This window comes from Dendrobium catenatum, unplaced genomic scaffold (assembly GCF_001605985.2).
Source record: "Dendrobium catenatum unplaced genomic scaffold, ASM160598v2 fragScaff_scaffold_247, whole genome shotgun sequence".
Classification (NCBI taxonomy): Eukaryota; Viridiplantae; Streptophyta; class Magnoliopsida; order Asparagales; family Orchidaceae; genus Dendrobium; species Dendrobium catenatum.
Genome location: NW_021318709.1, coordinates 318415 through 382369, shown reverse-complemented (window position 1 = coordinate 382369; position 63955 = coordinate 318415). Strand labels below are relative to the sequence as shown.

At 34.8% G+C, this 63955-nt stretch overlaps 2 protein-coding genes across 5 annotated transcripts in view; one reads left to right on the top strand and one right to left on the bottom strand.

Moving 5' to 3' along the window:
* Positions 1-4865: 4865 nt before the first annotated feature.
* On the top strand, positions 4866-41527 carry LOC110099629 (diacylglycerol O-acyltransferase 1-2-like). Of its 3 annotated transcripts, none has more exons than XM_028693258.1 (10): positions 4866-5021; positions 5101-5237; positions 5423-5504; positions 5661-5681; positions 11546-11608; positions 11922-11969; positions 39046-39108; positions 40065-40118; positions 40294-40429; positions 41241-41527. In XM_028693258.1, exons 1-9 carry the CDS (start codon positions 5001-5003, stop codon positions 40396-40398), a joined length of 594 nt encoding a protein of 197 aa, XP_028549091.1. In that variant the 5' UTR covers positions 4866-5000; the 3' UTR covers positions 40399-40429; positions 41241-41527. The 3 variants fall into 3 exon arrangements, with proteins under 3 accessions (XP_028549091.1, XP_020682492.1, XP_020682491.1); XM_020826833.2 differs by having other exon boundaries at positions 41113-41527; XM_020826832.2 differs by lacking the exon at positions 41241-41527 and having other exon boundaries at positions 40294-40724.
* Positions 41528-62732: 21205 nt separating this feature from the next.
* Positions 62733-63955, bottom strand: part of LOC110099618 (probable cytokinin riboside 5'-monophosphate phosphoribohydrolase LOGL1) — a 2820-nt gene continuing 1597 nt past the window's right edge. For both annotated transcript variants that reach the window (XM_020826817.2, XM_020826818.2), the window contains exons 4-7: positions 63932-63955; positions 63470-63540; positions 63244-63387; positions 62733-63163 (exon numbers count right to left, since the gene is read on the bottom strand). The exon at positions 63932-63955 is cut by the window's right edge. In XM_020826817.2, the coding sequence (XP_020682476.1) occupies positions 63080-63163; positions 63244-63387; positions 63470-63540; positions 63932-63955 (323 nt within the window). In that variant the 3' untranslated portion in view covers positions 62733-63079. The remainder of the gene's footprint in view (positions 63164-63243; positions 63388-63469; positions 63541-63931) is intronic.

Sequence of the window (63955 nt, the reverse complement as noted above, 5' to 3'; positions counted from 1 at the left end):
TAACCCGTGACGTGTTTGAAAGATGTCCTATGTTGCCATATTAAACATGAAATAGATTGAGGAAAATTATTGATGACAGAGAATTGCAGGATGTTCCATTGTTAAAAGTTCAACTTGAATGGTGAAGAGTTGTATTGTGGAAGAAAGACATATCAATGTGCAAAGTTGGTTAAAGAGGTAAGGTTTGGTAATAATTGGGATTCTCCAGCTAGAATAATTGTACGACTTTGATCTGAAAATTGCACAGTAAGATCTTGATAGTTATGGAGAACAGATCCTAAAGATTGCAGCCACTGCATTCCTAGCACAATATTAGCTCCTTGAATGGCCAAAACAAATAAATCTAAGAGAACATGATATCCTTGCATAGAAATGGTGACTTGTGAACATTTCGAATTGTATGTTAGAAGATTCCGTTTATTACTAAAACATTAAATGCTTTGATAGGTTGTGTTTGTAGACCGATATGTTGAAGAGATTGTATTGCATAAAATTATTTGTACTACCACTATTGATTAAGACATGAACATTATGATGTTAATTGAACTACTTAAGCAAAAGTAACGAGGATTAAATTGTCCTGCTAAGGCATTTAGGCTAATTTCAAGAGATAAATCAGATGCAATAAGATTTGATGTATCTATGGGTAGATCCTCCGAAGAGTCGTATTTATCTGTGCCTATTAAAAGAGAATTTATTGGGGAAATGATGTTGTGGGTCAAATTTAGCATCACAATTAAAGCAAATCCCTTTTTCCCTACGAAACTATATTTTGGCTAGAGAAAGTTTTCGAATAGATAAAGAATGTGGTTTAGCGGACATAGTTGTTGGAGAAGGATATGTGGGAAATGGTTCATGGGAGGTGGGTTAGAGATGAGGTTAGGTGTTTTGGTGTAAGGTGAAGTGGAGTTTGATTTTTGCTAATGTGATGAAGGAAAGGAAAATAATTCTTGAATTTTGGATTCATGTCGGAGAGCTAATTCCATGGCATCTAAGAAGTCTAAGGTTTGGCAAGTAAAAGTTTGCTGCCTAATTTTTATTTAAGACCAAAAATAAAATAAGATAGTAGTAGTAAGGATTTAGTTCAAGTGAAGTGTATTAAGGATGAATATCAAAAAGTGCTTTTATTAGAAGAGGATATTCAACAAAGGTGGATGAGATATTTTACTAAAATTTTGAATGAAGATTATGAAAATGTGATTGGATTTAGTGATTTTAGAACCCTAGATGAAAATAAAGATTTTGTTTTAATCAGCGTATTAGTAAAATCAAAGTTAAAGAGGTTTTAAAAAAATGAAGTGTGGAAAAGCTGTTGGACCTGATGATATTCCAGTAAAGGTGTGGAAATGCTTAGGAAATGAAGGAATTTCTAGGCTTACTAAACTTTTTAATATTATTTTAAAGACTAAAAAGATGCTAGATGAGTGAATAAATGAGTGTGTTAATTCCCATTTTTAAGAATAAATATGATGCACAAGATTGTGCAAATTATAGAGGAATTCTAGTTAATGTGCCATACTTTAAACCTATGAGGGAGAGTTATGGAGCATAGGTTGCGGCGAGACACTATTGTTTCTTAAAATCAATTTGGATTTATGCCAGGTAGGTCTACTATGGAAACTATACATTTATTCAGAGGTTTGATGGAGAAGTATAGAGAAAATAAAGAGGATCTCCATATGATTTTTATTGATTTAGAGAAAGCATATGATAAAGTTCCAAGAGAAGTGCTATGGAGAGTTTTACATAAGAAAATGGGTTAATAATGCTTATATTTAAGTCATTAAGGATATGTATGGAGGAGCTATTACTTGTGTTCAAACATGTTGACCCTTTCAAGTAGCAAGCAAAGTAGAAAAAAAAAGGGAGAAAAAAATCATCAAATCTCACCTGCTCTGGCGTCGCACGATTTTGCGCCGCTCGCACGCCGACGTCGCTTCTTCGCACGTTGTCTACACGATCTCCCTCGGCGTTAAAAGAGATTGAAGCCCCTGCTCTTCGGTTCGACGACCACGACCTCTCCTCGCGCTCGATTGCTCTCCCCTGCTTCCTCACTCTCAATCTCCGCTCCCGCTCTCTCTTCCTCTCCCTCTCTCATTGATCGACTTCGTTCACTCGACGACTTCCCATCCTGTTGGAACAGAAGTTACGCATTTTGATCGGAAGAAGGAAGTTGCGCTTATAGAAATTAGAACTCAGATCTTAAAGTCTTCTTTAAGAGAGCGAAATCTTTGATAGTGTCTTATCTCTATCTAATCAGCCTTCCGAATGTTTCTTTTGGAATTTAATCTATTAAAACTCTCCACGAATATAACGAGGAGAAGCTAGGGCATCAAAAGCTAAAATTTTTGGAGCCCACAAATAGTCAAGAGCAGAAGGAGTTTATGTTAACTTAGATAGATTGCCATGCAAATCTTTGTAAGATGAAGTGCCAAAACGTTGTTGTAATAAGATCATGACTTCAGGCTAAGAAGGATTTTGGCCTTTCATTCAAATCTATTGATACCCAATAATGGGGACGCTTTCAAGATGAAAACAAGCAATACAAAGACGATGCCAATCTGGTGTAGTATGAAAATCGAAATATTCCTGAGCTTTAAAGATCTATTTTTCAACATTCGATCCATTAAAACGAGGTAGTTCGATTTTCATATTAAGGAAAGAAAAACCTGATGGAACTAAATGATGTTGTTTTAAAGGAGAATGAATGGTGGAGCCATTGATTCCGGCGGATGGTGGAGGATCCGCAGGATCGGGGGATGTTTGTTCCTTTCAAAGATTGTCGAGGCGCTTGTCCACCGAGTCCATGAAGACATGAAAATGCTTTAGTTGTGAGGGCAGTGAATTGAGCATCGGTCTGCTGAAGTGACTTGTGAATTTCTGGAAAATTGTGATTCTTGATGATTTTGCATTGTGCGCAAAGTGTCCGTAAGATCTGTATTCTTCTTTTCCCCAACTGGCTGACTTCTTTTATCCAAGAAAGAGATATGGATTGTTGAATAAAGTTGTTTCTGTTGATAGAAAGAAAAAAAGAAAAAGAAAAAATATTAGTAGGAGATTTAAAAGAATGAAAACTGTAAGGAGTTAGGGGAGTGAAAGAAACTGATGTAGGTGTTAATGTATAGTTTTGTGATGAAAGACGGTTGGGATGCTGATTTCCAAGGCTGTTGTTGTTACAAGAAAACAGTTCTTGGTGATGTGTTGAATGCTGAAAAGCTGAAAAAAAATCAGGCAAAGAGGCTGCGGCTGATCCTGGTGGAGGAAGGAGTGCTGGGGAAATGTTCCTGCAGCTGGAATTTGCATTGGAGAGCTACTGGCTGAAGATGGCGTAGGAGAGCTGTTTCAGGAATTTGCATAGACTGAAGCTGGCGGCTGGAGGAGACGGAGGAGGACAATGCAACGCAAGAATGATGTGGAGGCGTGGAGTTAGTGCAACGAATGTGCCATTTGATATACTTCTTGAAGTATCAAGAATGGAAGACACCTTTTAATTAGGTGCAAACTGCAAGAGCAAGAGAGAAAGAAGAGAAAACATAAAATTTATTTTTTCCTGCTGAATACAGACTTTACATGATATTTATAGAGTTTTTCTAACACAACCAGCAAGCTCTTTTATTAGACCGGTTAGTTTACACAGTAAATACAAATAATATCTAGAAGTCCTTATTTATTAATACATTTATTGCTTGTAAGCTGAACCGGTTTGTAGGCTGAACCAGATGTCTTTCTCATGAACCGTGGCTGCTGTTTGGATCAGCTGGGCGGAGGGAACTTTGGCAGCTGAACCGTGGGCAGCTGTTTGGATCAGCTGGGCGGAGGGAGCTAGGGAGGCTGAACCGTGGGTTGCTGTGTCTGTGTTCTTTTTAATTTTTCGATGATAAACTTGCATTTGTATATTGCTGTCATTTGCTTGCTCTTCCACTTATCTGACCCAATCATTGCATTGTTCCTGTACTGTTTTCTTATTCAGTTGAATGTGTTGTTTCTTAACGCACTATAAGGCTTCTGTTTTCCACTGTCCTGGATGCTTGCAGGTGATGATAGTCCTTCACAAATGTAGATAGAGTTCCATTTCTTGTTGAGCGTTCTTTTACTGGTTCAACTTAACTTCTGTTGCCTTCATAACTTCAGCTTTGGCCATATTCTTGAGCCATTCCACTTATTACTTCAGAATTTTTTTCGCTTGATCTAGTGACGTATATGCAACGTCATAACATTCTACATACTCAACACCTACTCTATGACCTTGTTATCTCCAACTTGCAAATGTATTGGCTTAAATAACTTGGGATCACTTATGCCATGGAAATGTGGACATGTAGGAGCTTCTTTTAGTCGACAATATTTGCTTCTTGCTTAATAATTCCGGAATATTCTCCCAGGAAATACTTGTAATCATGTTACCTTAAAATTGGAATATATTTATTCTAAATTTTCCATCAAGGGTATTCACATGTATAATTTAATAGTTACATTTCTATATAATGGTTTTGGTAATTGCCTTAACAGTCCATGATTTTATTAACTTTGTTCATTTATACTTGATCTTGTTCAAATATTTCTAGATTGTATTTGTTGTTATTAGTGTTTTATTTATTCCGTTCCATCTTGCTTTCATCTTGAATCTTTGTAGTTCTACTTGAGAATTCCTTGACACTAGAAGGGTATGAAGCAGTATCTCCTTGTAAATTTAAGTGCACAGTTAAAGTTACCCTAGATTTTGTTTCTCTCTAATCTTTGAGGAATTCTCAATTGCAAACTTCATGCTTCTCTTAGAACTTTCGTACTTCATGTTGTTCGCTTTATGAAGAAATAGTTTTATGTTAAACATCCTCAATATCTTCCACTTTTTTTCTCCAAGAACGACGAATCATATTCCGGATGAAGCTCATAATATTTTTTCCACATGCCTTTTCTAGCCAAGCTATCCCCGCACAACATGCATTAGAAGAGGTTGGGTGATTCGTCAATTTATTAAGTTGGTGATTTTCACAGGATTCATGGGATTCATCATTGAGCAGGTAAGTAATCTAAATCATGTTCTTAAGGGATGAACAGTAGACATTATTTTAGTAACGAATACTTCTGTTAAATTTGCAGTACATCAATCCAATTGTGAAGAATTCTAAACACCCACTGAAAGGGAATTTTCTTAATGCTATTGAGAGAGTCTTAAAGCTTTCAGTTCCTACTTTATACGTGTGGCTTTGCATGTTCTACTGCTTTTTCCATCTATGGTATGTTGCTCAATCCTATTTAGTCTTTGTTTCGAGTTTACATGCAGCCCAATTTTATAATCCTATTAGCAACATTTGCATCATTTGCTGTAGAAAGAATATGGTTTAAATTCTTTTTCGAACTTAAAAGTTCTGAAAGCATCATAGCACTAGCTCAAACTTATCTCTTTTTTTATGCAATATAGGTTAAACATTCTTGCAGAGCTCCTTCGGTTTGGTGATCGGGAGTTCTATAAAGATTGGTGGAATGCAAAGACTATTGAAGAGGTTGGTTGATTTGCAAGTATGCACTTCATTTCAGATTAATTTCTTGGTTATTATTGCCAATGAGAAATAATGAATAAAATGAAAAAGAAAGCTTCTGTTCTAATTCTGTTTTTCTTTCACTTTTCCTATGCATTTACTTCGTTGGAACTGCAACAGTACTGGAGAATGTGGAACATGGTAATTCACATATCTCACTTCCAGAATTTTCAATTCTTAGATTTTTTATTGAATCCATTTTGTACTATTATTGGCAAAAGTTTCCATTCTCTACAATTACTATTTCATTATTTTTTTTTTGTGCAGAATATGAAGATCCTTACGTTTTAAAAGTCATAGGAAAATCGTCCTTCACTATAGTCGTCCGTTGTCAAATAACGTAGTTCTAGTTAGATTTTCGACAACCTGTTTAGCTTGAAAGTAATATCTTTAATATCTTCTTCAACTCAATTGAATTATCATTGAAGTTTGCTATAAAGAGAGAAAATTAGAAAGGAAGATCTTTACTCAATTTTCTTCATATTACAAGCATATATATGACTATAAATAATTATAAGAGAATAATAAATGAAGATACAATTGTGAAATACTAGTATGATTTTGGCCAATTGTGACCAACAGTCACTTAGACTTCCACATTGTTTACTTTCTCTTCCATTACCACCTTATTGATCTACAAGATTTTTACTATCTACCCATCAATATGTGTGGACTATTTTAATTATTTTGTAGCTAATTCTATTCTTTGATTTCATATGTTTTCTTATTAGATGTTATTCTAGGATTTTATAAATTTTGTATACTTTGAAATGATAGATATTCATATGTAGATCCTCCTTATTCTCTCTATACTTCTCCATCAAACCTCTCAATAAATGAATGGCTTCCATAGTAGACCTACCCGTCATGAATCAAAATTGATTTTGAGAAACATTAGTATCACGCCGCAACCTACGCTCCTATGTTGCACGAATACGCCTATTTATGAGGCATGCTATATCAGACACGTGTCGGATACGGATACGCCTCCGATACAGCACGGATACGGCTTTGCCGTGTCCAATTAAAATATTATTTAAATTTGATCGGACATGTGTATCGGACACGCATATCACTTAGTACTCGGTACTGCTCAGTACTCAGTTTTGCTCGGTACTGCTCGGTACTCGGTTTTGCTCGGTACTGCTCGTTTTCCTCGGTACTGCTCGGTACTGCTCAGTACCGCTCAGTACCGAGCGATACTAGAACTCAGTACTGCTCGGTACTTCTCGGTACTGAGCGATACTAGAACTCAGTACTCCTTAGTACTCAGTATCGCTCGGTACTACTTGGTACTATTCGGTACCGCTCGGTACTGCTCGGTACAGAGGGGTACCAAATGGTACCAAACAGTGCCAAGAAGGTAGAGAAAACTTTAAAGCAGTGTCGAGAAGATTATCAGGTCGAACCCTGCCAGGGGGTAGCGCCCCCTTGGACCCTCGGCATAGGCGCAACATATATATACTTTTTATTAAAAAATTTCATGTTTCAAATTCATGTGGATTAATTGTGTCGATCCTTCGTACTTTTAATTAAAAACTTCATCTGCTGGATAATTTATGTTTTTGTTGTTATACTAGACATTTAAATATTTGATGCTTACTTTTATTTTGATATTATTAGATACAATGCTACAAATGATGTTGCTTTCATTTTTTTGTCATTTCAAATATTATTCTTTGATTAATTTGTTATTTTTTATGTATAATTTATATATTATAATGCCGTATCCGCGTCGTATTCGTATCCTGTATTTTTAAGAATTGCTGTGTCCCGTATCCGTATCGTGTCATATCCGTGTCGCCATATCCGTATCGGTGCAACATAGCTACGTTGCATAATTCGCTCCCATAGTTTTAAAGTATGACACATTAACTTAATTCCTCTATAATTTGCACTCATGTACATCACCTTTTATTCTTAAAAATAGAAATTAACACACTCAATCTTCACTGATCTGACATCTTTTTAGCCTTTAAAATAGTATTAAAAAGTTTAGTAAGCCAAGAAATTCCTTCATCTCCTAAACATTTCCACATCGCTATTGTAATATCATCAGGCCAACAACTTTTCCACTTTATTTTTTTAAAGTCTCTCTAACTTCGATTTTACTAATACGCTGATAAAAACAAAAATCTTTATTTTCATTTATGGTGCTAAAGTCACTAAAGCCAATTGTATTTTCACAATCTTCATTAAATGTTTAGCAAAACATCTCATTTACCTTTGTTGATTATCTTCTTCTAAGAAAAATACTTTTTGATCTTCATCCTTAATACACTTCACTTGAACTAAATCCTTACTACTCGTATCTCTTTATTTGGCTAACTTATACATATATTTTTCTCCCTCCTTAGTATCTAATAAATTATATAAATCATTAAAAGCTAAGCTCTTTGCTTCATAAATAACTTTCTTAACGCTGATAAAAACAAAAATCTTTATTTTCATTTATGGTGCTAAAGTCACTAAAGTCAATTGTATTTTCACAATCTTCATTAAACGTTTAGCAAAACATCTCATTCACCTTTGTTGATTATCTTCTTCTAAGAAAAGTACTTTTTGATCTTCATCCTTAATACACTTCACTTGAACTAAATCCTTACTACTCATATCTCTTTATTTGGCTAACTTATACATATATTTTTCTCCCTTCTTAGTATCTAATAAATTATATAAATCATTAAAAGCTAAGCTCTTTGCTTCATAAATAACTTTCTTAGATTCCTTACGAGCCTCTTTATATCTTTCCCAATTATCCAAATTTTTACATCTAAATCACTTTTTATGCAAATCTTTTTATTTTTTATCTTTTCTTGCACATTTGGATTCCACCACCAACTATTTTTACTTTTAAGAGTTTTTTCCTTTGAAACTCCAAGCACATCTTTTGCAATAATCTTAATATCACTAGTCATTTTTTCAACAAAACATTAACATCCTCATGCACAGCTAAAATTTTAAAATATAAAATCTTACTCTCAAAAATACTTTTGTTAATATCTTTAAATGCCCCCATCTAATCCTAGAAATTCGTTTTACTTTATTTTTTTATTTTCTGCCTCTTTATCTTGAAGTCTAGAACTAATAATTGATGTTGGGTACATAAATTTTCACTAGAAATAATTTGACAATCTTTGCAATCTAAACGATCTAACTTTCTTATAAGAAAATAATCAATCTGTGTTTTATTATATCTATTTTTATATGTGATAAGATGCTCATCTCTTTTCTTAAATAATACATTAGCTATTAAAAAATCATAATTTAAAAAAAAATCTAATATAGTTTTACCACATTCATTTGTAGTTCCAAACCCATGACCACCATGAATGCTTTTAAAATCATTTACCTCTCTACCAACGTATCCATTTAAATCTCCTCCAAGAAAAACTCTTTCTTCAAGAGGTATATTTTGTATTAATTCTTCTAAGTCTTTTTAAAAAATTTTAATTTTGAACCCATATTCAAACTTACTTGAGGAGCGTAAGCACTTATAATATTAACAATCTTTTCATCAACAACAATCTTTAAAACTATAATTTCATATCCAATTCTATTAATTTTTATAACATTATCCTTCAAACTCTTATCTATAATCACACCTATACAATTTCTAGTACGACTCTTACCTGAATACCATAGTTTATATCTTAAACTATTAATCTCCTTAGCATTCTCTCTAACCCATTTAGTTTTCTGAATACACATAATATTTATCTTCCTATGAATCATAATATCTATTAATTTCATTAATTTTCCTGTAAGGGAGCCTATATATCAAGTTCCTATCCTAATTTTAGTTTCATGGACTAGCTTCTTTTCCCACATTCGTCCTTGATGTGGGAACCCTTGCCTATTTAACATTATATACCTGGGCACCGGTGCAACGGCCATTGTACACTTGTTACTGTATTCAGGCCATACAGCGCGTCGCTTCCAGGGGACGCCCTAGCATTAACACAATTTTTTAAAGGATTCATGTCATGATTATTCTACAAGTTTTACACTAGCTGTCGACTTCCTAACGCAACCCTCCACTTTTTTCATCCAGGACTTAGGACCTGGCAACGATAGTGTTAAATAAAATTATTTTGCAATGATAAATAAATGTAGAATTGAAGAAAGTGCATGCAAAAAAAAAAGTGATTGAGTCAACCTTAGCTCTAGGTTTATATCTAGAGACCTCCCTAAGGGTAATTTGAGGCTTTTACATGATTCAAATAAGCCCAAAGCCTTGAATGCATCCTTAGCAAAAGAGAAATTAATACCAACACACTCTTCTTCTGTGCAATTGTACCTAACATTAATGGGCTTAGGCAACCCCTCCCAAAACTAGAAAAAAACTACTTGACAAAAGTTCGAACATTGGTGGTGAATAATTGAAATTACTCTTGCAATTAAAATACAATATCTCCAAATTACAAGATCAAAATAGAACAATGAAACACACATACAGAAAGTCCTAATGATTGCTCGAGATTGATCACAACTTAAAGATCTTAGAGCACAAACTAAGTTTTCCTCACAAATCATAAATATATATATATATATATATATATATATATATACAACGCTCATCACTGGCATGAGGCTTACGCCTCACGCTATATATTAAAACTTACATAAATCTTGAAGTAAATGTCCGACATTGGACTCTATAGGAGAGGAGGAAGGGGAGAGAGTAGTTCATCATAATGATGATTCAAATGAAGAACCCCTTAGTGATGACAGTGCTGATGACTTATGAGTTCTTATGTGATATGTCATTGCTATTTATTTTTGGAAATTTGAATTATATGTTAATGAAAATAATACTGAGATTTGGGAAAGATAGAATTTTTAGTTGAACTATATTTCATGTTGTTTTATTATTGGGATATTTTGATTTCACTTCATATCTTATGCTTTTTTATATTTTATATTATTCACTCATTAGTATATAAAAAATTTATCATTTTATGTTTACGCAATTTTTTGATTTTGAGGCTTACGCCTCAAAACGCCTTGAGGCTTACGCCTCGCCTCACGAATGAAAAACGCATCAATACCCGAATACGCAATTTTAAACATTGGATCTACTCAAACGAAAACCTTTAGTTTCTAATGTTGACCTCCATAATTCAAGTTTACTTTCAACTCCCTCTCTAGTCTTATCAATAAGAAGAATATCATCAGCAAAAAATATACACCAAGGTACATCCTCTTGCAAATGTCTAGTGAGAACATCCATGACTAAAGCAAAAAGATATGGGCTTAAGGCTGATCCTTGATGTAACCCAACCGAAATAGGGAAATACTTGGTCAAACCACCTTGTGTTTGAACACAAGTAATAGCTCCTGCATATATATCTTTAATGATTTGAATATAAACATTATTTACTCATTTCTTTTTAAGAACTCTCCATAGCACTTCTCTTGGAACTTTGTCATATGCTTTTTATAAATCAAGATTACATCAACGCAACCAACAACCAAACTTTGCTTGACTCAAGATTAGATTGAATGACTTTGAGCTAATCTTGTGTTGAAGTGAGATCAGCTCGGGGCCAAATCATTAATAGCTAGTTCATAAAAAGGTTGGAAATGGTGAAGGTGGTGAATGATGTTGAAAATATTGGTGACTTAATGAAGTATAATTTAGGGAATGGAAAGCATCATGAGATCCAAAAAAGTTTTAGAGAGGTACACAAATATTGGTGGTATAGGCAATGGTGACATTGGAATTAGTGTATACTGATAGAAATATGAACTTGGCTTGAAGATTTTGATCGAAATGTATATTTGTGTATGGAATTATTTTTTGTGTATTTATATGTTGAATTAAAACTTATTTGCTTCTATATATGAGTGCATATCTGTTGGACTAATAATGTTTCTCAGTAAGAATAATTTTTTATATAAATTTCTTTTCTTCTTTGCAAATCCATAAGAGTGTTATCTGATGAGGAAGATTAGTGGCAACATTTTGGCATTGTCTTTAAGTATGTTTTGCTTGTATGCAGCCTGTTCATAAGTGGATGGTTCGTCATATATACTTTCCCTGCATAAGGAATGGATTTTCAAAGGTAACTACTGTTTATTATATTGTGGTATCAAGATCATATATTTTTGTAGAAAACACTTGCCTAAACCTATGCAGCACTTGTGATATTTTATGCGCATTTAATTTTTTTACTTGATTAGTAAGTCTCGTACAGTATTCTCAAACTTAGTGTGCTTATCATTATTCTTTCACACATTAGAAGATTGATAATAGAAAAAATGGATGTATGCTAAACGATATAAATGAATTATGCTTCATCTTTTATGAATTTAGTCTTAGTTAGTATGTCCTTTGAAATTGGAGCTTTCTAAAATTGTAAACTTTTTTCTACACAGGGAGTTGCTATTCTGATTTCATTCTTAATATCTGCTGTGTTTCATGAGGTACATTCAAATAATATTTGTTCTGTTTAAGCACTTTTCTCCTGTTGAATCCATTTATTAAATCCTTATGTTGTCATCATTTTTCCTCTTCAAGCTTTCCTTTGTCAAGGGTTGTATTCAATAGACTGCTGGAAGAAAGAAATATTTTGGTCTTGTGTGAGACCTAACGGAGGACAATATCCTGGTGATCTTGTAGCCACTTACAAGAAGCTATTGTAGGTTGTGCTTGAATGGGCCCTAATGCTTTGAGAAATTTTATCTCAAAATATCCTTCTCGAAATTTAGTTCAGATGTAAGACATATCTTATCATACTACAAGACAATCTTGATATGTTGAAAATCATTTCTTTTTATTTTGCCAGAACAATCAAGACAGCTATAACCAATTATTTTTACAATTGCAACCGAAAAGAAACCTCTTGCAAAATATCAAGCATTGTATAGTAGTTCAAAAAATGTCTTATGTCCTAAACTAAATTTTAAGGAAAATATTTTAACCCTAAAATTTTTCCCTCACGATATATTGTAGGTGGTAACCATAAACAAATTTAACTTTCACAGGGGCCGACTACTAGCAATCCTAGAACATTTAGCAATGTTTGGTTTGTTCTATAAAATAATCGGCTAGTTTGCTTTTTTTCCTTATGTTTTCTTAGTAATGTCAGGACTAATTTATTGGTGACCATATGCCCATTGGATTTTCTAAGGATTGTTTTGTTGTTAGGATTTTGGAATGTCTTTATCCATTGATAAAGATTGAATTTGTTTGAGGAATGTTGTCGAAACAATATTGCGAGAGACTTTAGTTTTTATTGAAGGTTAACAGATAGAAGAATTAAAGATAACCTGAATTCTAGTTATTAAAGTCATATTGCCAATAGTACAAAAGAGCGTGTGTTATAGTTAACAGCATAGTGAAGCACACTGCTTATGCTATATGTGTAGCAAAGCATAGGAAGGAAAAATTATAAGTTATGTGTTATCTTCAATGTACGAAGCACACTATCTTTTTGGTTCCATTTTTTGACTGGTATGTTTAGATGTTCTGGCTCAAATTTTTCGACATGGCATGGGCACGAGTTATTTGATTTATGTTAAGTATATTAGGACCTTGAATTGTATATGTAATTATTGCGACTTTATTGACCTTTTTTTCAATGAGATAAAGGTGACGTTGCACAAAGTTGTTTGAACAATGTCCATTCATGAAATGGACTTCACTGATGTTTCAAAATTGTTGAAGTTGACTAGAAAAGACACCCATATTGAATGGTTGTCACGCAAGTCAAAACTCGATACATATCTCACCAGCATACACTCTCTCTTCCTCTCTCTCTCTCTTTATATATATATATATATAGAAAAGAATGGAAGAAGAGAAAAAAAGAAAAAAAAAGAAATATTTGCAAAAAAATTATGTTTTTTTATTTCTTCGCAATTTCCTCATTATTGCGTCGTTGTCAGGTCCTAAGTCCTCGATGAGAAAAGTGGAGGATTGCGTTAGGTAGTCGACAGCTAGTATAAAACATGTTGAATAATCATGTCGTGAATCCTTTAATACATTGTGTTAATGCTTGGGCATTCCCTGGAAGCGACGGGTTGTATGACCTGAATACAGCGATAAATTAGCAAGGGCCGCTGCACTTGCGCCCGGGTGTGGTGTTAAATAGGCAAGGGTTCTCACATCATAGACGAATGTGGGTAAAGAAACTAATCCATGAAATTAAAATTATGATATGAACTTAGAATATAGGTTCCCTCAAAGGCAAATTAATGAAATTAATAAATATTATGATCCATAGGAAGATAAATATTCTTTGCATTTAGGAAACTAAATAGATTGGAGAGAAGACTAAGGAGATTGATAGTTTAGGTTTTAAACTATGATATTTTTGGTAGTAGTCGTAATAGAAATGGTGTATGCGTGATTATAGATAAGAGTTTGAAGGATAATATTATAAAAATTAATAGAACTGGAGATAGAATTATAGTTTAAAGATTGTTGTTGATGCTAATATTATTAATATAATAAGTGTTTATGCCCCTCAAGTATGTTTGAATATGTTTTCAAAATTAAAATTTTGGAATGATCTAAAAGAATTAATATAAATGATACATCTCGAAGAAAGAGTTTTTATTGGAGGAGAATTAAATGGACATGTTGGTAGAGAGGTAGATGATTTTAAAAACATTCATGATTGCTATGGTTGTGGAGTGACTATTGAAGGTGTTGAGACCATATTAAATTTTTTTTAGTTTATGATTTTGTAATTGGTAATATCTTATTTAAGAAAAGAGATGAAAATCTTATAATTTATAAGAATGTATATAATAAAATTCAAATTGATTATTTTTTTATAAAGAAGTAGATAATTTAGATTGCAAAGATTGTAAAGTTATTCTGAGTGAAAGTTTATGTACCCAACATCGATTATTAGTTTTAGACTTAGATGAAAAGACAAAATACTAAAAGTTAAGTAAATCGTTATAAGATTTTATTAACAAAAGTATTGATGTAGACAAAGGGGGGGTCAACACAAGTCCAAAATAAATCAAATTTTGGCTTTCCTTGAGTCTAGTAGTTCATCATATTTGAGCTAAACTTTTAGTTCATTTATAAGCTGGACTTTAGTTCATTTATTGAACTAAGGGTTAGCTCATTGTGAGCTAACATTTTAGTTCATTTATTATCTTTTAATTAATGTCTTTTATGCTTTTTATGTATTGTTTTTATGTTTGTTTCTTGGAATTCCAAACCGGCCTTTGGAATTCCAAGATTTCTTTTTCCATGGTGGCTCCTTGAATTCCACCATGGCTTTTGTTATGCCTCTTGGGATCTCACGGCTGGGCTCCTTCTCCCGTGGCCGTGGCTCTTTGGTCCGTGTGGTTCCTTCGTTTTCCGTGGCCGTGGCTCTCGGTTCGTGCGGTTTCCCTCGTCTCCTGTGGCTGTCTCCTTGGTTCCTGGTTTGGGTGTTAAACCGTGAGCTTGGGGGGGAGTTTTCTATGTGTTTAGTGCTTTGAATTAAGTGTTAATTTAATGTTTGTGTCCTTTTGTATTCCCCTTTCATACCTATAAATATGGGGGGTTATGTAATGTTTTGATAAGTGAATGATATTTGATTTTTGGAAAATCTGTTAACCTGCGGGTTGCTCGGAAATCCTGCGGGCTCTTTCCAACCTTCTTTTCTCATCCCCTCCGGAAATCTTGCGGGCTCTTTCCACCCTTTCTTCTCGGGCTTCTAATCTCTTCGTCTCTCCGCAAGTGCCACTCCATCTGTATCCTTCTTCTCAAAGTGCAGCAACTTTAGGGTGTCGTCATTTTGTTTGCAAGAGTCGTTTGTATTGTTGTAAGTTTTCTTTTGTTTAGTTTAATTTGAAATGTAAGAGTTTGTTCGTCTCTTTTCTCGTCTTTAGCCAATTTCGTCGGTAGAAGTCCACCTCTGTTTTTGTTAAGAAAAAAATATAGGCTCCCTATATTTTTTGCTTACATCAAGTATTTTTGAGAGTAATATTCTAGATCTTAAGATTTTATTTGTGCATAAGGAAGCTAATGTTACATGGGAAAAAGTAGCTAGTGATATTAAGAATGTTGCAAAAGATGTGCTTGAAGCATCAAAGGAAAAAACTACTAATAGTAAAAATAATTGATGGTGAAATCAAAATGTGCAAGAAAAGGTAAAAAATAAGAGTATTTGTTATTAAAAATGGTTTAGTCGTAAAAACTCTGATAATTGAGAAATTTATAAAGAGACTCGTAAAGAGTCTAAAAAAGCAATTTGCAATGCAAAGATTTTAACTTTTAATAATTTATATAATAAATTAGATACCGAGGAGGACTAAATATATATGTATAAGTTAGCTAAACAAAGAAATATGAGTAGTAAAGATTTAGTTCAAGTGAAGTGTATTAAGGATGAAGTTCAAAAAGTGCTTTTATTAGAAAAGGATATTCAACAAAGGTGGATGAGATATTTTGCTAAATTTTTTTAATGAAGATTATGAGTATGTAATTGACTTTTTTGATCTTAGCACCCTAAATGAAATAAAGAATTTTATTTTTATCGACGTATTAGTAAATCTGAAGTTAAAGGGACTTTAAAGAAAATAATGTGTGGAAAAGCTATTGGACCTGATGATATTTCAATAGAGGTGTGGAAATGATTAGGTGATGAAGGAATTTCTTGGCTTACTAAACTTTTTAATATTATTTTGAAGACTAAAAATATACCAGATGAGTGGAGAATGAGTGTGTTGATTCATATTTTTAAGAATAAAGGTGATGCATTAGATTGTACGAATTATAGAAAATTAAGTTAATGTTTCATACTTTAAAACTATGGGACAGAGTTATGGAGCATATGTTGCGGTGTGACACTAATGTTTCTAAAAATCAATTTAGATTCATGCCAGGTAGGTCTACTATGGATGCTATATATTTATTGAGAGATTTGATGGAGAAGTATAGAGAGAATAAGGAGGATCTACATATGATTTTTATTGATTTAGAGAAAGCATATGATAAAGTTCCAAGAGAAGTGCCATGGAGAGTTCTACATAAGAAAGGGGTTAATAATGCTTATATTCAAGTCATCAAGGATATGTATATAGTAGATGTTACTTGTGCTTAAACATAAGGTGGTTTGACAAAGTATTTTTCCTATTTCAGCTGGATTACATCAAGGATCAACCTTAAGCCCATATCTTTTTTGCTTTAGTCATGGATGTTCTCACTAAACATTTAAAAGAGGTTGTACACTGGTGTATGCTTTTTACTGTTGATATTCTTCTTGTTGATAAGACTAGAGAGGGAGTTGAAGGTAAACTTGAATTATGGAGCTCAACCTTAGAGTCTAAAGGTTTTCGCTTGAGTAGATCTAAAACTAAATATATGGAGTGTAATTTTAGTAGCAATAAACCTAGTGAGGGGAATGTGACTTTGGGTGATGATCGTCATTAATAAGAGTACACATCTTAGATATCTTGGTTCTAGTGTTCAGAGTGATGGTGAAATAGATGGGGATATTATTAGCAGAATTCAAGTTGGATGGTTGAAGTGGAGGAATACATCGGGTTTATTGTGCGATTGAAAAGTCCCCCACAAATTTAAGGGAAAATTCTATGAGATGGTGGTGAGACCTGCAATGCTTTATGGTTATGAATGTTGACCATTAAAAGAGAAGCATAATGCTAAGTTAAGTGTTGCAGAGATGAGGATGCTCAGGTGGATGAGTGTTTTTACTCTTAAAGACAGGATATGAAATGAGCATATATGTGAAAAGGTTGGAGTAGCTCCAGTGCAAGATAAGATTAGAGAGAGTCTCCTTAGATGGTTTGGTCACATAAAACGGTGACCTTCCGATGACTTGGTTATGAAAGTAGATGTATTAGATTTGACTTACATTAAGAAAGGTAGAGGTAGACCTAAAAAGACTTGGTTAGATAATTTTAGAAATGACCTTTCTTTATTAGATTTAGATGAGAATTTGACCTTTAAGAGGATACAATGGTGAAAAAGGATTTATGTAGCCATCCCCACATAGTGGGATAAAGGCTTGTCGTTGTTGTTATTGTCGCGTCGTTGTCTTCCTTTTGCAAATTTTTAATTCTAAAATATCAAAATTAAGTACTCGTGCCTGTTTTTCCACCACGATGGAGAAGTTTTTGAAATAAGTACTCATGCACTTTGATCCGATATGGCCGGGAATTTGTGAAATAAGTACTAGTGCATGTTGTTTTAATACGACAGGGAAATTTTTACAACCTCATTTTTGGAAAAATTCAAATTTGTCTTTGCTCGATGATCTTATCCTACATTTTAAGTCCTATCCTCCTTATAAGGATTGAAGTTAACAAGGCTTGAATCTAACAAATGAGCACACAACTACAAGATTTACAAAATTGTTTGGTTCAAGTGTGCATTAAGCTTTCAATACCTTTTGGAAAAAGAAATTCATTTAAAAATACAAACTTTCAAGTTTGCCACTAACTTGGTGGCTTGCAAAGTAAATACTTGAACCCCTTAGTGGGCAAGTAGAGTTACTAGATCTGATTAGATAAAATATTTAATAACCTTGATGATGGCTGTGCTGGAAGAAAATATCAACCGGAAGGGCCTATTTTCAAAAATACTAAATTTTTGTGTTGTAAGCATAAATACATTAAGTGACTTCAATGTCACCCCAGTAATGGCTGTGTTGATAAAAAAATAATCAGAGGGGTTCATTTAAAAAAAAATCATGTTGCAAACATAAATATATCAAATGACTTAAATAACACTCGAATGATGGCTGCGTTGACAAAAAAATCTCATTATCTTATTTTTAAAAATCCACTCAAATTTTAAAATGAATTACTTTGGGACCAAATTATGATAAAAATATAAAAAGTCTAAATTTCACAAAATTTAAAATATTTCAAATAGAGCTTTCTATTAAAAAATTTAAGTGAAATTCATCTACCCTCCATAACATTTGTCAATAATGATAAGTTTAAGAATAACTTGAGCTCACAAAGAACGAATATCTTGTCGAGCTTATCGCTATAGTTTATTCTCAAATAATCTCTCAACAGTATCGACAGAGCACATGCCCTCTAACTCGGGGTCTTGACACTAAATAACAGTACAAGCATACAACTATGACTTAAGATTTCTAAGTGATTTTTTCATTAAATGATACAACTAAATTACATAAATGGCTATAACTCATAAGTTCCCCAATAGCTAAAAAATTTTGAATCATAAATCAAAAGTTGCACTTGATGGGTCATAAAGTCCTCTTTAGTTAAAGTTGACTTGAATTTATCTCCTTCTCTATAAGGTTCCCTTAGACAAAACAATTAATAGCTATCGACAAGGATCCTTTGGTTGGATTAGATCAACTACCTACTCTGACTAAGTAGACTATGAATTATAATAATCTAGGATAACAAAATCAAAGGATCTTGGTCGACTTCATCATCATTTCCTTAGCAATCTGCTTTAAGTTTAAGATGATAAATTTTAAATCCCAATCTCAAATTTGTTGCTACTATATGCTTGATAATTAATGTATATACAATGGCTAGCCTTAATTGTATTTTCTCTTCTGTTATTGAGAGGGGTAATTAACCATTAAGGGCTTGCGCTTATGAGAAACTAGAAATAGATTATAAATTTCTCACAAAATGAGGGCAAAATTTCTGGGCAATGTCTTATATTAAATCAAATATGCCTTTTGAAGACTTGACCTAGCAAGATCTTTAAAAATCTCTCCCATGTAGAGATGTCGTGATGCAACTTTTTAGAGCCCATAGCTTGCACACTTGAACATGATTGTTAAAGTTCAAATGATCAAAATTGTTCATTGATTTTTAAAATTTGTCCTTTTTAATTCCAAATTGTTTTGGGTGTTCACTTTAGGTCCCTCAACTCAAAAGTCTAAAATGCCCTTATAAAAAGCTTCCATCTAGCAGTTTCCTTCCAAATAGACAACAAAATTGATGGTGAAATCTAATTGGTTCATTTTTTATGATGGAGGGAATACAAACTAATGCTTGGATAAGTTTGGGTCTAAAATGGACACATATAAACATCTAGGGGTCATTTTTATTATTTGCTTGAATGTGAAAATGATGAAATTGTTTGAGGGGCTCAAACGAATACTTGAAGTGTAATTTTTGTTGTAATAGATCTAGTGATAGGATGTGACATTGGTTGGTGAAGTCATTAAAAAGAGTGCACATTTTAGATATCTCAGTTTTTTTGTTCAAATTAATGATAAAATAGATGGGGATATTATTAGTAGAATTCAAGTTGGGTGGTTGAAAGTGGAGGAATACATCGTGCATGTTGTGTGATAAAAAAGTACCCCTCAAACTTAAGGAAAATTTTTATAAGATGATGGTGAGACCCGTAATGCCTTATAGCATAGAATGTGTTATGTGTGAAATCTGATTGTGTTGATCAATCAGGTTATTATGTTGGTACCCGAGCGCCCTGACAGTATGTTCCCAAGCACCTCTTTGCTAAACGACGAAGAGTAGAGCGCCGCAGCAGTATAGATACATCACTGCAGCAGATTGAGACAGAGGTTCAAGCGCCACAACGCTTCAAATTGGCTCCACAGCTCTGTGAGACGGACTGAATGGTTGTCTTTCTCATTTTTTGGAGGTGTTGCATCCCTTGGGGTTATTTTACTCGTCTTTCTATAATATTTTTGAATGTGAAAACATTGAGAATGGTGCATGTGAGAAGAGAAGTAAAGAGAGAACGAGAGAGAAAAGAGATCTATACTCTCCCTATTTTCATAGTGGATTTCTTGGTGTGGTGTGACTCCATGATTTTTTCCTCTATTTTGGGTTTATTCACGTTAAATCTTAGTGTCATTTACTTTCCACTACTTTTACTTTCTTGCTTGTTTCGTTGTTGTGGTGTTTTACTCCTCATCCCCAACAACTGGTATCAGAGACAGGTTTGTCCGATCGAGTAGGAGTAATGGCGGACGAAGCAAGGTACAAGATTGAAATGTTCAACGGTTCAAACTTCGTATTTTGGAGGATGCAAATTGAAGATTTGTTGTATCAGAAGAAGTTCTATTTGTCATTGGATGGAATCACCAAGAAGCCATATTCTATGACTATGGTGTAATGAGAGGTTATTGACCAGACTGCACTAGTTTTGATACGACTTTCACTTTCTTCATTTGTTGCATTTAACATTGTAAATGAGAAGACTACAATCGATCTCATGGTCGCACTGACTAAAATATATGAGAAGATGTCGGCCTGAAACAAAGTGTTCTTGATGAAGAAGTTATTCAATATGAAGATATTGGATAACACTCTAATGACAGAGCACCTGAATAATTTGAATACTGTGATGAGTCAACTATGTTCAAGTGGCATCAATTTTAATGATGAGGTGATGGCATTATTGTTATCTTCATTGCCAAAAATCTGGGATGAGATTGTTACTGCTGTAACTTTTCAGGAAGTTCAAAGCTGAACCTTGAGGACATTATGGGATTAGTGCTTAATGAAGAGGTTCGAATGAGGGCGAATGGTCAATCTCCAAATTTTACTCTTAATATTGAAACAAGAAGTGGTTTAGAGAGAAATCCTAGTAGATGGAGATCAAAATAAAGGAGAGGAAAGCCTACTTTAAGTAGATGACAAGTTGCGTGCTGGAGCTATGGAAAGAAGGGTCACTTGAAGAAGGACTATGCAGTTTCAAAGAAGGGCAGTGGTGGAGGTCAAGATAAAAATCATTATGCAAATGTATCTACAAAAGAATGTAAGTTAAATTCTCTAATTATATCTCTGGACAATTTTGAATCTTGGTGTGGGCTTCGAAAATTTGGTCCCGACCTCCGCCGCTTTCTTCGGGTGAGTTTTAATGGATTTAAGTTTCAGGGTAAATTTTGGGAAGGCAGATAGATTGTAGATAAGACACCACCTAGAGATTTCGCCCTCAATTTGCGAGGACTTTATGATCTGAGTTCTGGTTTCCTATAAGCGCAAGCCCCTATAGTTAATTACACTTTCCAGATCACGAGAGAGAACTTTTGATTAAGGCTAGTTGTCAATCAGATACATAGAAATAAGCATTAGCTGGCATATAGTAGCAGCATTGGGCTTAGGTATCAGAATTTTTTATATTAAATTCTGAAATTGCACCATCTTGCACTTAAAGTGGATGGTGGGGGGGAGTGATGATGAGTTCGTTAGGTGCAAGGGATTTTCGACTGTTAAGCTTTGGAGAAGAGAGGGTCAGGTGAGGTGTATGAGTTTGGTTCGACGGGCTTAGCGTTGGTTGGAGATCGGGTAGGGAGGAAAATGAATGGAGGGATTTCTTTGGTTGGTTGAAGGCCAGCTGCAGTGGTTTCGACGGGATGAGTAGGGGGTTCGGGAGTCTTGCGAAAGAGATGGAGTTGGAGGAAGTAGGAGTTTCGTCTTGGTGCAGGAAAAGTGTCAGAGCTTCTGTGCGTGGAATCGGGGAGAGAAGAAGACCGAAGGCTGGAAGGAGTTTGCGAACAGAGGAGCGAAAAGCTTCGCGTGTGGAAATCAAATAGTGGGTGAGGCGAGGCCTCATTCTCGATTTAACGAGAGCAGAAGACGTGATCGAGGCTACCTACGCACGTCGGAGAAGTGACTGAGCGGCGTCGTTTCGCACACTACGGGACTTGAGCTGGATTTTCTGCAGAAAATCGGGATAGGCTGTCGCAGAGGTATATTTTTTTTCTTATTCTATTTTTATTTTTTTTATAGATGTCAACACTTGGGTGATAAATTCAGGTGCTTCTTTTCATGCAAGTCCTAACAATGAGGCATTCAAAAACTATACTCAAGATGATTTGGATAAAGTGTATCTCGGGGATAACAAACCCTGCAACGTTGTTGGATAGAGAGATGTTGATATTAGAATGTCGGATGGGTCAATTTGGAGACTCAAGAATGTTAGGCACGTTCTTTGTCTGAAGAGGAGTTTAGTTTATGTAAGTCAGCTTACAAACTCAGACCATATGACATCATTTACAGGAGATACGTGGAAGGTGACAAAATGGGCTATGGTTATTGCTCGTGGCAGTATTGAAGGCACCATGCATGTTTTCAATAGAAGAGTAGATTTTATTGGAGTAGCAGATTTAGATGTTGATGGATGTCTTTGGAATCGAAGACATGGTCATATGAGTAATAAAGATGCATTCACTTATTGCTAGAGGAAAATTTCATGGTTTAAAATCTATAAATTTAGATTTTTTGAAGATTGAGTATATGGCAAGCAACATAGGGCGAGTTTTTCAAATACTAGTTCAAAGGTAAAATCAAAGAAGTTGGAGTTAGTGGATACTAATGTATGAGGTCCTGCACTAGTTATTTGAATAAGAGGATCTTTGTATTTTGCTACATTTATAGATGATCACAATAGGAAGGTATGGGTGTACTTTTTAAAACACAAGTCTGATTTGATTGATGCTTTTAAGAAGTGGAAGACCATGGTTGAGCTTGAAATAGGATTGAAGCTCAAGTGTCTTAGATCAAATAATGATGACAAGTATTGTGGTAAGAAGTTCAAAGAGTATTGTACTTTGGATGGTATCAAACATGAGTTCACTATTCCAAGAACACCACAACATAATGGTGTTGCAGAGCGCATGAATAGAACTGTCACTTAGCGTGCAAGGACCATGAGATTACATACTAGTCTACCCAAGTAGTTCTGGGCAGAGGTAGTGAATACTACAATTTATCTGATCAATCATGGCCATTCAATTCCTCTGAATGAGGGGTTACCTGATGAAGCCTGTAGTGGAAAGGAGGTTAGCATATTCCATCTCAAAGTTTTTGGTTGTTCATTCTATGCTCATGTTAATGCAGGATCTAGGAGTATGTTTAATCCAAAATCTATGAAGGGTACACTTATTGAATCAGAAATTCATCCGGAGTGCGGATGTTAAATTTAATGAAAATGAAATGTATAAGGATAAAAATGGGACTTGGGAGTTGACAGAACTATCAAATGACAAGAAAGCAATACAGAATAAGTGGGTTTACAGGCTAAAAGAAGAACCTGATGGTATCAAGTGCTACAGGGCCCAGTTTGTAGTTAAAGGTTCTCAGGAGTGGACTTCACTAAAATTTTCTTGCCAGTGGTGAACATGACTACAATCAGAGCTGTACTGAGTATGATAGTAGTTGAGGATTTACATCTAGAGTAGATGGATGTAAAGGTAACATTTCTTCATGATGACCTTGATGAAGAGTTATATATGGTATAATCTCAGGGATATATGGTCACAGGTAATGAAGATTTGGTATGTAGGCTCAAGAGGAGCTTGTATGGATTGATGCAGACACCAAGACAGTGGTACAGGAGATTTGACAGGTCTATGTCAGATAATGTGTACACAAAGTGCCAGGCAGACCATAGTTATTTTTTCAAATATTTTGATAACTGTTATATTATTCTGCTTTTGTATGTGGATGACATGTCGGTTGTAGGTTCAGATATGGAGAAGATAAAATTTATAAAGGAACAATTATCAAAAGAGTTTGAAATAAAAGATCTGGGTCCAGCATGAAAATTTTCTGTATGAGAATCAATAGAGATTGAAGTGCAGGTATACTGAAGTTGCCTCAGACTGACTATGTTGAAAATATGCTTTAGAGATTCAACATGAGTGAGGCAAAGTCATTTTAAACTCTTTGGGTAGTTACTTTCAGTTATCCAAGGAACAATCGCCTAAATCTGAAGTAAAGGAAGAACTGATAAAGAAGGCTCCATATGCTTTAATAGTTGGAAGTTTGATGTATGCTATGATCTGCACAAGATCTGATATAGCATATGCAGTGAGAGTAGTCAGCAGATTTATAAGCAACCCAAACAAACTTCATTGGGAGGTTGATGAGGACATCTACAGGATATTTTAACGCGATGAGACATCGAAGATCTATGGCTATGCTCACATCTTTTATTTCTGATCGATATATTGTAATTTTATTATTTTAGTGTTCTTTTTCGTTTTTAACCTCACTTGAGGGACTAGATGCTGTGAGAAAATAAATTCTACCAACCTTATTTTAAATATATAATTAAATTTAATTTTAAAAATATCACTTATACTTTTAATTTTAAAAGTATCATCATTTTAATTTTTAAAAATATATATATAAGAAAGAAAGGTTATTTTTATATTTTTATAAAAATAAAAGAAAGAAAGAGAAGGAGAGGAGGGAAGGAATTTTAAAATTTGTTTTATTTTAAATAAAATATATTTTTTATTTAAATATTGAAAATAGTTTGCTTTATTTATATTTTGAATGTTCTCTTTCAATTAAATCCGTATAGTCAAATATTAGGCCGCTACGAAGGGCGGACTAATATCCTTCTATTGGTTTTAAAGAAAGAGAACTACGATTCATTTTCATAATCAGGTGTAGTATAGGGAATATACGAATCATCCTAAAGGATGGTTAGCATATTACCCTATCAACCTAATTAGACTAATGAATCGTTAATTCATTCCTATAATCAAATATATAGACGATATTTGATTTGCTCGTGAAAGCAAATCAAATACCTTTCTATTTCTTGATTATGAGAATACATTTTAAAAATTTAGATAAAGCAGGTTTTTTTTTTTTATAAATAAGATTTTATTTCCTCACACGATTCGCTTTATTTATATTTAAAATATTCTCTTCCGATTAAATCCACATAGTCGGATATTATGCCGCCCCAAGGGGCGGACTAATATCCTTCTATTGATTTTAAAGCAAGAAGAATGCAATTCATTCTTCTAATCAGGCATAATGTAGGGAGTATTCAAATCATCCTAAAGGATGACAGCTACATTCCCTAATCGACCTGATTAGATCAATGAATTGTGAATTTATTTCCATAATTAAATATAGAAGATATTTGATTTGTTGTGCGAGAGCAAATCAATTATCTTTCTATTTTTTAATTATAGAAATAAATTCTAAAACACGAATAAAGCTTAATCTACATCCACAGATTTTTCCCCTACCCTAGAAAGGAACCAAGGTAGGGTTTAGATATTCTGGGATCTAGACTCCCTATAAGGGCAAGCCCCTATAGTTAATTACATCTCCTAAGAGAAAACTCTCGATTTAAATGAAGAATAATTGATTCCAAAATTATATATAAATTTAACTAAATATTTGGGCTAATTTAAATTTTCACGATCAGGCTTTAGATTATAGAGTTTTGAATTTAGAAGAGTTAGAATTGATTAGAAAGAATGTACAGAGAGAAGTGTATACAATCTGGACTTACCACCTGCCTAGAGTGGGCTACCAGCTAACAACCCTAATCACAACAATTCGCCGATGGTGCAAGATTTTAAGATGGCTCTATCATAGGAATCAAGGAAGTACTAAAGAGTTTAAATCAAATGCAATTAAATATACTTACAAAAAACCAAAAATCTACTCGTATGCGAATGATGTATGAAACAATTGTATATATAAAAGAGAGCTGATTTTATAATATAAAATTTACAGAGTACATCCCAGGGTCTGTAGGAAAGTAAAGGTGGCCAGGCTCCACCGACAACAAACTTGGGTTCTAAGCCTACGAGAAAATAGAATTAAATATAACTGCTTATGGTCTTCAGGCTCCAAGTCTTTTATGGAATTCCAAAAAGTAACATCTTCCTGGTAGAGGATATTACTTTTTGGAGCCCCATTTGTATGTATAAGCAGTTATCTTTAATTCTTTTACAGACTCAAGTCGCTTTATAGACTCAATCTATATACAATAATTCTAAGAAAATAGAGCTTTATATTTCTTTATAAGTACATCAATCCCTAGGAACATTCTACTTTGCAGGTAAGTAAAAGTAAAGGAAAGTAGAGCAGTTATGTAATTATGCATGCTATGAGTGCGTTGTGTACATTTATAAATGCAGGAAAGTAAAGACAGAAAAGTAAAGTATACGGCCCTCACTTTATTCGCTCCGCTCTCTAGTGTACAGACAGGAAAATAAATATGCATGCTATGGGGTACAGAAAAGTAAGCAAACACACATAGGTGCCCTCTAGGCAAGACACCCGCAAACAAACCACAACAAACCACCGGCCTAGCCTAGGCTAAAGTTGGTAGTCCTAGCAAGCATCTAAGTGTATGAAAAAGGTTGTGTAGCTTGGATAGGTCCTATAGGAATTTATTGTTCAAATTGCATGTATTATTAGAGTTTATTATATTTGTTTGAAGATCTTCAAATCCAAATGTATTAGTACATTCCTAAAAGGAGTCATGCACAATACATAGGAGATCTCTTGGTTATTTGGATGTATTAAAGGCTTTTTAAATCAAAATGCCTAAAGCTCTCCAAAAGGAATCATGCTTTAGGCATAAAGGCCTTAATTCATTTAATCTAAATTAATAATCAAATTTGATTAATTAAACTAAATTTTAATCAATCAAATTATCAAATTAATTTAGTTTAGATGAATTAAAATTTAGTTTAGTTTTTAATGAATTTTATTATAATATTTAGAACTTTGAATTATTTATTGAATATTTAATGATTTGAAATTGATTTTAAGGTTGATTTTAATTGTTGGTTGGATACCACTTTTGTTTCTCACCAAGGCCGTGAAGTTTATTTCACCTTCCTTGGGGCTAAGCTAATAGCCTCGTAGGCCTGGGTTACCCAGTGGTACCCGGTATAATTAAGTAGCTTAAGTTGATTAAGACTTAAAAGTTAATGAATTTTATTTAAAAGTATTTGATTGCTGATTTTAAGATTGGTTGAACATTTCTGGAGTTTTAAAACAATTTTTGAGTCTTTAAAAATTTTTGGATTATTTTAATCATTTAATTAAGGGGTATAAAAGTTAACTTTTTAAAATTTATCATTTTATTAAAATATTAGACCTTAAGACGATCAGTTAGAAGGTAAGTACGTTGGAATTGGATTTTTCTGCATTTTATTACGAAGGTTTAAAGTTTTGAACTGATTTTGACATAGGTTTTACCAAAAAGTTGACTTTTTTATTTTAAGAATTTTTTGAAGTTTTGATATTTTTAATAAATATTAGACAATATTATGAGTTGAATGCAAGCGAGTTTGACTGATTTGGATTTTTTTTGAATTAGTTATGAATTTTCGAAGTTTGAGTATTTATTAGAATTTTTAAAATTGTTTAATTAAGTGATTTTCTATGGTTTTGCTCCAAATGAGTTCCCAACTTCTTGAAATCAATTCCAAAGGTCAGGAATAACCTAAGGAGGGATTCCTAAGTGTTTGGGAATTTATTGGAATTTTTAATTATTATTAATTATTTAAGTCCTTATTTAAGAAAAAAAATTTGCATCTCATCACTTATAAAAATGGATATAATACAACCCAGATTGACTATTTTCTTATTAGAAAATTAAATCGTTTAGATTGCAAAGATTGTAAAGTTATTCCGAGTGAAAATTTATGTACCCAACATCGATTATTAGTTTTGGCTAAAATTTGGATTTATGCCGGGTAGGTCGACTATGGAAGCCATACATTTATTAAGAGGTTTGATGGAGAAATATAGAGAAAATAAGGAGGATCTACATATGATATTTATTGATTTAGAAAAAGCATATGATAAAGTTTCAAGAGAAGTGCTATGGAGAGTTCTTGAAAAGAAAGGAGTCAATAATTCTTATATTCAAATCATTAAAGATATGTATGCAGGAGCTATTACTTGTGTTCAAACACAAGGTGGATTGACCAAGTATTTCCCTATTTCGGTTGGGTTACATAAATGATCAGCCTTAAGCCTATATCTTTTTTCTTTAGTCATGGATGTTCTCACTAGACATTTGCAAGATGATGTACCTTGGTGTATGCTTTTTGCTGATGATATTCTTCTTGTTGATAAGACTAGAGAGGGAGTTGAAGGTAAACTTGAATTATGGAGGTCAACCTTAGAGTCTAAAGGTTTTCGCTTGAGTTGATCTAAAATGGAATATATGGAGTGTAATTTTAGTAGTAATAGACCTAGTGAGGGGATTGTGACTTTGGGCGATCAAGTCATTAATAAGAGTACACGTTTTAGATATCTTGGATCTATTGTTCAGAGTGATGGTGAAATAGATGGGGATATTATCAGCAGAATTCAAGTTGGATGGTTGAAGTGGAGAAATGCATCGGGCTTATTATGTGATAGAAATGTACCCCTCAAACTTAAGGGAAAATTCTATAAGATGGTAGTGAGGCCTGCAATGCTTTATGGTGCCGAATGTTGGCCTTTAAAAGAGAAGCATAATACTAAGTTAAGTGTGGCAGAGATGAGGATGCTTAGGTGGATGAGTGGCTTTACCCTTAGAGATAGGATACGAAATGAGCATATACGTGAAAAGGTTGGAGTAGCTCCAGTAGAAGATAAGATTAGAGAAAGTCGCCTTAGATGGTTTGGTCACATAAAACGGCGGCCTTGCGATGACCCGGTTAGAAGAGTAGAGGTACTAGATTTGACTTATGTTAAGAAAGGTAGGGGTAGACCTAAAAGACTTGGTTAGAAAATATTAGGAATGACCTTTCTTTATTAGATTTAAACGAGAATTTGACTTTTAATAGGACACAATGGAGAAAAAGGATTCATGTAGCCGACCCCACGTAGTGGGATAAAGGCTTGATGTTGTTGTTGTTGTATTAATTATTTAAGTGAATTAAAAAATGAATTTCACTTATGATTAAATTAAGCTCTAACTTGCTGTCAAATTGATTTGATTTCATTTTTTCATTGGTTAAGGATTCAAAACTGGTCAGTTTGTTGTATTATTTATATTTTTTGGGTTTAATTTTGATTTATTACATTTTTTAGAAGTTTTGAGAGTTAATTTAAAGGTTGATTTAGGTTTTAATTATGATTTAATGAAATTTGAATTTGTATTTTTATTTTAAAAGATTTGATATATGTTTTAGAATTAGTTAGAGCGATTTTAGATTTATTTTAGATTTTATGCATTTTATTTGATTTATTTGGATTTATTGAAGATTAAAATCCTTAAAGAAGGGTGACCTAAATCTACTAGTTGTTTGAGATCGATTAATATCAAATCAAGGTATTTTTTATCAAGAGTTATATGACACTAGTTTTCTAAGTTTTGAGTTTCATCCCAAAAAGGATGTGTAGTTCTCCCTAGATTTGGCTAAGTTGACTAAGACTCAACCTTAATTGTTGTCCTTAGTGTCACTAAGTTATAGGATCGAAATCAATCTCTCTAACCCTTTGAACACTAAATACAATCACACCATAACAATCATGAACATAGTGCACTATCTAAGAAAAGAAAAATGAATTAATGAAACATCCGGGCATTAGGGTTAAGTCAAACCCTAGTACTTGAAAATTCAATTAAATGACAATGATGATGATGTTGCTCTTCCAAACCATTGAACATTCCCCATTAAATTCATTCAATAATGATAAATTTCTGTTTAGGGTTTCAAGGAGTATTTGAATATGTACAAGATGATTTAAAGTTTATTTGTAACATAGTTTTAAAATATATAATATATATATAAATACTTTTATACTTAGAAATTTAAATACCACTAAAATAAAGTTCAAATAAATACTAGGAAATTACTGGAGGTTAGAAATATATTCAAAGATATTCAGACCAAATTTTAGGTCAAATGAATTTTTATTTATTGAAATATAAAATAAAAACAAAAAATCGTATAATTGAAATTACTTTTAAAACATATAATATTTTTATTTAAAATTAATTTTAAAAGATAGAGGATAAAAAACTGAACAAAATGAGCTATTATACATTAAAATTCATCAAGTATTTAGTTTAATATAATTTTTTTAAAGTTTAGATAGGTTTTAAAAACATATTTAAAATATAAACCTTATTATATATAAACGGTGGCAGCTTTACACGTGGCGAAACGACAGCCACCCATGTGGACGGCGGCGCGGCACGACGTTCGATCACGCGGTTTTCACTTAACCAGCTCAGCATATACTCACGGCCGTCCGATCCTCCGCGTTTCTGGATCAATGGCTTAGATCAGATCCTGGCAGGATCTGATCTCACGGAGGATAGATCGGACGGCGGAAACTTGATCCCACGGTTATGGATGAAGGGTCCAGATGTTGCTGGACCAGAAGCTGAGCGCCAAATCGAATACACGGTTGGAAGAGAGCGTCAAATGGCTCGATCTGAACCGTTGATCAAGCGATCAACGGTCCAGAAAACGTATACTCGCTAGAGACTGCGAGTGACGCCCTAGGATTCATTTTTTTGCTCGTTCTCCCAATCCAGAATGTCAAAGTTCGCGAAATTTTAAACAGGAGTAGTAGAAATGAACATAATCAATGGGGAGTTGATTTGACGGTTTGGAAAGCACTTTACAGAAAGTTATATACCCTAAGTAAATATAACTTGGGTTTAAGTTTTAGAAGAATCTACCCGTTCGATTGGCTAGATTTTGGATTCTCTGAATTTGTAGACTGTGCACGTTTATTTGTCCTATTGAACTCGAAGCTTGAGACATTACGGATCGAGCTGGTGAAGGCTTGGATTGGTTTGAGCTTAAGTTCGCCGGAATGTGATCGCCGGCAAGCTTTGGCCGAAGGGATTCGGTCGGGAATGACTGTAGAGACTCCTGGAATGCGCAGACGAAAGAAGTTCTTGGTCTGGGAAGGCTTGAGTGGAGAGAGAGACTAGGGTTTAGAATGATGGTTCAAAATAGGGTATTGCCCTATTCAAACTCTATCTGATCGAATGGAGGGTTGAGATGTGCTGGGAGAGTTCCTAGATGAGTGCCATCTGTCCAGGGGGTGGTTGGGGGAAGGAGGAATCAAGGACAAGGATACATCCTAGGTGGAAAGGGTGTTTTGTCCTTTTATGAACACATGGGAGTGATGGGAGCCATCTGATCCTGATCAAAGGGCTAGGATAGAGTCTAGGAAGGTTCCAGAAGAAACTCAATCAGCAGGAGTTAAATGGGATTTGAATTTAATAAGTTTGATATTAAGGGTTTTAATCATTTGGAAGCTCATTTGACCATTTGTTGATTGGTTTGACCAGTCAACAGGTCCAATTAGCTGACATGGCATGCCAAGATGGCACTTGGGATGAGCCTTGAGCTGGTTTAGGAAGAGTCTCACATCATGGGCTCAAACATTGAGTTTATCTATGAAATTCATAGGGGATTTTGACCAAGTCAAACTGAATTGACTTGATCAAAGTCACCATAATTTGACCAAATCAAAATCACCATCACCATAGGTTGAGTGAGACATGTTTAAAGAAGTTTGATGGGGCTTATAATCCATTTGGTGATGGATTTAAGCATTATTGACATATGATTGATTGAAGGTGTGATTGATTTATGGGCTGGATTTATGGTTTGGATGATTAGTTTGGATTTGCTGAAGTGATTGATAGATTGATGATTACAAGCCACAGATTGAGCGATGAGAATTTGATTGAAAGCTGGTTGTAGAATTAAATTGATTGGTTTGATTGAATGGGTGGAATCTCAATGGGTTTGAGATGAAGATTGAATTGAATCAGATTTAATCTAAGACCTAGATGGGTTTAAGGTCTAAATAAATTCTAAAGTCTGAATAGATCTACGCTCAGGATAGATCCTAGGATCTGGATTAGTCTGGAGGATTTAAAGTCTGGGTTTGATTAAAATCTGGATGGGTTTGGGGCATGAATTGACTTGATTTTGAGTTGATTTTAGGATCCCATTAGAGACCTCATACAAAAATGAGGTTAACAGATGCATGTAACCCCAAGAGGTAATTTGGTATTTTGTTTTGTTCTTGTATGGGGCCTATTTATAGCCCTCTTTTCCCTCTTATGAGGTTAATGATGATTATGAATGAAAATTTTCAGGTTTTCTTACTTGATCTCTTTGTGAGTTCTTGAGAGGAGAAACCCTAGGAGAGGGCCTTGCAACACCTGTCAGCCGCCGGTGGATTCTGGGACTCGCAGTTAGTACTCGTAGTATTTTCTTATCATTTCTTCCTTTCCCCTACATTCCGATACCTCTTCTTCCCCAAACACCCATTGGCCACTTCAAGTCCTCAAGCCGCCGGTCAAACTCGACAAGATCCCTTCCACTTAACCCACACCCCTTCCTCCTTAGCCAAACGCCATCCAAACCCCAAACCCTAACCGTCGGCCTTCCCCTCCCATGGATCCAAATTGTTTGTCTTGCCTCTTTCCAAAAGTGGAGCATGAAGAATAGGAGGGAACTTCAATTCAAAATCTGATTTCAAATTAAGATTTTGAATTCTTTCATAAATTGGCATAATCCATATTAGGAAAGTGTTCAATTTGTGGATCTAATTTACATAGCCCAAGCCCTTGGCCGCCGGCTTGAAGCCTCCACCCCACCGCTCCTCTCCTTCTCAAGCCTTGACCGCCGGCCACCTAGTCCCCAAAATCTGAAATTCAAAAGTCCAATTGCCATTATTCACTTTCCTAAAATAAGTCATAGTCATTTAGGAAAGTTTCCAATTGGGAATTCAATTGAATATTTGAATTCAAATACTTGCATATTGCTAGAACCCCATTTAGGAAACCTCCATATTTAAATCAAATATGAAATTAAATTCAGATTTCATTTCAATCACTATTTATTCCTTGGGGGCCCACATACTTAAAACAAAACCTCTCTTCCCTCTATACATGGCCGGCCCCTCACCTAGCCCCTTCTCTCTCCTATTTAAATCCCAATCCTCCCCTAATTACCTCATAATCCGCCAGCCCCTACAGCCCCTTTTGGGAAGATTTTAAAATTCAAAATTTTCCCTCCCTACCCTTTGGAAAATTCTGAAATTAATTTCAGATTTTCCTAAAACCTAATCTCCAATTCTTAACTCTAGCTCTAGACAACCTCTCCCTCCTCTCCTCCACACGCCAACCCTCACCACCCGCTTCTCCCTCTCCACCGCCCTTCTAATCAGCGGCTCCTCCAAGGCACACCACCAAGATACTCCCATGGTCATGCATGGCTGATCCCGACGTTAATCTTGGGTTCGTATATAATAACCAAGGAAGAACGGACATTTCGATCTACCTTCTTCGATTTGAACTTGAACGTCAATGACTCCATGGAAGGTTACATTGACCGCATCACCTTCACATTAGCACCAACAATCGAGGAACACCTCCCAATCAGATCGTGGTTAATTGTGGGACGCCCACAAATCTATCCGTCGCCGACAACCTTTCCATCAACGAAGATCATAGGCTTCTTGTTCCTAGTGGTGATCTCTTTTCTAGTGTGGAGTATCTTCTTCCGCTAACCATACGAGTGAATGAGTGAGAAGGTCCTCAAGGTGAAACCTCTTAAATTATGGATTTTTGTTATTCCCTCATAAAAGTTACTCTTGTCTTTGTAGTTTGATTGAATTATCTTTGTTAATCTAAATTGTACTTCTTTTCCTAAGCAAGTTAAAAACTACGAATTTGTAAAATTTATTTGTTGTGAACGATAATTTTGTAATTGGAAAAGCTTTAGACAATTGCTCTTCTTAATTTCTTGCTAGCTCCTAGTAGTATCACATCAAAGGAGGTTAAGTGGATTCTCAGAAACTTGAGAGGATCAGTCGACAAAGCTCTTTGGTTTGGTGGTGCAAGGATTGATCTACTGGGATATGTAGATTCTGATCTTGCTGGTAGTAGAAGCATAACATGTTATATCTTCACTTTGGGAAAGATTACAGTCAGTTGGATTTCCAAGTTACAGAAGATTGTTGCGCTCTCAATCACGGAAGTGGTGTTCATTGCTATCACCGAGACTAGCATGGAGATGATTTGGCTGCAAGGTTTCTTGATAGAACTTGGCAAGAGGCAATGAATGGAAAGTTGCATAGTGACAACATGAGTGCTATACATTTAGCCAAGAATGCTGCATTCCATGCAGGACAAAGCACATGTAGCTTTAGTTTCATTTTATGAGGTCGCTTTTAGAAGATTTTCAGTTATCTTTGGAGCACACAAATGCAGACATACTGACGAAGACAGTGATAGTTGATAAATTGAAACTGTGTAGCTTTGGTTTTTCTTTGTGGAGGATGAGAGCTGGGGTGAGCCATCGTACATGTACTATAATTGATTGTGCAGATCAGAAGAAGGATTGGTTGCAGTTAGTTTCCAAGTGGGAGATTATTATGTGTGGAATCTGATTGTGTTGATCAATTGGGTTGTTTTGTTGCCTTGGACCTCAAGTTTGTCGTGCTTGTTGGGAGGGTGTTGTGGTTTACCCTCGACTGTGCACGTGATTGTTTTTCCATATAATGCCCCATGTTGTGTACCCGAGCACCCTGATACTGTGGTCCTGAGCGCCCCAGCACTAAACGATAGAGAACAAAGCATTGCAGTGGTATGAATACGACACTGCAACGGATCAAGACAGAGGTTCTAGCACCGTAGCGCTCCAAACTGGCGTCGCAACGCTGCAGATGGACTGGACAGTTTTCTTTCTCGTTTTTCTGAAGGGTTGCACCCCTTTGGTTTATTTTTCTTGGCTTTTTCTGGTATTTTTGTATGTGAAACATTGAAAATGGTGCATGTGAGAAGAGGAGGAGAAAGCGATAGAGAAGAGAGATATGTACTTATTTCTCCTAATTTTCATAGTGAATTTCGTGGTGTGGTGTGGCTCCGTTGTTTTTCCCCTATTTTGAATTTTTTCACGTTAAATCCTTGCGGCCTTTATTTTCTGCTGCTTTTACTTTCTTGTTGTTTCATTGTTGTGGTGTTTACTCGTTTTCATCCCCAACAAATTGTTTGACACTAACAGAGAAGCATAAAATTATGTTAAGTGTTTCAGAGATGAGGATGTTCAGGTGGATGAGTGGCTTTATACTTAGAGAAAGAATACGAAATGAGCATATACATGAAAAGGTTGGATTAGTTCTAGTGATAAATAAGATTAAAGAGAGTCATCTTAGATGATTTGGTCACATAAATGTCGGCCTTTCAATGACCCAATTAGGAGAGTAGATATATTAGATCCAACCTACATTAAGAAAGGTAGAGGTATATTGTTATACGGGTCCACTGGACTGGTCTAGCCGGTCCGCACGGGACCGGCAGTTCGCAATTGACGCGGGATCTCCGCCTCTTGCAGAGATCAGACGGCCCGACCGCTCAAGCATAGCGTTTTAGGAAGGATTTTTGGGGGGATTAAGAGAGAAATTTGAATGTAGGGACTGTTTAGAGATTTTCTTTTGATTTATATGCATTAAATACTTTGTTTTCCTAGGGTTAGGACATCTTGAATTTGGCTGAAATTTGAGATCTCTTAGATTTAGGTTCTTTGGGCTCTAGCGGCGTCTAGAGATTTGGGAGAGATCGATCCTCCTCTAGAATTGAGGATCAAGTGTATCTTGCTATTTTCCGTGTTCCTTTCATCAAATAATACAAATTATCTATTGTTTTTGTGATTTTGTGCGGATTTTTGTGAAGGATTCTCGCTGTTTTGAGAAGATTGATAGGAACTACTCGTGATCTACAAGTGTTTCCTATCAAATTGGTATTATAGCAAGTCTTGGGACCGTTCGTGGGTTGATTTTGGCGAAGTTCGGCGACCGATTTTTGGTTGGGGAGGGACGGAATTGCTGTTTTTGTAATCCAAATATGGAATTTTTGGATTTACAAAAGTTCGGATCGAGATGGTGGCCAAAAAAGTTGATGCGCTAGAAAAAAGGCTTTAAGGGGAGATGAACCAAGTCAAGGCAACGGTGGAGGAAAGGATTTCCTCCATGGAAGGACATGTAGCCGATCTCCGGGACATGATGAAGAAAATATTGGAAATCAACAACCAAAAGGCGGCTTCCGTGTCAAAAGGGGAGAAAGGAAAAAACACGAATTCTGAAATTCGTAGGGAAGAAGATGAGGTGGACATCATGGAGGGAGAAAGAGGAAAATCATATCTGGAGTCTTTCCAGAGGGAGGATAGAGGAGGTAGATGCGGGGAAAGGCATGGGTATGGAGAGACGGAGCAAAGGGGTGCTGATTGGGAACGTTGGGAGGGACATTATGGTTGTCGAGGTGCTGAGTTTGAAGGAAGAAGAGGGGAATTCGAAGGGGGGGTTGGGCTATGGCAGGGCAAGGGAAGACCGGGAGACGTGGGGTGGGCTGAGCACTGGGGAGAGGGGAAGCTATGGAGGAATAAGGGAGAATGGTGGAGATCAGAAGGTGAGGAAGTTGAATATGCCTATCTTCGAGGGAGAGGATGCGTATGGGTGTATCTATAAGGTGGAGAGGTACTTTACCGTTAATGCGCTAATAGAGGAGGATAAGCTGACAGCAGTAAGCCTATGTTTGGAGGGAAAGACACTGTCATGGTACCAGTGGAGAGACCTGAGAAGACCTATCAGGGACTGGAGGGAATTCAAGGACTGCATAATAGAATGTTTCCAAACTGACCGGGGAGGAGATTTCTATGAGCAGTTCTTTGTGGCATAGAAGGGATCAGTAGCAGACTACCGGGAGCAGTTTGAGCACCTAGCCAGTAGGGTGGAGCGATTATCAGATACGGTATTGGAGGGGAACTTCATGAAGGGGTTGAAGGCAAAGATCCGAGCAACAGTGAAGGTTTTGCTGCCTCGTGACTTAGGGGAGGCCATGAAGTTGGCCCAGCTGGTGGAAAATCAGAAGAATCTAGAGAAAGGAGCTAAAGAGCAACAACTCAAGAGGCTCTTACAGGACGATGACCACTCTTCTAGCACCCAAGGGGCCTGCATCAGACAACATTAATGAGACCACCAGGGAGAAGCCAGTAGGAGGAGGAAGTGGGGAAAATTTCAAGAGGCTGACAAAGAAGGAGATGCATGAGAGGAGGGCAAACGGGTTGTGTTTTAGATGTGAGGAGAACTATACGCCAGGACATCGGTGCAAGGACCAAACCTTTCAGGTTCTCACCATCTGTGATAATGAGGAAACTGAGGAGAGAGGTGAGGGGGAGTTAAAGGAAGAGAGGGAGGAGAAGTTGCATTTGGATATGGCCTAGGTTTCTCTGAATTCAGTAGTAGGGTTCACCTCGAATCATACGATGAAGGTGAAGAGGGAGATAGCAGGCATGGAGGTGGTTGTTTTGATTGACAGTAGGGCTACCCATAATTTCATTTCCACTAAGGTTGTCAATCAACTGGGAGTGAAATTGGTGGACACTGGTTGTTATGGGTTGATGATGGGTATAGGGAAGATGGAGAAAGGCCAGGGAATCGGAGTTGTGTTGACCATCCAGAGGATTCAAGTAATGGAGGACTTTCTCCCACTAGAGTTAGGAAGCACTAATGTCATCCTGGGGATGAAGTGGTTGCAAACCTTGGGGGAAACCAAGGACAATTGGGGAGCACTCATGATGGAATTAATTGTGGATGGGAGAAAGGTTGCTATAAGGGGAGATGCAGGGCTATCCAAAGCCATGACATCACTTAAGACCATGGTTAGGGACATACAAGAGGTGGGGGAAGATTATCTGGTGGGACTACAAAGGTTGGATGCGATCAAATTGGAGGAGGGAGGGGATGTTTCTCTTTCAGTGCAGCTCTTAGTTCAGCAATACAGTAAGGTTTTTCAGTCACCTCAAGGATGGCCACCTCCGCGGGAATACGAGCATATTACCACCTTGAGGACAAGGTGGATCTTTGGGATGAGAGTATTGTTAGATCGGTCCAGCCGGTCTGCACGGGACCGGCAGTTCGCAATTGACGCGGGATCTCCGCCTCCTGCGGAGATCGGGCGGCCCGACCGCCCAAGCAGAGTGTTTTAGGAAGGATTTTTTGGGGGATTAAGAGAGAAATTTGAATGTAGGGACTGTTTAGGGATTTCCTTTTGATTTGTATGCATTAAATACTTTGTTTTCCTAGGGTTAGGGCATCTTGAATTTGGCTGAAATTTGAGATCTCTTATATTTAGGTTTTCTTTAGGCTCTAGCGGCGTCTAGAGATTTGGGAGAGATCGATCCTCCTCTCGAATTGAGGATCAAGTGTATCTTGCTATTTTCCGTGTTCCTTTCATCAAATAATACAAATTATCTACTGTTTTTGTGATTTTGTGCGGATTTTTGTGAAAAATTCTCGTTGTTTTGAGAAGATTGATAGGAAATACTCGCGATTTACAAGTGTTTCCTATCATATATCTAAAAAGACTTGGTTAGAAAGTATTAGAAATTAAGTAAACAAATATGCATTTTTTTATTTTTTTATTTTTAAACAAAAAATGATCCTAAATGGGACATGAGAGTTGGGAAGATGACTGCACCTTGCAATATTGAGAATCAAAAGTTGAAAGCTGATTACGTGCAGAATCAAATTTTGATCATGGTAGCATAATCGTGATAATAAACATATTTTGTAGAGTCAAAGTAAATATGGAGTGTGGCTTATGCATAATCTTATTTTGTGCCTTGGTTAAAAATGGTTTATTACGTTAAAGCTTAACAGATATTTTGTATAATTTCCACATTTTCTTTCGTTACTTCCAATGTATATAGTTTAACTTCTTGATTATGCTGTTTTTCACGCTCTACATAATCTTTCCATGGCAGCTTCTTCTATATCTTTACTGATCCTTCTTTATATTGTTTGAATTGTGCAGTTATGCATTGGAATCCCATGCCATACATTTAAGTTTTGGGCTTTCATTGGGATATTGTTTCAGGTACATGTGCATTTGCTTTATATTCTGCATGTAATAGCCTTTGACAAAATGAACAAGTCAACGAAACCTATTAGGAAATGAGCACGCCGAGTATTTACACGACAGAAACGACAATCCTAGAGATAGTATGATAAAATATAATGTAATGGTAAAAAAGACCAAACAATGCAAAGAGAATCAAAATTTATGTGGTTTGAGTTAAATAAGACTGTCTATTGGAGAAGATAGAGGATTGGTCCACAAACAAAGAAATGACATTTGTGGTCTACATTAAGAAAGCCATCACAAACTAAGTCATAAGCTTCGTTTGGGGCGGCTTTTTTATTGCTTCTTAAAGCAGCTTTTTAGTAGAATAAATTTAATTTTTTTCTACTTAAAAGCTGCTTTAAGAAGCATTAAAAAGGTCATCCCAAACAAAACTTTAGTCAACATTTTGCTCACGATTGTGAAGCTTTATCTTCCATTTTATATTTAAAAAAAAAAAAAAATCTTCACAACAACCCCTCCCTGAAGCGAACTTTTATTTGGTCCGGTGAACGTACGTAGAGGAATGTCCGGTCGGCACTAAAATCCCACAAAAAAACTCGGTATTTGCTCGGTATTGCTAGGTATTATTTGGTAATAACGAGGAATACCATCATGTGAAGACCCAATACCGAGTTATACCGAGCAATACCGAGTTATACAAAAAAATACCGAGATAATCTCGATATTTTTTTTGTATAACTCGGTATAGCTCGGTATAACTCGGTATTGGGTTTTCACATGATGGTATTCCTCGTTATTGTTTGGTATTTTGCTCGGTATTTCTCGTCTTTTGGTGCAATTGTAGCTCCAACCGTACGTAGCTCTATGTCCGGTCGGAGGACGTAATAATTGTTCCGCTGAAGCAGGTAATATGGGGGGTATCCCTTTGCTTATTTCCTGACTCTTACTCTGCTTATTTTGCTTGCCAGGTTCCCTTGGGTATTTTGACACGGTATCTACAATATAAATTTAAGAGTTCTATGGTAAGCACTTTTTTAGCTTTACAGTACATTCTCTAATAATTGAAAATTCTTATATGATCATGATGAGGAACTAAACCAAAATTTTTCATCTGAAAATAATCTAATGGATATCCATCTTGTTTCTTACTTGTTCTTCTTTACAAACACGTCCTTCATATGCTACCTTTATATCCAGGTGGGAAATATGATCTTCTGGGTCTTCTTCTGCATCCTCGGTCAACCCATGTGCCTACTTCTGTACTACCATGATGTGATGAATAGAAAAGTGAGAACGGAGTAGTATGCTTTACAGCTACAACATACCACAGAAGGCAAGTTTTTTTCTTCCCTCGCTGCTTCATTTCAAGATCTTTGTATGCTCAATTCCTAGAAAACCATTTTCCTGGGCTTATGGGAAATCTAGTTTAATCAGATCATCACACAGGTCTTGTTGGAATGTATAAAAAGAAACAAAATTTCGATAATATGAATATAAGAAAAAAAATTTGTTGCATCACATTTTACCCACGATTCAGTAGCCATCCATTTTCTCCTTTTGTTTAATTACCTGTGGTTTTACTGATCACCCTATAATTAAACTGTAAATTTCTGTGCATTAAGAGGAAATGATGGAAATCCATTAATACCTGCATGAGATTAAGGCTTCGTTTGGGACGGCTTTCTTATTGCTTCTTAAAGCAACTTTCTAGTACAGAAATTAAAAATTTTTAACTAAAAATCTGCTTTGAAAAGCAATAAGAAAGCCGTCCCAAACGAAACCTAAGATTTCATTTGGGACGGCTTTCTTACTGCTTCTTAAAGCAGTTTTTAGTATAAACAATTTAATTTTTAAACTAAAAAGTTGTTTTAAGAAACAATAAAAAAGATGTCCCAAACAAAGGCTAAATGTTTTGATGGATTTGATATGCTGGAATGGCATCTAACGTTTCAAAATGTTGATGTAAAGTGGGCCGAAGCTTGTATTGCCTCTAGTTCCTGAGTATTCCTCACACAGGTAAAATTATTCTATGCGGATATGGATGGCGTTCAGAGATGAATCAAAATGCGTCATGTAACTTTTTTGCTGTGTATCGGGTGATGTTGCATGTTCTGATTTGCCTTCGAACGGTTTGGTGTCTGCAGAGAATAATTTCTCGCATGCAGGTCTACGGGTGTGTGAGGCCCATGGATGTGCGCACTTGCACTCAGGCCTACGGGCGTGCGCACATTTTTTTCTTCTTCTGCAAAATTTTGCCACTTCGCACTATTATGCCATTACTTACGATAGTTCACTTTATGTGTGACAATATTTTTAAATTTGAATTCAAAATGAATGTCAGAATAATATAATGTTACAGTTATTAAGCCATGTATGTGATTATTTTAAATTTGAATTCGGATTTATACTTTAATTATTTCATATTCGACTATTTTAATTTCAAGCTGATTAGCTAAGTACATATGATATATAATATTAATTTAAATTTATTTGCATAAATGTCAACTTCTTTAAGTACTGGAATTGGATCTTTGTAGTTTAATTGATATTTTAATTTAATTTTATTATTTTTATGCCTATAGTACTGTGTATAAAACATTAGCATTCATTAAAAAAAAAAAAAAGATTTAATAATGGTCTATGGTCCACTCGTCTACCATTTACTGTGCTTTCTATTTTTCTACCTTTGCTATGTAAATTCCAAGTAATAGTGCTCAATTCTATGTTAATTTTATTGAATCTTGGATCCACAATGCCATTTTTCATTCCCTTCAATTATAAAAATTTAAAATAAGGTAACCCACACTTATTTTGCAATGTTTCAATTATTATTATTATTATTATTATTATTTCCGAAGATCAATATTAGAGAGTCACATTAGATGATTTGGTCATATAAAATGGAGGTCTTTTGATGGAGAAATTATTTTATGCGGACATCGGATGTAGTTCTATGTCCGGAGGTGAATCAGAGCGTGTCACATCACCCGGTACACAATGGGTACACAGCCACGGTACATAGCAAGGAGGTGATGTGGCATGCTCTGATTCGCCTCCGAACGGCATTCGGTGTACGTGTAGAATAATTGATCCTTATGATGATCCGATTAGGAGCGTAGATATATTAGATTTGGTTTATGGTCAGAAAGGTAAAAGACTTGGTTAGAAAATATTAGAAATGTCATTTCTTTATTAGAATTTAAATGAGAATTTGACCTTTTACATGACATAATGGAGAAAAAGAATTCATGTAACTGACCTCATGTAGTGAGATAAAGATTTATTGTTGATTATTTATTAAACCAGAATTCAATATCTCTATGTATTCTATGATTCTTTTTGGAAAATTTTAATAGTATTTTATTTTGGCTTCTAGTTCCTTATTTGTCAACTATTATAATGCATTTCCTCTTTTAACCTATTACCTTATTAAAATATTACACGTACAGTAATGATTTTCATTATATTTGCATAATATTAATGTGTTCTAATTATCAGATGGTCAAATCCAATCAGTTTACATATTAAAAAGTATAAATGATTGATATAAGGTTCAGGATAATATAATTAAATTTCAGCAAACTACTACATTTTTAAATTCTTAATTCAAAAAATTAGGTTTTTATAACATTAACTAATGAAAAAATAGAAAATATCATTGACTTAACACGAGAAAAAAAAATTGAATTTGAATTTTAATTAATTTTTATTATCTATCTCATTAAGGCTTCGTTTGGGACGTTTTTGTTATTGCTTCTTAAAGCAGCTTTACTAGAAAGCTGCTTTAAGAAGAAATAAGAAAGTTGTTCCAAAAGAAGTCTAAATTTTTGAAAGAGGCATCCTTTCACATAAAATATAGAAATATTTTAGTTGTACTATTCATACTATTCATTCAAAGTTTAAATTAATTAATTCTTCTTTTTCATAAGGATGTGAAAGTAGTTTTTTATTATTTTTATTATTTTTGAATATTTTGTTGTTTGTATTTGTATTATATGAATTTGATAACTAAATCAATCATATGTAAAATATTATATGCAACCCTTCAAAGCCACCAAAGTCCAAGACATATTTTCTTTTAAAATAATTTATTTTCTTTTTCTATCCTTGTCTTACTACTCATCTTTCTTGTCCAAGCATTCTCTTGTCTTCTTGCATCTCTTCTCCTATTTTACTTCATTTATTTTTTCGAGAAACCCAATTTTAAAGTAGCCAAACAAAACTTTCAAAGAACCATATGGACCAACAACCCTCCCTCATTGTCTTCTCTTATCTTCTCATATCTTAGCATATCCTATTCCTAAGATTATATCAAAATATTTATATCTTTGATGCTCATGCTTAGGCTACTTGGCTCAAGATTTTATCCATTTCCAAATATTACATACATACCGTTTTATTTCATGTTATTTACATATCTAACACTCAAAATATTAATATTACATGTCTACCACCCATAGAACAAGTATAACTACATGGAATGTGCGGTAGACATGTAATATTAATGTTTTGAGTGTTAGATATGTAAATAGTATGAAATAAAGTTGTATGTATGTAAATAGCCCTTACTTCTTTCATAATTTGCTTATCTTAATTAAAAAACCACAGCGTCATTTTCTCATTTCGAAATCAAATTATATGATACATCATTAAATAGAACAACTCAAACCCTAAACCAACAAACAAACCCTAGAATAGTTCAAGCAATGAGCCATGCATGAATTGATAAGTCACAATAGAAAGTAAGAAACATAGAAGTTGAATATTATTGCTTAATTTGATTCATTAATCTCTCTTTATAGAGAAATTATTTGGTGTTTGCTCTATGTGTGAAATATAGAAGTTCACTTTAGTTGTCGCTAAAGTATCTATTTTATTCTGTATTATTAATAATAAACGTGTCAGACCGCTCTTTCTTCTCAATAACGAACCGTTAGTCTCTCTCTTCTTTTCATTCTAAATTTAGGTTTTGTTTGGAATGTCTTTATTACTATTTCTTAAAGCAGCTTTCTTATAAAAAAAATTTAATTTTTATGCTAAAAAGCTGCTTTAAGAAGTAGTTAGAAAATGGTCCCAAACGAAGTCTTAGACTGAAAACGATTATAAATATCTATTTAATTTTTCTATCGTATATTACTAAGATCCACATAGCTTATCATGGATAAATGTTTATTATTCATTTTTAGTTTTTTAAAAATCTCAAATATAATAATAAAAACAATTATTTAGTTATCAATAATGAAATATCGTTCAGATGCTGTCGGCACAGACTCTTTCACCTAATTATCACCTCGAATAGATTTATTCTCAATAAATTTAGCCATAATAAATTTATATTACTAATTTAATTTTATAAATTTAAGTAAATAATATTAATCTCAAAACTCATTGTAATAAAATTTTAATCAATCCTAATTTTCTCCAAATATTCAACAGACGCCGTAATTTTTTTTCTTAAGATAAATTAATTTTGACTTATTATGTAGGACAGAATGTATGGTTAAATAATAGGACAGACAATCCAATCCATTGGATTGAATATTTATTAATATTCACTTTCTAACCAATATTTAACTAATGAAGCTAGGGGTTCAAGCCAGCAAAGATGGCTCGTGAGCCATCTCAAACTCGGCTCCGCCCTGCATCAAGCTTCAGAAACTGGGTTAGCTGGTCGGGTCGGATCAACTCGATAACCCGCACAGGTTAGGTCCGGTTGGAATTCCTCATCCGTTTGCAAAACCCGATCGGATTAGCGTCAACCCGTTTGGACCCGTGTCTATTTGGGTTGGACCCGAACACGACCTGTTGACTTGTTTTGACACCCATAAACTTTACTCGATAATGAGCTTGAGAGTCAGGCTTATCGAGTCACGAGTTCGAGTTTAAGATTAAGCTTGAGCTCAAGCTTTGCTTAGTCTGTTGAGCTGACTTGATTAATATTAACTAATATATCTTTGTTTGTATTAGCCAAATTAATTATTTTTTATCCATATTCAAAATAAGAAATCAAGTTTCAAAATGGGTCAATATTGAACATTCTTATTGAGCTCGAGTCTCACATTTTTCGCTTGAGCCATGCTCAAGTTCGAGCTCATTATAAATTAAAATGAGCCCGACTCAGTTAAGAAAGAACTTGCCTCATTTAAAAAAAAGTATTCACATAATTTTCAATTGTTTGTAATTTTTTTTTTCTCTTTTTTGAATACTTTATAAATGTTTGGCTATATTAGGTAGTTTCTTTTTTTTTTGGAGGATTTTAATTGGGTCAAAAATCAATTTGGATTCATGCATGCCGGATAGGTCGACTATGGAAGCCATATATTTATTAAGAGGTTTGATGGAGAAATATAGAGAAAATAAGGAGGATCTATATATGATATTTATTGATTTAGAAAAAACATATGATAAAGTTCCAAGAGAAGTGCTATGGAGAGTTCTTGAAAAGAAAGGAGTCAATAATGCTTATATTCAAATCATTAAAGATATGTATGCAGGAGCTATTACTTGTGTTCAAACACAAGGTTGATTGACCAAGTATTTCCCTATTTCGGTTGGGTTACATCAAGGATCAGCCTTAAGCCCATATCTTTTTGCTTTAGTCATGGATGTTCTCACTAGACATTTGCAAGAGGATGTACCTTGGTGTTTGCATTTTGCTGATGATATTCTTCTTATTGATAAGACTAGAGAGGGAGTTGAAGGTAAACTTGAATTATGGAGGTCAACCTTAGAGTCTAAAGGTTTTCATTTGAGTAGATCTAAAACGGAATATATGAAGTGTAATTTTAGTAGTAATAGACCTAGTGAGGAGATTGTGACTTTGGGTGATCAAGTCATTAATAAGAGTACAAGTTTTAGATATCTTGGATCTATTGTTCAGAGTGATGGTGAAATAGATGGGGATAGTATCCTCACTTACACCCCTAAGTGAGGTCTGCAATGCTTTATGGTGCCGAATGTTGGCCATTAAAAGAGAAGCATAATGCTAAGTTAAGTGTGGCAGAGATGAGGATGTTCAAGCGGATGAGTGGCTTTACCCTTAGAGATAGGATACGAAATGAGCATATACGTGAAAAGGTTGGAGTAGCTCCAGTGGAAGATAAGATTAGAGAGAGTCAGCTTAGATGGTTTGGTCACATAAAACGACGGCCTTCCGATGACCCGGTTAGGAGAGTAGAGGTATTAAATTTGACTTATGTTAAGAAAGGTAGGGGTAGACCTAAAAAAACTTGAATAAAAAATATTAGGAATGACCTTTCTTTATTAGATTTAAAAGAGAATTTGACTTTTAATAGGACACAATGGAGAAAAAGGATTCATGTAGCCGACCCCACGTAGTGGGATAAAGGCTTAATGTTGTTGTGGAGGATTTTAATTGGGAGTAGTGTTATTTTTATGTTTAACTCATTAAGGGTGAAAATAAAATTCAAGATTTTATAGCAAATATTTTCATGAATTTATATTTATATTTATATTTTATTTTTTGAGAAAAACCCACAGAAAAGGCCTACGCTATAATGTAAAATTCATGTTACAAGTTCTTAAAGAATTCAAAGGCCTCTAAAAGTACATCATTTAAAGAAAACCTACGAGCCTTAGATTCTATCTAGATACAAAATCAAATTAAATTAAAACCAAGACATCTGAACGAGACACCCAAGGGAGGAAAGCCAAATCCAGCACCTGACCAACAACAACAACCAACAAGAGTGAATTAACAAGGGAAAGGAGAACATGAGAAATAAAAAAAAAAATCAGCAGAACCCAACTGAGCACAAACCACCCAAAGCCTAAAGCCAAGAACAAAATCAGAAACCAGCAGCCACCAACAGAGCTCACCACCAGGAACAAGAGGGTTGAACAAAGCCAACAATCGACAGGCCCACAACAAACCAACAATCAAGAAGCCCCCAATGGGCAAAAGATCCAAACACACCAAGCCGACCCAATAACAACAACAGACAAAAAGAAAGAAAAGAGCAAGAGAAACAACCACAACAGAAGGACTCACACCGCAGCCCGCACAAAAACCCCAAAGGCCACCCGAGCAGACACCTACCAAACCTGAACAAGGGCCAAACCAACAGAGCGAGAACCAACCAAAAAATACCACATCCTACTAGGTAGAAACCACCTAATAATACAACATGAGTTACTTTCTTTTGTGTTTGCACCGACGACATTTTCCACCCCCATGGGCGAAGGCCTTCTCCACTAAGCAATTCACATTCAAATTAAACATTGCATTAAACTCCTCCTTGGGCCCATCCAACTCATTCCCCTCACCCCTACCAGATGAGGAGAAAGACTCATCCATCCAATTGGTTTGGGACACAAAAGCATCATATATATCCAAACAAGCTTTCAACTCCTCATTGAAAATAACAGTCATAGGAACATCAACAACAGACACCCTCCCCTCGAAAACCACCAAGGAAGGATCAAAAGATGGTAAGGAAGATTCATCAGAAGCATCAACTATACCACTACTTGACTCATTCAGCACCACGGTGTTAACATTACACAATTCCAAATTAACCACATCCAAGTCTTGAGAGACACCAGATACAATACACAATGGATCCTTCGCAACACCAACTGGGAAAATAACCTCACAACCCTCTTGCACAGGACAAACCAAATCCTCACCATAAATAGCACACTGATTCTTAGAGATAGTAACAACAAGACCATAATCTCTAAATCACCTTCATTACCATTAATAAGATCAAAATTTTCTGAGGAAAGGGCAACCACAATTGGAACCACAGGGCCAATAGAGGCCAAAACCACGGGCTCAAACTAAAGCTCATTACTACTAACAACAAACAAGCTCAACATCACCAACAACACCAATATCCCAATTCTCAAGCAACACACTATCACCTATATTACAATACTAAATGCCTAGAGGGCTAGACACCCTCATTAATTGGAGGGGGTTCAACACTGGGAAAAAGATTAAGATGGGATGTAAAACACGACATTCTTCTTTCGAATGACCTAATGAATTGCAGTGCACACAATAAGCAAGGAATTCTTCCATTATCACAGACTGGATGTAACCCAAGTTATCGGGACCAACCCAAACTTTATCAGGAAAATGTTTGGTAACATCTAACACCACAAGGACACGAGCAACAGACGGCCGAGAACTAGACAAAGTAGCATTATTGGTTTTTAAAGGTCTACCAAAAAATAAATGTATATTTTATCTATACAATTAATGTATATATTAGGGAAGTTTCTATTTTACCCTCTATGAAAATTATTTTCTTGATATATATGTCTTCTTATATTTTGCTTTTATTTAGGGAATTTGACTTTATATGCACTATAATTCTTGAAATTGGACAAATATGTCTGTTATTTTATTCTTTGGGTAAAGATGTCTGAAATTTCATCGCGGCTGGAAAAATATCCCAAAACTTTGAATAGATGCATTGGTTTATATAAACACCTTATTATCCTTCATTTATTCTTGCTTGCGAATAATAGCATAGGTATTTTATTTTGTGTGGACCTCTTAGGAATGTTTCACCAAAAAATAAAATATCAGACATATCTTCTCAATTTTAATGATTATTAGGCATATAAAGTCAGATTTCCTTTTATAATATATTTTACATCAAAAAAAATTATTATATTTTTATAGTCTGTAAATTAAAATCATATAATTTCATATTATTAAATATAATAGAAAAAAATCATGCATCAATTTCTTATGCCCCTGATAAAAATTCTATCATGATCTCCTAACCCAATAATTTCTCCAAAAAATTTCATACCATCTTTTGGAGAAATTATTGGGTGAGGAATCCGAATGCATTTCGAGACGAATCCGGATGCGCCATGTCATTGGATGCACTGAGCCCCGAAGTGCATCCGATGACATGACATGCGTTGATTGGAATCCGAATGCACGCACACAATAATTTCTCCATATTTTGGCCTAACTATGAGCCCTAAAACAATTTTAAGCTGAGAACTCATTCCTTACTAGAGAACTAAATAATTCATAAAGGTGCAAAGCTCAAAAAAATATACAGCTTGAACATATTTATTACCATTAAAGTGCTGTTTTACTTAAAGTAAAATGAGTGAATTTTTTAAAAAAAAATATTAATGTTCAATTGAAAGTAAAAATAACGTAGAATAAAATTTTGAAGTATTTGAAATGTATCTTTTGGATTTGACATTCATTAGTTTTTGGAGATTTCCAAATACTCTAGAAAATTTTTGTAATTGTCATCGTCCTTTCCCACTTGTTGTTGTTGACCTTTGCCACCAGCTGTCTCCGTCAGCCATCGCCTCGCCAACAGCGGCCACCTGCAAAACAATCGTTGCTACCGTTGGCCAACACCATTCATCATTGTCATTGGCCACCATTGCCCACTGCTAGGCACCGTTGCTGCCCACCATTTATTCCCACCAACACCCCATGCCACCGACTACTCTCTAGTTGATATCGGCCATTGTCATATTTGAACTTTTACATTTCATTCATTTTCTTTTACGCTCTTTTATAATCCATTATACATATAGTTGAGGTTATTTTGTTGGGAGATATTTAAGGCCTATTTTATAAAATAGAAATTTTAAACAATAAAAAAAATAGAATTATCACTCATATGATAAAATATTTAAAATCAGCTTAAATTAAACAACACAAACATCTAAAGATCTAATAAGGAAAATTAAATAGTATACTAATCTCTAACTAATTCAATTTTAATATATCTCTGATACTTTTGGCATCTTCTGCATGTTGATCCTATAATAAAATAAACAACTATTTGAATCAGAGCAGGGTTTTGAACCCACTCTTAATTGTGATTAACAATTGTTTAATTAAATCTCTCTAATTATATTACAAACTTTGAAAGATTAGCAGATTCACATGCAAATAGATCCATGTTGGATGATAAAATATGAGAAATTATACACCAAAAGGAACTTTGTTTAATAAAAAGCTAATGTCATGAGGATTCACTAAAATCTTTATGTTTTCAAGTCAACAAGAATGAGCTTGGACAAATACCTAACATCCTTTGAAGATCTCTAATTTAAGACAAATAAATCATCATGCATCTTTTAGAGAAAATATGGCATAAATAACTTTGACAACAAAGATCCTTAATTTGTTTAGTCATATATATATATATAATTGGTATATTAGGGTTGTCCCTTCTTGAAGTAGTTCTTGATGATATATCAAGAATTTCATCTCATCAAACATAAATTCAAATAAAAATTTTTGGATCTTAAGGATGAAGCACTTGCACTGTTGGAGGAAAACCATTTTGATATAACAGGAGTGGTCACAATATTTATCGCTAGTATTTTACGAGTAAAATTTTATCTCAAAATTAGTTGCGAGTTATAAATGAATTGATATAGTGATGGCAGTTATATATTGTGGCAAAGTTTTTGCAAAAACTAACTGCAAACTTCTTGATGCAGCTGGAGCTCCATGTGATTTATTTTTACTTGCAATATTGCTAAACTAGTCGCAAATATCAATTCGATCAAAAACTCCTAATCATGCATCATCATAATGATCACCACCAATATTGTCATCATCATCATCGTCCATAACACTACCTAGAGAACCTTGTTTTTATAGTTCTTTCAACATAGATTGCATACATCTCATTCTTCTAGTGGGTCGATATAGTCATCTATCAATTCAAAAGCATCAAATACTATGGATGAGAATAATAATAAGGATGAAGAGGAAAATAAAAAATGCACTCGAGTGGATGTAGATTTACCAAAAAAATTGGAATTTAATGTGGAAAATCTTGCAACAAATGCTAATTGATTTTTTTTAACTGCATATTTCGGTCGCAAGCATGGATGAAAAAAGTTGCAAAAAAACTTAAAATAATTAATTTAGGCCCCCTCAATAAATTTTCTAGCTCCGCCACTGGCATCATGTAAATATGTCAAAATCTTACAATTGAAATTTTTGTAATAAAAAAATAGTATGCTTATCATCATATAAGAAAATCTTTAAATCAATTCATGTTATCTATACATGTTGCCTATCTCTTCATCAGTTATATTACACATCCCATCTCGTTATGTCACTCATATTAGTTGATAAGAATAATGCAATAAATATAAAACAATAATGAGGTGGCATGCACTCATTGGCCAGCTGTTTTATCCTTCGTACGCATTGTCTATATTCTCAGTGTAACATCTCTTTGTACAGTGGACAAGACTAATGCAATACAAGTCTTTATTTCTCTTTACATCTTCCCTGTACTTTATTTCCTCTTTCTGGTCTGTCTTATTTTGATTCAAGAACCGCAATGTTCTACATGGTATCAGAGCTAGCGATCGAGTTGGGCAATTATGGCGAACTCATATTCCTCCCAAACTGAAGAACATGATGCATCCATATTTTAAGATACGCCGGTTCTTTCTTCCACTTTGAAGGTCGTGGTTTCAAATCTCAAAACGATCATTCAAATCCAACTTACACCCGAGAACTACTCAATATGGAAATCGCAAATCTCCAAAATTCTTCGGGCAAATGGGTTTGAATCTTATCTTGACTCAAATTTATCTAAACCTGCTTGTCTTCTTGATCATCTCGATGGCTCATCTTCGCATAACCCCGCCTATTCCCACTGGTTGCTCACGGACCAAAATCTGGCCGCGACAATATGTTCCACCATCTCGTCACTGACCTTGACTTATATAATAAATCTTGAAACTACCTCTGAGATTTTTCATACTCTTGAAACTCGGTTTCACTCCACAAATCTTTCCAAGGTTTTTCAACTAAAGAACAAATTACATCACATTTCCCTCAAGAACTCCACTATGACACAATACCTTGCCGATATCAAATCATTAGTTGATCAAATTGCATCTGTCGGTTCCAAACTAGATACCGAAGACATTGTTCTTCATATTCTCAATGGCCTCCCACCATCTTAGCAATTTTTCAAAACCTCTATTCGAACCATGTTATCTCCTATTATTCTTGACATCTTTATGCTCTTCTTCTTAGTGAAGAAATCAATCTTTCTTCTGATGCGGCTCGTACATCTTCCATTGATCCTAACTTGGCCCTCTTCTCCAATCGAGGTCTAGGACGCCGATCCAGAGGACGTGCGTCTCATGGCTTCAATGGCACAAACAGACCCACCCCAAATCAGCCCATTACTTGTCAAATTTGTCTCAAGAAAGGTCATTCGGCACCAAATTGTTGGCACTGTCTAAACGTGCAGTATATTCTATAGTCTACAAATCAATCAAACACTGCTCTGCTTGCTAGAAATGCAAGATCCTCTACATAATGTTTTATTGACTCAGAAGCATCATCCCATCTTACTAATTCTCTTGAGAATTTGACCGTCTCCTCATCGTATCCTGGAGCAGATGGCATCACCATAAGTGATGGTAGCTCGGTCGGTATAGCTAATTCTGGTGCAGGTCCGCTCGTAAGCTGAATCTTTCTCAACTCTTTCATACCCCTACACTTCAATACAATTTGCTATCTATTTCGCAGCTTACTAAAGATAACAATATACCTATTTTTTTTATCCTAATGGTTTTACTTTGAAGGATCCGAAGACACAGGAAGTTCTGCTTCGTGGACCATGTAGCAACAGCCTCTACCCCATCCGCACCACTAATACGGCATCCCAGTAGCTTGCTTACTCGACGACCGCATCACATTTGTTTTCTTGGCACAATAGATTGGGCCACCCTAATAAATGCACTTTACATTATATATATATTTTTAATTCTCATTTGCATATAGATGTTAATAAGTTTTCTTGCCATTAATGTAATAACTCCAAGGGACATAAACTTTCTTTTAAAAAGTCTTTAAATTGCAAGAATTCCATTTTAGATCTTATACATTCCGATATTTGGGGGCCTGCACTTGTTGCCTCGACAAAATGGTTTTTTATATTACATTATTTTCGTTGATGATTTTTCTCGATTTATTTGGCTCTTTCCAATGCATTATAAGTCTGAGCTCAACAATATATTCATTAATTTTAAAGCTCAGATTGAAAAACATACCTCTAAACAAATCAAATGCATTTGTACTGATGGCGGAGGTGAATATCTTAATCATACTTTCACTAACTTTCTTCAGGCTCATGGCATAGCTCACCAAATTTTGTGTCCTTATAGGAGTGTCAATTTTTGACACAATCCGAAACACTACCCGAACCCGACCCGGAAAAATTCGGGTTCGGGTCAACTCGGACCCGAAACAGGTTAGGTTCGGGTTCAACAAATCAACCCATTTTAAAAATCGGGAAGGGTTTGGGTTGACCCAGCAACCCGAAAATGACCCGAAATTGACATGAAAACTCCTATTTGACTCAGAAACCTGAAATTGACCCATTTTTTACCCAATTTTGACCCGAAAATCAAAGATTGACCCGATTTTTGACCCGAAAACTAGCAATTTTAGGTAAACTTCAGGTCATTCGTGTCGGGTCGGGTTGACCCGAATCCAAATCGGGTCGGGTTTGGGTTGACCCGAACAGTGCCGGGTCAATTTTGGGTTTGACCCGAACCCGACCCGTTGACCCGAATTGACACCCCTATGTCCTTATACACCAGAGCAAAACTGTGTAGCCGAACGAAAGCACAGACATATCATTGAAACATCTAGATCACTTCTTTATACGGCCCTTATTCCTTACCTCTATTGGTCGGATGCTGTCTTAACTACATTTTACTTAATTAATTATATGCCTTAATTCCAATACAACCAATAATTAACATCTCTCCTTTTGAACTATTACACAACACTAAACCTGACTACACTCACCTGCGTACTTTTAGTTGTGCTTGTTTTCCTCTCATACCCTCTCATGATCGTCATAAACCTCAACCGAAAATAAAATCATGTGCATTCATTGGATACTCAGATACTTACAAGGGATATAAGCGCTTAGATCCCTCTACAAATAAAATTACTATATCCAAGCTTCTAATTTTTTATGAACAATATTTTCCTTTTTCTCACATACCACGAACAGTTCTTCAAAACCCAACACTCCTTCACAGCTTCTTTTAACTCCTTGTTCGCTGCAAACCTCCTCTACCCACTCATCCTGATCTCCTCATAAGCCTTCTAAAACAACATCTCACATTTTCATCAAAACTTTGCATTCTGGTGTCAATTCAGCAACCACCACAAATCCTATTCTTATGCCCTCCGCTGAATCTTCTCTCCCCAATGTTCGTCACCCCATGGTTACTAGAAGAAAAACTGGCTCATTAAAGCCTACGGTTCATTTCATTCTTCTTCATCAACACTGTTCTAATGACACCCGTTCAGATCCCACAAGCTACACTGAAGCTGTTAAACATCTTGAGTGGCGAAAAGCAATGGACGATGAATTCCTTGCATTACAAAAATAGGGTACTTGGAGTCTTGTTCCACCTCCGGACTCATTGGTATTAGGATGCAAATGGACATATCGAACAAAGCTTAATACAGATGGATCGATTGCTAAACACAAAGCTAGACTGGTTGCACTTGGGAATAATCAAGAATTTGGTCTCGATTATACAGAGACATTTAGTCCCGTTGCTAAACTACCAACTACTTGTATATTACTTTCTATTTCTCTATAAAACAATTGGCAGGTTAAATAACTTAATGTCGCAAACGCATTCCTTCATGGCAGTCTAACATAAACAATTTATATGAAGCAACTGAAAGGGTTCAAGGACTCCACTCATCCAAACTACGTTTGTCTACTTCACAAAGCTCTTTACGGTCTCAAGCAGGCTCCGAGACAATGGTATAACACTTTCACAGAGTATCTGCTTTCACTCGGGTTTACAAATAGTAATTATGATCCTTCACTCTTTATATTTAATTAATCACATTTTTAAATATTTTTACTTATATATGTAGATGATATTCTTATTACTAGTAATAATTCAATAATGCTTTGTAAGATCTTGGATCACTTAAGTGCAAGATTCTCCATGAAACATCTTGGCGAGGTTCATAATTTTCTCGGCCTTCAAATCGATCGGCAAGATCAACAATACTTTCTTTCACAAAAATAATATGCAACGTCGATTCTTCAGCAAGCTCATCTAACCCAATGCAACTCCATTGCCAACCCATCTTGTACGAAACTGCCAAAGGTTTTTCCACAAGAATCAATCCTATCAGATCCCATAATATATTGGAAGCTTACGGGTTCTCTTCAATATTTAACCCTTACGCATAAATATATTTCCTATAGCGTCAATCTTCTGTCTCAACACATGCATAATTCACTGTCATAACACACCTTCCTGCTCAAACGGCTACTTCGTTAAATCAAAGTTATGTTGGATTTTGGTTTACCTATTACAAAATCTAACCTTCAACTTACTTCCTTTCAGATGTTGAATGGGCTGATGATCCACGTCCCAAAAATCTACATCCGAATTTTGCTCTTTTCTAGGCGACACCCTTATATCTTGGGCAGTTAAGAATCAACACACTGTCTCCAGATCCTCAATTGAATCAGAATATCGAGCGCTAGCAGCTCTAATAGCTGATGTCATATGGCTACATAAACTTTTGACCAAATTTGGCATAGCTCAAGTGAAACTAACGGATCTCTGCTATGATAACACTTCCGCTATTGCTCTCTCCAACAATTCTGTATTTCACGCTCGTACAAAACACATCAAAATTGATCAGAGATTTGTTTGTGACCACATACAACACAAGAGCATTCAGATACTTCCAATCAACACAATGATCAAGTTGCATACATTTTTACAAAATCTTTATCTACACCACGCTTTCAAACACTTTGACTCAAACTGATGGTTATCCAAAACCCATCAATTTGTAGGGGCCTATTAGTAGATAAGAATAATGTAATAAATATAAAATAATAATGAGGTGGGATGCACTCATTGTCCAGCTATTTTATCGTTCTCACGCATTGTTTATATATTCGGTGTAACACCTCTTTCTACAGTGGACAAGACTAATGCAATACAAGTCTTTTTTTCTCTTTACATTTTCCCTGTACTTTATTTCTGCTTTCTGGCATGTCTTGTTTTGATTCATGAACCACAAGGGTCTACAAGTCAATCAATCATTCTTTCATTATCATTCAATCATTCTATTCAATCCTTTACTTCAGTCCATCAATCATTATAGTGGCATCAATATATATACTTCGTAAAAATAATCAATAACAAAAATAAGTGTCTCGACATCAGTATCCGTACAATATCAATACACAATAATCAGTATTTGTATTCAGTAATCAATATCTATAATTAATATCAATATTCAATTATTAGTATCACTAATTGATATCTCTGTATCATATATTTAATTGAGGGTATCTTGATCTTGCTTCTACCCTTATAACTCTCAATCACCCGCCCCTTATGACTCTTAATTAGTGTACTACTTATAACTCTTCTTGAATCACATGAATCAATCACCCTGATTCCTTATAATTCTTAATCAGTCTCACTCTCATGAATGAATCGATGAATATTTGAGGTTATCACATGGGGGGGTATCATTTCATATATTTGATATAAATCAAAATATCATTTTAATCAAATCAATATCACATTCTAGTATATATCACTCATATCAATCATTTCAACACATATTACATTTCAGTATTATCATATCAAATCTGAGCACATCATTTTCAACCTATTTTTAGTATATATTTTCCCTATCATTTTATCCAAAAAAATTTTATGCATATTTAACTAATAAAAATGTAATAAAATCATATCATATTATTCATAATGATCAAATTTATAATATATCAAATGTTACATATGAAAGCTTACAAAAATTATGAGATAATGCATTTTTTGTTAATTTAGGAGATGGAAAATTTTTAGAAACAAATTTATCAAAAAAATTGTAATAGGAACGACGTACAAAAGGCCATGGAGAGTTTCCTCTATCCTCTGTCCTCTTCCCTTCCTCCCTTATCTTCTTCCTCCTTCAGTTTCTTCCCGATCAAGGTCGTGTTGAGTGCAGAGAGGTAGAGAAAATGATATATATATATATATATATATATATTGCACAACACCGTAGAGCCATTATCAGTGCCGCAGCGCTACCAGTTGAATCTACAAGTATTGTAAAATAGAGACACATACGCCAGAACGCTCCAAAGCACAACGCTCAAGCGCTCTAGTTTAAACATACATTCAAAAATTCATAATTTTCATTTACCAAATACTTTTCGTATCTTTGGGTTATTACAACATCATCATCCATTCAAGCAAATATTATTTTGTATTGCTAATATGATCATCATTGGCTTTCTTGATGACATATATTAATGAAAATTCTTCTTTTATGATAGTAGCTTTCATCCAAAAACTATACTTTTTGAATTTTCCATATGTGAACACTCTTTCACTCCGTAGTATTTTTAGGTCATCAATAAATGACCTTAGAAAACATCTAAATTTGTTGTAGGACTTCATGTCAAATGATTAATGTCAAGAAAATTCAAATACTTCATGCATGTATCCACTCGTTTTCCTTCAAATATAAAGCGGTCTCAACAAGATCACCTAACATGTGAAAAATAAAAAACCAGTCAGATATTTGCAAAGCACAACTTAGCTCACAAAAATGGAAGAAGACACTTGAAGATGATAAATATGGATAGCCTTTGGCCCAAGATACTTATTCACATGGGGGAAAAATACAAAATAAAGGAAAAGGAGGATAAGTCTATAATTGATCATATAATTGGGAAGTAAAGAAAATAGGTTTGAAGTCTTTCAAGAAAAGGAGGAAGAGAGGAAAGATGTACTAAAAAATTAAGATTTGCATTAGTTTAACTTTATAGACTTTATCCATAGGGAATTGAAGAGGAAATACTCAATATATAAGAAATATAAATATAATATAGAGGATAAACATTATTGCTAAACAAAGCCAGATGAGTAATTAGGGATGCATAAAATGATAAAAAGAAGGAGAAGGTGTCATTTAAATGGGTCAAATCTCAACATTTTTAATCATACCCTTAACATAATTCTAGAGGGTGAGCTTTTTTATTGAAAAACATGCTTATGATTGGTTATTGCAAGGAGTCATTGTAGTCACTGAAGAGTGAAATGTAGTTCTTTTTTATCCTTTAACTATAGAACACATGGACATTCCTAATTTATATCATATGGGGCAAGCTTGAGATGTTAAGTAGTAGGTGGTGACATGCAAAAGGTTTAACATTGATAGTTTTGCCACCTATCCATAACGCAACATCTAGAAGAAAATTATTGTCTAAACCTTTTATGTAAGAAATTGATGCAAGATTAGATATATAATTAATGTCACATAATTGGAAATTGGCATATATTATTTGGGGTGACCACACAGGAGATGAGGTACTCGCCAAAGTGCTAGAGGAGAATTGAGGAGACAAAAGGGGCTCGATAAGCATTGATTCTAAAAGTTGCAAACAAAAGCTAGGAGTTTGGTAAGGAGTCGACAAATAACTATATAAGATATGTCAATTATAGGCTTGAAAGCTAGGATTTTGGTTAGGAGTTGAAAAATAATGATATAGGAGATATTGCTATAAAGCCGCTAAATAGATGGTTGATGGATCCAAAAGAAATATTGGAACTAAGCAGTTTTATGTGCTTAGACAACATCAAAGAAAACATTAGTTATGTACTACCAGGTAAAATAACCTACCGATATAGTAGAATGCCAAAAGAGGTAATTGGGCTTAGAGAGCCTTGGAAGTTGATCTTGTGTTGAAAGAGGTAATTGGGCTTAGAGAGCCTTGAGTGATTAGGCTTGACTAATCTAGTGGTTAATTTGAATTGTAAATATTGAATGATTTAATCAAAGAAGGAAAAAAAGGGGAGATGATAGGAAATGATTCTAAAAGTGGTAGCTAAAAGCTAGAATTTTACATAGAAGTTAGAATTCTAGTCAAAATTCAATAAGTAATGATATAGAAGATAAAAACAATAGAGTAAAAAGGTAGAGGATTAATAAATATGAGAGAAAAGTTGAAACTAGGATGTTTGCCATATTTTACTGGCAAACATCATTCATGAAGTTGTGAGGAAGATGATAGAAAAATCTAAGTAGAATGACAAATCGGGTAACTAGACTAAGAACCTTGGGACTTGGTCATGGGTTGAGTTCTCAATTTGATCAGTTTGGCGAGTTAACCCTAACAGTAACTATCAAAGTAGCACATATCAAACCTATATTGAGAGCAAAAAATTAGGTGTTACAGTCCATGGCTTTGAATTGCTCTCAAGAAAAATATTACTTCAACATACAAAATATTTAACAATTATCATTATTTCTTGTCAATCTCAAATTTGATCTCTAAACTTGCTCAAAATTGTTCCTATCAATTTAGAGTGCAATATGTCATATTTATTGGCTTCATGGTGTTGAGAGCTTTGGAATGGTAAATCATACTCATTAATCAAATACTTCAACAATAATGACCATCAGAACACTAACATGGCACCACCACTATTGATCATTGGTTAATTGCATGCCATTACAACATCACAATCAAATTGATTAAGTTTATCAGGGAAGGATGTGTTTAACCAAATCCATTGTTAATAAGAATATAAAATATTCCAATATATTACCAGATAATAATACCTCACTAAAAGAGATATAAATATTTCACAACTTCAATTATTTTATATATAATGAATTCGTATATCATAGATAGTTCCAGAGTGATAATTTTTTCTTGAAGCCTAAAGTTGGTGATCCCAACTCCAATTTATTCACTAATTTCAATTAACTAGTCATCCCCCTCTTGAAGGAGAAGGTCTATTCATGTCTGCTCACCATTGTTGCTAGAGCTATCACCTTTTGGATTTCTCACTCCACCACAATATGAGTGTTTTCTATAATGTTAACCTTTATATTGTATTGATGCCTTCTCCAATGTAGAAGGGTGGGCATCTAAAACATTAGACTACAACAAGTAAAATTTTTATCTTTAATAAGATCTGTGATTTTTCTCTTTAATGAGTTTTTCATGTATGAAAAATAATGTATTCCTTATTGTCTTCATTCATCTAATTGTGTGTATATCACCATTTGAAGCAAAGAAGTTAAAGCATCACACTTGCTAACGACATAACTTCTAGTATGTGATAGACCTAATTTTCGCCCAGGAAACTCATAAGAACAATAAATGAGCTCTAATTATAGTTCAAGATTAGCTTAAAATTCTTTGTTGTCATCACAAATTGAGTCAAGCATTGTTATATCTTGGTTTTGTTTTATCTTAATTCCAACAAAATTTGGTTCATAAATATTAGTTTATTCGAGATAAAACTCTACTCCAATGTATAACCATGTATTAATCTATATAAAGATGTAGCTCATCTTGATATGTTGGTTGAGAGTTTTATTTATCAATCAAGAGGTATTGAATTCAACGTATGTGATGTGTGTGAGTTTGTCTTAATTGGCTCAAAAGTCCCAAACACAAACACACACACACACACACACACACACAGATATATATATATATATATATATATCAATTGTGCCTAATTCATTAGTTATAGTTGATCATTTATTCAATTTATGATAGATCCGACGCAAAACCCTAGAAAAATACAAGTAGCAAGAGTGTTTCTTCTAAGTATTCTTTGTCAAGTACTCCTCTACTACACAATTCTCATTGGCGTATTGGTTGAGAGCTAAGGCTTCCAACTAAGAGGTCTAGGGCTCGAGTCTGTGTGTATGCGTTGGGTGTGAGTTTGCCTTAAATGGCCTAAATGTCAAAAAAACAAAAAAATACTCCTCTACTAGCTCTTCTACTACCAACTTTAGAGCTCATTTTCCTAATTTGGAGCATTTAGAGTAGAATATGGATTATGCTTTAGTCAGTTCTATTTTACTCTTGCTTTTTGGTACATTTTACTTCAAAATTTTCCTTAAAATAGAAATTAATTTGTACCTGTAAAATATAGAACACTTCAAAAAAAAAAAAAATTTTTAAGCAAGTGGACTGTGCAGCTTAGCTGTTTATGCTTCATGCTGACTCTTTCATGTTCCCCCTCATATGGCAGTCATGAATTTCTCTTGTCCCCTTTCTTCTGACAGGTAGATGTCCAAACTGTAGATGGTTGAATACCTAAAACTGCTTAAATTTATCTCATTTATGACCAGTTTCATGGATTCAATGATGAAAAGCCAACTTTATACTATATATAAGCTCAAATAATTTTATTATTATTATACTTTATTTTAATAGATGGGCTAGTTTAACTTGAATGTTGGAGGCATCATCATTATCATCATTAGTTTTATCCCAATTATTTAATTATAATTTTTCAAATTAATCATTTTCCATTCATCCCTTCTAATTATAATCTACCTGCTATGTTAAAATCACTGGAGTTAACCCAAAGATGCTTAGTTTGGTTGGTGGGTGAGTACGATTGGGAACCCCCAACCCGTGTTCGATTCCCCTCAAGCGGCAGTGTCTCTTAAGTCGGGTCCCAATAAGTGCGGGTCAGGAGGTTATGTAGGAGTAGATGCCTCTTCCAGGTCAGCAGAGGGATTAGTTACACCACCAAGCGACTCAGAAGCTGAGGTGGCAACGAGTAGATACCCCTGTTCCCAAAAACTAAAAAAATCTAACTCCATGGCTAAATGGCATCATGCTTGATTGCACTATTTGTGTATGTCAGATCTTTTCTTGGAAAAAATAAAAATAAAACTATCACATAACTTTATACTATATTCCAACATCATCTTTGCATTTAACAAATGAAATGAAATAAAGCCTATGATTTTACATGATTGTGAAGATATAACTAAGATATGTTATTTTAACACTTAAATTTAGCACAAGGAGAAAGACTAATTGGATGATGTGATAAGCACAACTATATCAAAGAACATTATGATCAAAGACAACTGAGGTGTTGGTGATGGGCAATAACAACAAATTATTATGATGATTTTCTAAGCCAAGGCGGCTTTGGAAGCAACCATATGTCCAATAAATGCTAATTCATGCTCGTGCTTCATTTGAAGTAATAAAGACAAATAAATATTTTTATATCCCTTCAAATACATCACTCACACATCAGAAGATCATAGTTTAAATTATTACAGGCTGCTTCACTCTCCTCTTTAGCTCTTTCAGTTTATTGTGGTGATTGTTACAGCTTGCTGGGCTCATTTTCCTTTTTTTTTTCCCTTTAAATCTGCATAGACTATGCAATTTCTATGCACCCTTCTTTAAATATGAAGCCTAAGAAGGTTCAGAAGAAAATAATGAATATAAGATGAAAACGGTACAGTGATTCTGGTTAACATTACTTGAAAATCTAAGTAAGCGCAGAATGTGGAACCTGCAGAGAAAGCTAAGTAGGAAAGATTTAGAGTTAGTTATAAGAGTTTTCAATTTCAAAAGAGCTCCCAATGTATCAATGAGCCAAGAACAACTTCAACAAAGGAAGATTTAGGCTTTCGTTTGGGATGGCTTTCTCACTACTTCTTAAAATGACTTTTTAATACAAAAAATTAATTTTTTGAACGAAAAAGCTGCTTTACAAAGCAATATGAAAGCCGTCCCAAACGACGCCTTAAATGCCAATAGTATTATCAATACACAGATAAAATAAATATTTATTGCATAACAAATACTTAAACATCTCCTTATAGGATACAACTAATATATAAACTCTTAAGCAATCAATAATGCAATATCATATCAGAACATTGATGCCTGGTCATTTGGAATTTAACTTCTCTTACTAAATAAGGGAAAAAATCAGTAACTTGGGCATGCAAGGTTTACAAAGGAGGAGGCTCTGAGATCATTTTATTGAAATTTCAATCAGCAGCAAGAAAGGCATTTGATGGGCAATTATAATCATTTGTATGTTCTCAGATACAAATTATGTTAAAAAAATCACATCAAATATAATATATGATAGCTTGAAAAATCATAAATTAATGTCAAATTGGTGGTTTGGAATAGCCAAGCTGTGAAAGCTCCCAACTTGTCCGAGATGCAACTTGATCGTGTCGCGGAGTATATAGCTGCAATTCCAAGAGAAATTTCTTATTTTTTCAGTTTGTTTTCTGTTTAGAATAAGTATATAAAACATATGGCAGGCTACCTCCATTTTTTCTAGCAGTTCATTTGCTTTTGCAGCAGAAATAACTATCTCTCTTGCAGATGTCTTTATAAAACCTTCCTCTACACCTTTGTCAAATAATGCAAGCAAGGGATTGTAATAACCATCAACATTCAATAGGCCAACCTGAACATCCAGTAATTTGAAGGAATTTTCAATATTCTGCTGGTAGAACTTTAATTTCTCAAGAAAGTATATTAAGCCTCACAGGTTTATCATGTATTCCTAGTTGTGACCATGTAATCATCTCCAAGAGCTCCTCCATTGTTCCATATCCTCCTACATGATTAGAAAACAAATCATATATTCTGTTGAAAAATAATCAACTAATGGTTCTGCAAATCAATGAAAATTTACATGGTCCATAAGGGCATCTCCAACCGAAAATCTCATTTTTCACTCCAAAATGTAGTGGAACTAAAAAATGGAGTGATGCATCTCCAATCGAACTCCATTTTACGCCCTTCGTAGAAGGTAACTGTCTTTCTTCTCTTTCGCGTGTTTCTTCGGCAAATCCGGTAGAGACAGAAAAATAAAGCAGGTGAACAGTGCGACTGTTCACCCGCAACCAAATACCGGAAGTTTTGCCGTTCGGCTGGAGCTCGCGAGCGACGCCATTCATGTTTTTGGAGTTCGGTTGGAGATGCCCTAAAAGCAAAAAAAAAAGTACCAGGAAGAGCAATAAAGGCATCCG

Bases quoted from the DNA above. Each gene is read 5' to 3' on its own strand.
- LOC110099629 (XM_028693258.1), top strand. From the start codon at position 5,001: ATGGGATTCATCATTGAGCAG. The intron at 5,505-5,660 runs GTTGGTTGATTT...GAACTGCAACAG, and splicing joins ATGCAAAGACTATTGAAGAG to TACTGGAGAATGTGGAACAT. The intron at 40,119-40,293 runs GTAAGCACTTTT...CTTTATATCCAG, and splicing joins ATAAATTTAAGAGTTCTATG to GTGGGAAATATGATCTTCTG.